The following is a 70,768-nucleotide window of genomic DNA, read 5'->3' on the forward strand; positions in this document are numbered from 1 at the left end:
AACTAAGATCCCTCAGGCACACTGTGTGGCTAATAAAAAAAAAAGTTAAATAAAAATACTTTAAAAAAGGCAACATCCAATTAAAACACAGATCCCATGGGTAAAATTAGATTTAGGATTTTCCACATGGTTTCCAGAAACATACTGCAGCAACAATCAACTATTTTTGGATATTTTATAGTTGTCTAATGCCACTTAGGAGAGGCCTGTTTTCTTAAATCTATAGCTCAGTTTAGAGAGAATGACTTCTTTGCAATAATGAGTCTTCCCAGTCCATGAACATTATTTATTCTTGCATTTATTTAGGTCTGGTATCAGTCAGGGTTCAATGGAGAGATAAAAACCAGACCAGACTTTGAACGGAAAAATTCTAATAAAAAATTTTTTTTTACAATGAGTAAAAAGGTGAATATTCAGAATCTTGGATATGCCTCTAAGGAGTACAGAAGGAGCCTCTGTAGAAGGGACCTATGACCTCTGGGGGCAGAGGAATAGTAAATGTGAAGATACTTGGAAACGTTTATTTTATTTATTTGTTTATTTTTGGCTGGGCTGGGTCTTTGTTGCTGCATGCAAGCTTCCTCTAGTTGCGGAGAGTGGTGGCTCACCCTCTAGCTGTGGGGTGTGGGCTTCTCCTGTTGAAGAGCATATGCTCTAGGGTGCATACGCTTCAGCAGTTGTGACACATGGGCTCAGCAGCTGTGCACAGGTTTAGTTGCCCCGTGTCATCCCGGACCAGAGATTGAGCTTGAGTCCCCTGCACTGGCAGGCTGATTCTTAACCACTGGACCCAGATGCATGGAAACTTTGAAGAACCCACTGAAAGGGAATGGAGATTCAGACTTCTTTGGAGGTGTGGCTGCCATAGAAACATGCAGTCCACTAGTGATGGAGAAACAGGAGGGTGTGGACCACAGTTGAGTTGTAGGAAGGAGGAAGAAGTTGCTAGAGGCATGGGCTGAACAGCTGGTCTCAGGACTTCTGTTACGGTGTAGAAGTGGTGGTAATGGGTAACAATCACTCATTCCCAACTTTAGGGTGAAAATGTTCAATATTTCACCAGATTTGTTTTCTTCATGTTTTCAGGGGCTGTAGGCAACACCCAGGGAAAATCACAATGTAGTTTTCCCCCAAAAAGGCAACATTTTATTACCAGTCGGGTATGATCTATGGTAAGAGGGGCAGCCTTAAAAAGGAAAATGAGGTTACTAAAGAAATCTCTGATCCCCGTGTTGAAAAAAGTTAGGAATTTTGCCACTAACCCAGAAGCTCTTACCTCGAGGGCACTGGGGCTTATTGGTCCCTCCAGCCCCCCAGCAAAAGGATCTAGAATCAGTACTACACCTCCTACCACCACTATTCCAAAGCGCAGGGATCTGATTTTCTGTACATTAAACATGATCCAGATTCGAGCAGATGGAGTTTTTCTGATTAGAATTTTCAGAGGAGCCAGGAGAGTCTGCTCTGGGTTAAGGCATGGCTGTGGATAGATGGATGTTGTGGCAGTAGAGAGAGAAACAAGAGTGGGTGAAGGAACAAGGAGATTTGAGACACTGTCCATTTGGCAAGAAAGAGGAGAGTAATGAGACAGTAATGCTTCAGAAGCTATAATATATTACTGATTGTAGATCAATATTGAAAGAGCCCTACCAGACAGAAACTAGTTTTGAAGAGGAAATTGGAACTTAACTGCTTCAAGACAGGATATGGTGGATAAAATAATTTTATGGCACCTTTTCAAATTTAGGCAAGTGCCCCTTTATTGGATTAAGAAACGAGATCTGAGCCAGGTTGAGGGAGCAGAAGAGAGCCTGCTGGGAGTTGGACCAGGCAACTGGAGGCTACTCCAAATGCCTCAGACTTCCCCCTCCCCTGGCCCCCGTTGTCTGCCCAAGCCTTACCCCAGCTCTGCTTCCAGTCCCCGGCCCCCATGCAACCGCCCTCTGTGTTCTTTTTCGAATGTTCCTCCATCAGCTGGCAGAAGGAAGAGAAACTTGAGGATGTTGCAGCCGAGACGTCCATGGAATGGAGCTGGGCATTGTCACCCAGCAGCTTGAGGAGACCCCATGCAGGTGTGACGCCAGGCCCAGGGGACTGTCACTGAACAGAGAGCAAGTTTCCCAGGAAAGAAGTGCAGGAGCCTCGTCCAAAGCCTGGGACCCCTGCAAGAGATTTTAACTGAATTTTACACTGACACCATCCAAGGCTTCCTTGAAGTGAAGTCGCTCAGTCATGTCCAACTCGTTGTGACCTCATGGACTGTAGCCTATCAGGCTCCTCTGTCCATGGGACTCTCCAGGCAAGAGTATTGGAGTGGGTTGCCATTTCCTTCTCCAGGCAATCTTCCCAACCCGGGGATCGAACCCGGGGATCGAACCCAGGTCTCCCGCATTGCGGGCGGACGCTTTACTATCTGAGCCACCAGGGAAGCCCAAGACTTCCTTGAATTCTCTCAAATTAAAAATAATAGTATGTGTTTTGTCTATGTGTGTGTATCTTTGTGTGTGTGTGTGCATTCAGATACACCTTCCTTGATGTGAAAAGAGGTCAAGATTTTTAAGATGAACCTATATGAGTACCCAATGCATCATGGAAAATTCTATTTTCAAAAAGCTTCTTTAAATTACATGTTTTGGATAACCCTCAGTTTTTGGTTTGGAAGCAAAACAGCTCTGTCCTTGAGTAGATGCTTTCAAGTGGTCCTAAAGCAAAGGAAACAGCATAGCGTGCTGGAAAGATAAGTGACTGGGGTCTCATTTTGACATTAAGCAGGTGGTCGGTCATACCAGGAAAAGCATACGCAGACTTGATTCCTCTGTAAAGGAGGAGAGCATACCAGGTTATCTGTGGTGTAGAAGTCTCATTCCATAAGCTCAGTGTCCCTTGTAAAACATAACTGCCTGTGAGCAAGATTCTGTCTAGTGCGGAACTCTACTCCCAGCTCTAGTATCCCATGTTGCCTGAACATGGCTCCTAACTGTACTCAGTTCTGTTACAGACATTTCAGATACAGGGAAACAGACTTGAAGAAAAGTGTAAGGACTTGCTCAAGACCACCCAAGTTCCCAGCATTCTGTTCCTTTTTTATGTTTGTTTTTCGATTAGCCTATATTTCTTTTTTAAATATAAATTTATTTTAATTGGAGGCAATTACTTTACAATATTGTGTTGGTTTTGCCATACATCAACATGAATCCGCCACAGGTATATCTCTGTCCTCACCAATCCTCCTGCTTGACAAGCTCTGCTGTGCATGTAAACAGGAGGCGGGGTTACGAGTTGCAAAAAAGGTACTGACTTTTCCTGGTGTGTGGGTGTCTCAGATCAGGAAACAGGACTGTAACGCCATTCATGCTGCTTGATGTTGCCTCCCTTTGAGGCACAGGGGTGGCAGCTGAGAAGGCTGCTAAGAAAGGCAGAGCATGGCATCCAGCCCATAGACACATGATATTCCTCCCAGGCTGCCCACCCCTCTTTCCACCATCCAAGGAACTGGAAACACTCAGCCTCCCGAAACCTCTAAGAAAGCAAGGTGATTTCACTCACACATATTTCTATGACATGGATGTCCAAACAGGAAGCCAAAGAAAACCAGCTTTTCAGTTTTTGTTTTTTTTTAAAGCAGCATGTGACCAGGAATGGATGAGACCAACACAACTTCTTTAATTCTAAATGTCTGCAGTCTGAGAAATCTACCATGCCTTGAGGTAACCTGATAGAACACCGCTTTCGTGACTCAGAAATTAAGCTTTCTTTACTGTGCATGGACCACGAACCTGCATTTAGAAGTCAGTGCAAGACCTCGACTGACACTTCCATACCTGCAGGAGCTGCTGATGAAAACCAGGTGGCCTGTTTAAGCAGAATTCAATTACTCAGATGGCAGCTGTTTCTTAATTCAAAACTTTAACATCGCCTCCACCCCCCCACCCGCCCCCCATTATGAAAAAAACCAAAGGGGGAAGAGAATACATTGAGTTTGAGCACTTCTGGTTGATGAGTTTAAAGGCATGACAGGGAAGTGGATTCTTGCCCCCGCCACCCCCAACACCCCCTCTCCCTAGCCCCTCACTCCCCAGCCCCAAGCTCCTTGCAGCTCTAGCCTGCAGCACCGTGTCTGGCAGACTTTTACCAGGAATGGGAGTGATGGTCCTGAAACCCAGCATTCTCTTGGGTCATTCTTAGGAAAAGAAAGAACTCTGGCTTGCCAATTAGAGACTACCTTAGCAGGTGGTATCTTCCTTCCTCTCTTTCTCTTCCTTTCTCTTTCTCTCTTTCTGTATGTGAAGGGGGAGGGAGGATGTAAAAAGGAAAAAAAAAAAAAACACCTGTAATGGTTTTAAGTTACACTTGGACACAACGCTTTCTCTCTCTCTCTCCCTCCCCGTGCCCTGCCCACACCCCATACAGAGAGGTTACCCTGTATCAGCCCCTGCAGTCCAGAACATGGATAGTCAAGCTTCTTATTCCAAAGGTGACAATTTCTCAGTAAGGCCAGTGCTGCTGTGTTTCCGTGCAGGGTTTATTTCCCTGGTCTTCAGCTGCGGTTTGTTGATGACTAGACCAGTTCAGACAGGTGGAGTGTTACCCAACACTTTCTCACCTAGCTCCTGCATTCTGTACTGTGGTTTCTGCTACAAGCTGGCTGCATATCCCTATACAGGCCCGCTGTTGGATACAGGAGGTTGCTGGGGCAAGAGGAAAACCAGCACAAAGCAGGTTCTGTTCTCACTCCCTTCTCCAGACAAATTTTTGTGGATGTCTTCATCTTTCTTTGAACCTTGTTTCTTGCAGGCTGAGGAGGAATTTGAAATCAACAAGATCATTCCTTACACTGTTTGAACAGTTACAATGTGACAGGCAATGTTTCCTTAAGAGTACCATGTCAATTGATTCTCACAGCAACAGCCCTGGTGATATGGTTACAGATAAAATAGGCTCAAAAGTTACATTTGAGGAAGGAAGACTCAAATTGAGCCACCTTTTAAGGTCAGGGATTTGTATCCTAACAGATCGCCAAAATTATGTCCAAATCTCAATTTTCCACCATATCTAGCAACTTGAAAGCCTCTGTTTGGGGGAAGGAGTAGATAATCGGGATCATGATGAGGATCAGGACATGCATGTAAATGCACAAAAAAGGAAGAAAAAAATTAACATGCCATCTCAGAGCTAAACATGGATGTCCTGAGATTCTGAATCCAATAACACGATCAGAAGAGCTTTGGTAAATGCACAGATTATGAAAGCTTATCCCACAGCTCTGGTTGTTGTTGTTGTTGAGTTGCTAATTTGTGTCTGACTCTTTATGACCCCATGGACTGCAGCATGCAAGGCTTCCCTGTCCTTCACTATTTCCTGCAGTTTGCTCAAACTCATGTCCATTGAGTTGGTGATGCCATCCAACCATCTCATCCTCTGGTGTCCCCTTCTCCTCCTGCCTTGAATCTTTCCCAGCATCAGGGTCTTTTACAATGAGTCAGCTCTTCACATGAGGTAGCCAAGGTATTGGAGCTTCAGCTTCAACGTCAGTCCTTCCAATGAATATTCAAGTATGAGTTCCTTTAAGATTGACTGGTTTCATCTCCTTACTGCCCAAGGGACTCTCAAGAGTCTTCTCTACGACCACAATTTAAAGGCATCTGTTCTTCAGCACTCAGCCTTCTTTGTGGTCCAACTCTCCCATCCGTGCATGACTACTGGAAAAACCATAGCTTTGACTACTGTTTTTTTTATGGACATTTGTCAGCAAAATGATGTCTATGTTTTTTAATATGCTGTCTAGCTTTCTCATAGCTTTTCTTCCAAGGAACAAGCAAATACCACCACAGAAATCTTTCCAAAGCACAAATCCGATCATGACACCTCCCTGCTTAAAACCCTGCAGTGTCTCCCTATGGCCTACAGGATAAAGTCCAAGCCCTTAGAATGGTACCGAAGTCCTCCACAATCAACCCTGCTCACCTCTCCAGGCTTATCTCCTGCTGCGTTCTTTCTCTCTCACACACACACACAACCTATGCTCTAGTGATTTTAAACTCCTGGCCAGTCCTCCCCAATAGATTGTTTATTTAGGTGCCAAGGGTCTTACTCATGCAGCTGCTTTTGCTTACAACCACCCCACAGTACACAAGCACACATGCGCGCCCACAAGAAGCTCCACTTCATGAACTCCCATCTATCTTTCAAGATCCACCCCGGGAAGCCCTTTCAGCTCCACAGGCAGAACTAACCACTTCTTCCTTCATGTCCCCATGATATGCTACATAGATACAGCACCTCTCACTGTGTTACTAATATCTCTTTACATGTCTTACTTTATGCCAGACGGTGAACTATTGGAGGGGAGAAATTGTGTCTTAGTTGCCATTATATGCCAGCATCAAGCATGATGTTAGGCTCAGAGTAGTTCCCCAGTAATGGCTATTTTGGATTTTGGGGTTTGTTTGTTTGTTGGGGGGAGGGGGGTTAAATTTAATTTTTGTTTGTTTTGGCATGAGTTAGCCCTTACTTCTGTTAAGCAATGGCGAGTGCCAGAGGTAGGGGTGGGAGAAGGGATGAAATAGAGGGAACTTCTCTAGCGGGCTTATCAGTAAGAGTCCACATGTAGAGGTTTACCTGTCAACCAAATGGCAGCCTCCAGAGTAAGACCTAAGCTGTTAAAAATGAATTGAGCTGGTTACTATTTTTGTACCTGACCTACTTTGGGGTTACTTTCTTAAAAAACTCCCAGGCTTTTGTAAATGGACCAAACAACTTTTTGATGATTCTGTATTCTCTCCTATTATGGTGATTTCTCACTTCAATGAAGGGAAAATCTGCCAAGTCCCTGAAACCCCATTTTAGTGCAAAGGGATCTAAGGAAGAGTGTTGTTCTCAGTGGAACCAGCCTTCACAGAACCTTCTCAATTGTTTTTCCATGGAAGATTTAAAGGCCAAGAATAGCAGATCTATCCACCCCAATGGCAGCCCTCATTTCCTCAGTGCACATGGCTGTTTTCCCCTGAGAACAAGGAGGGTTCCACGACAGTTTGCTCCTGCTGCCTCTCCTCTGCCTCCAGCTTGCCTGTGCCGGCTTGTAAGCCTGCCTGAAGCCATGTCTCTGCTGCCTGGGTGCAGATAGGACTCTGGCAGTAGAATACTTTTAGTTCCAGACCCTCTGTTTGTTGCCATTTAATTTTTGTTTGCAATGCCCCATGGTGGTTGATTTGTAGAGAACAAAATATGCATTTTTACATGCCAGGATATTGTAACATTTAATAATGTTTTGATACTATTATCACAATAATAATCCCTGGGGTGAGGGGAGTAGCAGTGTGTTGGAAAGTGCTAGAAAAGAAGACCGAGCCTGACTCTGAATTTGAGAACACAGTGTAAAACACTTGGGGGGGACAACTAATGAGTCCTTTGTAATTGTTTTCTTGACAAAGACTGCTATTAATAAGAGCAAATTAAGTGGCAGTTGTAATAAAGGAGGGCTTCCCAGGTGGCTCAGATGGTAAAGAATCTACCTGCAATGCAGGAGACTGGGGTTTGATCCCTAGGTTGGGAAGATCCCCTGGAGAAGGGACTGGCAGCCCACTCTAGTACTCTTGCCTGGGGAATCCCAGGGATGGGGGAGCCTGGTTCCTAGTTTTAGGGACCAAACCCAGGCCCTCTACATTAGGAGCATGGAGACTTAGTCACTGGACGCAGTGGTGGGATAGATATTGGCTAGGAGAAACTTTGAAATTGTGAGAAGAACTGGCTTCAGTGCAGTAAATATTGTAACTTTTAATGCAGTAACAGTGGCAGCCAAGTGGCTTCCTGGAGTACCAAGGAAATGGTAAAAAATAAAGATGCATGCCTAAGATTGTTTCCATGGTACCTCTAGTGCAAGCTGGACCAAAGACTTCTATCTTTCCAGTTTCCGAGCTCACTGATCTCCCAAGTGTTTGCTTCCAATGGAAAATGCTAACTTTGTTGCAGGTTCCAACTCTTTTTCTAAAGCCCTTAATTGCAATGGCATGTTTATTCATTTCAGCAAGTACTTACTCAGAGTGCTAGCACTCTTGGCTCAAAATACTGACTTGCATCATGTTTTTCAGACGTCTCCTGACTGCTCACAATGACTGGGCCAACACTCTGTGGTTGTGTCAAATCCTCCTCACAGCCATCCGCATTTGGCAGCCTTGGGGGCTGTAAATGCTGAGTCTCTGGTTCCATCAGTTTAATTGTTTCCCAAGCTAGGAGCTTAATTAGAACTGATAGTCTAAGAGGTAGATAGAATAGAGAGATGGAATTTGTCCCCACATTCTCTTCTGGAAGTTTCTTTATCCTCAGCACTGCTCTGGGAGTTTGAAAAGATGCCCAATAGTTTTGCCAATGTTCAGGGACTGTCCAGTTCCAATCACTCCCTGAGCCTCAGTTTCTTCACATAAAATGAGAGGAATGTTTGCTTTCCAAGGTTCCATTCAGAAAGCTCTCCCAAGAGGGGAAAGAGGCCTGTCCTCCAAAATGGTATTTCCCCCTTTGGTCACCCACGTCCCAAGGCATCTGTGACTTTTGCACCTCAGTTTCGTCCACAATATCTCTTTGTCTTCATTTTATAGGCATGCTCAGGGCTCCATTGTACAATCCAGCAGGGATTCTTTTCATCACTCTTTCCCATAAAAAGTTTTCAGCTCCAGCTTCCTTACCATATTTTTTTCCCTTCACCTCTTAAGATTTGTCCTCAACACCTGACGATAAACTTTATCCCTAAAAACACTCCTGAGAACTGCCCAGAAGTGCCTGGACCGTAACACTTGGCTGAGCACTTATAGAAACATCAACATTAGAAGAACAGTAGGAGAAGGCAATGTCACCCACTCCAGTACTCTTGCCTGGGCAAATCCCATGGACGGAGGAGCCTGGAAGGCTGCAGTTCATGGGGTCGCTAGGAGTTGGACCCGACTGAGTGACTTCACTTTCACTTTTCAGTTTCATGCATTGGAGAAGGAAATGGCAACCCACTCCAGTGTTCTTGCCTGGAGAATCCCAGGGACGGGGGAGCCTGGTGGGCTGCTGTCTATAGGGTCGCACAGAGTTGGATACAACTGAAGCAACTTAGCAGCAGCAGCAGCAACAACATAACTTGTCTGATACTCTGAAATGTTTTCATCGAATTATGTGTCTTTCAACAGGACTGAAATTAAAAAATGGATTATCAAATGACTTGAAAATGGAATGGGATACACCTTGAGAAGTGGGATTAGGTGGGTGAAAACAGGGGTGAGGGAGTGTTTGTTGATCTATAGCAAACATTTTTATAAAATATTCTGACTCAATGATTCACATGGTACACTGATAAGAGTAGAAATAGGCAAAAGAGGCTCTCGCTGGGGACTTCTTGGTTGTAAAAGAGGAGAAGCACATGGAAACCCTCTGTACTTGTGACGACAGCCCCGTTGAAAGCAATTAGTATCCTTCCACCAAAAATTCCCTGGTGCCATGCTCAGAGACCAAATTTTACAAGTAGGAAGACGGTTTCCATCTTGCAATTTTGAGACCAGGCTCCGTCATCACTAGCTGAGTGGCCTTGTTTTGAGAAAATCCTCAAACCTCCTGTTTCCCACTCTGTAAAATGCATCTAAAGCCCTTTGCCTTCCAGACTTGAGAATCCCAGGGAGGATTTTATATGTAAAAGTGCTATGTGGAGCAAAAGTAAATTTCAGATTTTAATACCTCTTCCTTTTATGCCTTTTCCCCAGTCTAGAATATAGCTAGAACTTTGAGGTCCTCTTGAAAGGACCTTTAGCAATCTTCAGCTGCCAAATAAACAGCTGAAAAGGCCAAGGGAAATAAATGCCTGATCTTTCAGGGTTATGTTGTTGAATGAAAATTTTAAAAGTGATAATTTTAGTTAGTTGGGTGGTAAAGGTGATCCACCAGCAGGAGAAACCTACATTGTTTAGACTTTTGCTTTCTACATTTTGTTGTTGTTCTTGCTGTGCTTTTTCAGCTCAGAGCAGGGCCCAAGGGATAATTAATCTCAAACAAGCTGAGAGATCTTTAGTAAGCAAAATCCTCCTACAGGTTAGCAGGAATGGGGGATATAGTGCATGAAAATAAAGCATTTTCTAGACCTTTAGAGGCAGAGCCCTGATAACACTTCATTAATTCCTTCTGTTGAATTAGCAGCATTGGGAACTCTGTTCTGGATTTGGGGGTTCTTGCCCCAGCAGGCATGAATTTGAATTTACAGTTCCTCTGCTCTTCATGGCCTGCACTGATTTAACCAAGCCTGAAGGTCGCTGGAGGAAGCACCAGTCCTGAACAATGCATTCTTGGGCAAGAGGAAAGAAACAGTTTCTTCTAAGAAGGAACAAGATTTACTCTAATGGCCTAACAGCTAACACAGTTGCTAGTTTTTTCCCCCTTCGATTTTCTTTCTTCCTTCCCTTCTTCCCAGTTTCTTTCAAGGCTTCACCTCTTTATTTTTTCATGTTAAATTAATAGTTGAAATTAACAGGGCCAGTTTTAGCTTGCTTAGGAAGTTAATGTTTTCCCTGTTTGTTGTCAGAATTCCCAGAGACATGAAGTGACTCTCTCCTGCAAACCTTGTGCTTTCCCAGAGCATGCTTGACTTCCTGAAAACATTGTTAATAAAACCTTCCTTTTTAACTGCAGGAAACCTTCAGCCATTGCAGCCTCTGCAGAAGCTGCAATGGGAGGAATGACACACCGCGCAGCCAGGCCAGGGCCCTCTGGGGGGTTTCTGGGCTCCCCACACTCTGGGCCCAGATCCCTCAGAGAACCAAAGGCTGACGTGAGAGAGGCCCTGCTGTGCCAGGTGGAAGGCCAGCAGACAGGCCCTCAAACATCTCCCCCTCCGCGGAGTCCCTTTTGCTAAAGATATGCATTCCCTTAGGTTTCAGGTGTTCCTCCCCCGTTAAAGTGAATCCCCAAACAGGACAGTTTATATTCACACAGCAACATGAATGAATTAATCGCAGGCCCTCTGGATTATTATTTGGGGGTGTTGAAGCAAAGGAGGGGGAGGGCGCTTGGGACCTCTGGCAACGCCAGCCCAGGCCCTGTAGGATATAACGGGGATCCCAAGACCATAGGAGGCATTCGTGAGAACACCGAGAGGCTGGCCCCAGAGCCTGGTCAGGGAAGCCATCCGCAGGTAGGCGCGGGGCCTGGGGTCTGCAGGGACGCGCAGTCCCTCCTGCGAGCGCTGGCTTTTCCTTTAGCACCAGAGGAGCTCCCTGATTCCCAGGAAGGCCCCTCCGCGCGACGATTCTGTCCCGGGTCCGAGGAGATTCGGGGGCTCAGTTCCACGGACATCCCCGCACCCACTGCGGACCTTGCGCGCCCTCCAAAGCGGGCCGGTCACGCAGGGCGGAGAGAGGAGGTACGCGGGAGCTGCATGGCTGCCGAATCCCCGCTGCCCAGCCTGCCGGGGCGCCCCGCAGAGGCACGGTCTCGGCCGCCCGTGACATGGGCACGCGCGCCCCAGGCCCGGGCGCCCTCCTGCCTGGAGCCCTGGCCGGTCGCAGCCGGCACGGCCCCGGCCTGGGGGTGGGGTTGGGCGAGGGGTGGAGCCAGGCCCGTGGTCGGTGTCAGGTTGCTCCGGTAACGGTGACGTGCCGGGCGTGGGCGGGGCTAGCACGCAGGTTGCATATTTTAGGAAGTGAGGAGGAGGCGCGGGCTTGAGCTGCGGCGGGGTCTGGGGCTCAGAGCAGCGGCGGGAGGAGGCGGACACGTGGCAGCAGCAGCAGTAGCAACCCCGGCGGCGGCGGCGGCGGCGGCAGAAGGCATCGGCCCGAGCCGCCTGCCGTCTTCCCTCCTTCCCGCCTTGCGGCAGCCCTAGCTCCTTCCTCTTCGCTCCCCCGGCCGCGCTTGCTTGGCCGGGAGCCGCTCTCTTTTCTCTCTCATTCTCTGAACAGAAGGACCCGGCGCGGGGCGCAGACCACCGCCGCTATGGGGAAGGGGGTGAGTGTCGGGCGAGCCAGGGGAGGGGCGCGGGGAGCCCTGGTCGGGAGGCGGAGGAAGGGGAGGAAGTCTGGAGGGCGACCGCAGCCGGCGGGAGGCGAAGGAGGAGGAAGCGGCGCAGCGCGGAATGGGTTGGCACAGCGGCGAGGCTTAAAAGGCGACGCACTTTGGAAATGGAGGGAGTGCGGTAATGAGGGGCGGACGGGGGGAAGAGAGCGCCGAGGGGCCGGAGCGCGGCAGCTCCGGGCGGTGCGCAGACCCTGAGGGGCCGAGCGCGCCCGGGGTCTGGGGCTCCTGGAGGCGGCGCTTGGGAGCCGCCGGCTCTGGAGGAGAAGGAGGGAGCACGGCGGCCGGGCGGCCCTGGCCAGGAGCGGGCCGCCGGCGGCATCCCCAGCCCGCTCCTTCCCTCCCTCCTTCCGCCCGCCCTCACCTCCCGTCTCTCGCCTTCCTTTCTCCCTCCGCCCTTCTCGCCGGGAGGAAAGGCGTGCTCCTCCCCTTCCCCTGTGGGCGCTCTGCCCGGCCGGTTCCCGGGCTGCGGTTCCCGCCGCGGCTCCGGCCCGGGCCCTGGGGGGCTTGCCATGCGGGGCCGGCTTTGGGGTCCTAGGCTCCTCCTGGAGGCGCCAGGGTTTAGCCAGTTGTCCGCAGAGGCGGCCGCCCTCCCCCAAAGGATAAAAAAAAACAACTGGCTTTCCCTTAGCGTGGAGCCGGTCAGGCGGGCTGGTGCCAGAAAGGGTGTGCCTTCGCTCTAGGATGGCCTTGAAGGTATACTTTTGAGAGCTTTGATGGGCCACTTTCCATAAACACGGGATGCACTCGGGGCAGCCTGAGCAACAGGAGTGGTCATCTTGTTGGTGGGGAGGGTGAATGTAGATTTTTTTTGGAATAGCCTGGAAAGAGCACAGGCTGATCCACCAGAGTCCCCGGGTACTATAAATACGAAAAAAGGAAGGGAAGCGAGGACAGTACAGGTTAGGAGTGTCTGCGCAGGGAAGAGAGATTCTAGAAGCAACGAACCTCCTCCTCCCCGGGCAGGAGAGGCGAGCACTGTGGGAATACCAGAACGACGGCTGGTTCCTGCATTTTTGTAACTCAGTTAACCTATAGGCCCGAGGCCAAAGTCCAGTCGAGAAAAGTTTATACAGAATGACGATCAGAAGTATCAATTGATGGGATAAAATGACCAGGTCGTGAGAATACCAGTAGGAGAGAATCCCCTCCATTGTGTCCAGGGCTTGCAGGCTGTCCGGCGCTTAGTAGGACTTTGAAGGGTCTGAGGGCTCCTCCGTGTGGAGTGAGTGATGGGGAAAGAGGGAGGGTTCATTCTTTGGGGACTCTAGATGGATCTTGAAGGAGGTCATTGAAAGGTTTGGACCTGGTGGAGAAGGGAAGGAGAAGTGGGAATGCACAGCTTGAATCTTTTAAAAGCATAAAATGTGGAGGGCTGCTGGCTCAGGTCAAGTAGCTGAAGAGAACTGAGTGCCAGCCTCTGTCCTCGGGGGTGCAAACTGGGTTAGTGGCCTATGCTTGTACACACCATCAAACCCTAGGTCATTCCAGTAAACAGGCTCTTAAAAGCTTATTTCTTTGTTTCTTCCTCCTCAGAAAAATAGTTGATTTCTTGAGCCACACATTACTGGCAGCAGGACGGTAGAGCCCCGTAGATGTGTGCCCAAGCTTGGCCTAGGAAGGTGAAGGATTTGCTCAAGGTCAAATGGTTGGTTCGTGACACACCAGATGTCCCTGATTCGTGAACAGCCTGTAGTGTCCAAGCCTAAATACTCAGTCACTCACTCCTTAACAGTGACTATGCAGAACTCTAAAGTTATTTTTCAGATGAAACTGGGGTATTTGTCAGATTAGTGAAAGATCTTTGAGTAAATTATGTCCGTAGACCTGTATGTCCCTTGGGTAACCACACACTTGCCCAGTAGTGGTAAAGATAACAGCGTACCCGGGCTGTGGAGGTTCAACCTTGATGTCTTATGGATTCTAATAACATGTCTAGGGGCTAGCAAACCCAAAGTTGGAATTGTAACTGGTTAACACAGGCTGATATGCTGCTTATCTGCTGGGTTGTCATTAGTATTTTGAGTACTCTGATGAATTGAACATTAGGGTGTATCTGTGTGTGTGTGTCTGTGTTCTGGTGGTGGTGGTGGTGGTGGTGGTAATTCTTCTGGGATAAAATAACTGCTTTTGTCCCTAGTGACTTACTCTGATAGTCCAAATGTTCAGAAGGATATTTTATGCTGAAATGTTGGGATTTTTCCACATGGGGATTAAAATGTGGGTGGAGTGGTGACTAAAGCCCTGCTGATAATTGGTTAACCAGGAAGCCTGTGCTGGCAGCTAATTTTTAAGGTCATTGTTCATTTCTTACCCTCCTCTTCCCACTACTGTTGGGGGCCCAGGTTTTGACTGTATTTCAGGTGATTTTAGTTCTCCTTAAAAAATCGATCTCCTAAGCTTTGGGTAATGACATGAAAGAACCAGCTCCTGCTGAATCATTCCTGGATGAAATAGGATTTTGTCCTTTTTTTTTTTTTTTCATACTGGCTGCTTTTGCCAGTGACTTGGCTTAAATCCGCAGCTCGGCCTACCACCCACAATTCTTCAGCCAACCAAAGATATGCAAGAAACTTTATTTTTCTCAAGTTTACAGAAGACCAGGCTGGGGAGGAGGGATGTCACTAGGCCTTTCCCCACAGTTCTCCATTGTTAGAACATTACCTTAGTTACCTAGCTTATGGGTAGTGATGTAAAGAGGAGCTGGGGAGAAGGTGCAGGTTACACAGGGTATACAAATGTCAGCAGAAATCCTGGTTGCAGGGTACTGTCAGCTGCCCCTTTGGAGCTCAACTTGAAAGTGACTGAATCTCCTATGGCTGCTGTAAAGCCAGGACTTTGGACTGAAAACATCATAAGGCAGAGTTCTCAGGATGGAAAGTTGCCTGGGCCCAGCTGGAACAAGTGGAGTGGTTACGGGAGGAACTGGGGACAGAGAAGGTTGGGGTTGCATCACATCCTTTGCCTGTCAAGTGTTCAGTGTATCTGAGTGTGATTTTTTTTTTTCCCCCTGCCACCTCCCCCCGCCCCACGCCCCCACTTTCTGTACCCTGCTGCTGCTCTGAGGGTGTATTCTCTTTGGGTAACTTACTGTTGGTTAATTTGTAGTTTTCTCTGCCAGTAAGTTTGTAACACTCTGGTGACTCACCTTTGGGTGGGAGGGTAGGAAAGGGGAGGTCTGCATCATAAATCTGAGAAGATTGAGAGTAGGCTCAGCCTGACAACCCCTCCCCCCAAAAGGAGGGGGAGGAATTTTTTAAAACCTAGTAAAATGTTTAGGCAGGGGAAGAGTAAAGCCTAAAATATCCAGCCCCCACCCCCTGCCCAAGTGTTATTCTTAAATTGCATTTTAAAAAGAAAAAAGTGGATTCAACATTACATAGCCCATCCATTCTCCACCCCAGAACCCTTTTAGAGCATTGTTTGCTGGCTATTATTTTAGCAGTGAATGAATAGATTAGTGACTCTGTTCAGTCAGGCTGTGTTCTTTCACATAGAATATCCAAATTTAAGACTGACAGTGGTTTTAAAGATAATTTTCTTGAAAGGAGTTTGTGTGGAAAAGTAAAACTAGTTTCTTTATTTAAAACAAAAAAGGTTATAAAAGCCCCGAAGCGTCCGTTTCTCATCTGACCCTTAGCTAGAGTACTCACACGTTTATAGAGTGCAAGGCAAGTGAGAGTGGCACCTGTTATTGTGGGGCTTTTGGCATTGAGAGATCAAGCATGTATCAAGTATGGGTTTGTGCTGTTCACCAGTTAAGTCTTAAGCCTTTTCAAAACTAGAAAATAAGTTTTTCTCTCACCTGAAAAAAAAGAAAAAATACTGAGGGTTGGAAAGAATGGAAAGTATTATGAATTACCCACCCCAGGGAGGCCAAGTGAAAGTGTCAGTGGACTCGGCTGGGATGATGGCTTTTTAAGTTCTCATCTACTTTCACTTTTCAGGTAAAAGGCTTTACATTTTCAGAGTCTTGGTCAAGGTCGTATGAAATGAAATGGGCTTTTCAGCCCTCTGTGAGGGGTGGGAGGACGAGCATCTGTGCTGTGGTGCCTCCTCCTAGCTGCCCAGGGCCCTCTGCCAGCCAGCAGGCCAGAAGAAGAAACACGAGTGTCAGATCAGATGGCCTCACAGTAATCAGAGTGGCTGCTTTTGGCCAGCACAACACTGGGCAGAATGTTTCCCTGGCCCTGCCAGAGCTGTCCAATTCTGGATTCCGCTGAAATTACATGTCCAGTAAGTGATAATATGAAGGACAGAGACTTTTAAAACCCACTAACTATTTTCTTAAACTCATCTTCGTTTATGTATTTTTGGAAAAGGAGACGTAACCAAATCAGGCTTGAACTTTCTCACGTTGCTATGAATCGAGTGTGTGTGTGAGAGGAAGTGTATTCTTTGGCTGGAGTCGGAGAGAGACTGTTCCTCTGCATATGAGTCACCTCCTTAGTTGTGCTTAAATCTGTCATCAGGAATCCACAAGAAGTTCTTCATTTATTTGGCTAATGTTTGAGATAGCAGACTCTGTCAGTGAGAATAGAAGCATCCCACTCTACCCCCCAACCCACCCTGCAGTTTTCCTCTCTGGTTTCACGTGGCTCCTGAGTCGAGGGAATTTTGGCCAGTAGACCCCATTCCTTAGTTCCGTTGTGACTTTACAGTGACTTATATCTGGACGTTAATTAGTTCTGTATCTGGTTTTATTCAAACCCTCTGTAGTAACAGCTAGTAGATTTTTTTCTGTTGGTGATCTGAACAGTGGATCCTTGATGCCTGTGCTTTGATCTTTGGGACTGGCATTGTTTTCGGTGTTCAGGTTTCGTGGATCAGGGGGACTTGGCACTTAGTTTATCTTTCCTGCCTGTCGGCCTGGTGAGGGCAGATCCTTATGCACTTTGGGGTGTTATCCTCTTGTGTTTTTCTTTCATCCTCCATATGATGCTTCTATGGTGCCATATTGGTTTTGTTTCAACCCAGGGGGCATTTCTCTAGGTTATCACTGCCTTTGTTCTTTTCAGCCCTGCAGCTATATTATTTCCCACCCTAGGCTTCGGGGTACCAATTGAGGGGAGTGATCAGGACTTTGGAAATTAATTCAGTCTGCTTTTAATGCTTGTGCCAGTTGTTAATCCATGGTCCCTCAAACAGACAACTTCTTTCGAGTAGCACTAGCCAGAGTGGTCTGACAAAATGAGAAAGGGATGAGGAGGGCAGCAAATGGGGGGAATAGGCAGAATATTTTAACTCTTTACAACCCAGGCACCTAGTGTAGAGGTAGAAAGTAACACCCTATTTTTAAAACTGAAAAAGCACATTTTTAAAGAGGTAGTAAATCTGAAGTATATTGATTATTTAGATGCTTTAGATTTTTTTTTTTTTGAATGATCATAAATATATACTAACTATTGCAGGTAGGGTGGGCTGTCAGGCTCCTTAAATTTCACATGCAGGTAGATTGGAGAGGAAGGTTAAGCCTTGTTCGTTTTGGGCTGAGGGAACCTGCCGGCTAGAGCTGGAGCTGCTTTCTTTGCACTCTGCTGGCTGATGGACTGCAGCCCAAGTTTGGAGGGACTGAGCTGAGTTCACAAAGAGACCCACTGCTATGGCCTGGCTGCTTGGTATTCCCCAGGTCCACCACGGTTTAGGTAAGGGCGAGAAGGAGTGTGAGGGTAGGGTGTTCCTTTGGGTCACCTCCTGTTCCTCACTGCCCTAAATGCTGCTCTGGGCTGCTGGCTGTAGAATCACAGCAGTGCCTGCCCTCTCCCATCTCCAGCCTCAGATCCCTGGCAAGAGAACATTCTTTGTACATAAACTTCTTAGTCATTTGGGAGTGATCAGAGCTGTAATGAACTTCGTGTGATAATAATTTCTGTTTTCTTTGTTTTAGTTGATGATAAAATTAAAAAATGCCCAAAATGAGGTTTCTTTTTTTAAGATTATGACTTTTCATAGTCAGTGAGGGATGGCAGTGATATGTCAATTAAAACCAAGTTATAATAACTTTCATGTAGTGATTTGCACAGTACCTTCACATACACTATTAGGTTTGATAACGATGTAATAATACATCAGGAAGATCCACAGGCTAACCCCCCCCCCCCACCCCCGTCCCTTTATATATAAAAGAAAGATGTAGTCTACTCTAGGCAGTATTCCTAGACAACCAGCAGGATCAGAGAGAGATCATCCCTTCGACTTCCCTGCCTAACTGGAATCAGAGGTACCTTTTCTACAGCCCTGTTGGCCAGCTTTTAAACGGGCTGCATTTGGGGCAGTTACTTTTACTCTTCTTCTGGCCCCTCTTGATAGTCCAAAGCTTGCTTTGTCAGTTTTAGAAACAGTGCTGGCTTTAGGTGTTTTGGTTTTGAATTTGACGGTAGCTCCTTGATTCATCAGACTATTGGAATGCCATCTAGAGTCTTTAGTAGTTACCCCCAAGTGTTATTTCCATTTTAGGTGAGGCGGAAACTGAGGCTGACTGTTCAGGATTGTCTTGCTGGCATATGGCAGAGCTAGAATGACCTGGGGCTGACTTAAAAGCACCATCCATAGTCCCATCCCAAGGGTATAGATGTCTTTGCTCCCAAGTACCCTCCAGACTTCATCAACAGCAACTTCTGAAGTCTGAAGGTCTCTGACCTCCCTATTGGCTACAGGGGATTGTGCTGATAGGGTGGGAACTGTGGTCAGATGTCCACTCTGCTCAATTGAGAACATCTCCAAGGCCTACCCTCCTGGGGGCTTGTAGAGATGGATCTGAGGGCCTTGGGGCAACTTTAGCTTATGCAGACCTCCAGTGACTCAACCTCTGGGATAGAAATGTCTCTCCTAAACTCCTTGTACCTTCTTTATGTGCCTTTTAAAAAAAATTAGGGATAATTCTTGGCTTCCCTTATGGCTCAGCTGATAAGAAATCTGCCTGCAATGCAGGAGACTCCGGTTCAATCCCTGGGTCAGGAAGATCCCCTGGAGAAGGAAATGGCAACCCACTCCAGTATTTTGGCCTGGAGAATTCTATGGACTGTATAGTCCGTGGGGTCACAGAGTCGGACACGGACACGACTGAATGACTTTCACTTTCATATGGATAATTCTCTGTACCTGTCATATCTGTTTCCCACTCCTCCCTCTTTAAATTGTCAATTACTGAAGAGGAAGGTGCCTCATCAGCCCCAACAGATCATGCTCATTGTAAGGATTCAGTCTGTGCTTTTAAAGAAGTGAAGGTTGGGGCCTCGGCCTGGGGGCTGGAGTGCTGAGGGTGGGCACCTCCCCTGTGCTGTATACCAGCCCCATTCTGCTCTGTGCATAAATTCACAGACGTGAATAGATGACAACAGAAAATGGTATTAGAGCAGCGAAGTGACGTCGCTCAGTCATGTCTGACTCTTTGTGACCCCATGGACTCTAGCCTACCAGGCTCCTTCATCCGTGGGATTTTCCAGGCAAGAGTACTGGAGTGCGTTGCCATTTCCTTCTCCAGGGGATCTTCCCAACCCAGGGGTCGAACCCAGGAGGAATCAGCAGCTTTGTACAGGAAGCTTTGGAAGATGTTATTTACTGTTGTCTGCCTGCAGTTGGGACAGAGTTGAACAAACGTAAGGGGTTTGGTGCTTGGGACTGTGGGGAAAGCTGCAAGTGAATTCTGTTCTTTTCTATCAGGAGAAATCACTGAAACGAATGAAGCTCTTGCGAAAAATCCAGGGCTTGTCATCGCATTTTGTGGTGAAGATGGTTGGCTAATCAAGATGACACTCAATAACCATTCAGAACTAGATGAAGAAGCAACTGAGAAATACATAATCTGTTGAGAAGTAGAAACGAATCCCCTAAATAAACTAAGTTGAAACAATTTAAAATAAATACTAAATAAATGAACCTTGCTCCAGGTTTCAGCCTTGGCTCCTTTGATTAGGAATTTTCTCTCCCTACATCCTGAGCACCGTTTTCCTCTACCCAGATCAAATGGTGGCAGAACTTATAGTGAACCCTTTGAGAAAATGAAATCCCCTGGAAGCACAGGGTGAAGCAGTAACACTTTTGGTTTGAGGCTGTGTCACACTGGGCAAGCCCCTGCCCTTGTTGTGACCTCCTACTTCCTAAATTAGGACGGTGTGGGGGGGGAGGTTCGCAAATGGCCCTTTGGGGGAGGGTGTAACAGTAACCTAGAGCCTCTGTTGTATTTATCCTAGGGAGACAGCACAGTGGTGCCCCCAGGGTGCTGCCCACAGAGCGTGGTACCTGCCTGGCCTCTGGGCATTTCCTAATTGAAAAAATGACTTGTATACCTGGAGGAGTGGGAAGGTCATGTTATCATTCCCCTTTCCATGACCTTTGTTTTTCCCAAATGCTTTTCAAAGAAATAATAAAATGTTATCTACCCAATTTAAGTTGTTCCCCGTTCCACCCTGCATTCTACCCTTCCACACAGACAGATTCCCGCCCCGCCCCCCCGCCCCTTGAAACTAGTAATTGAGATTGGTAGGGACTGGAGTAATCTTTGGTTCCCATCAAGATGAGCTAGTATTATTGTTTTACTTGTAGGGAAGAACTGAATTGCATAAGCAGCCTGGTCTTCTGGACAAACAGTGCCTAGTGAAACAATTAAAATCTTGAAGGAAAAGAATTATCTCGTTAGTACTTCCCCTGTCTCTTTCACAAATCTCCTGCTTTAAACTTACCCCCTCTTAGTATGCCATGAATTGATGGAGAAAGGGGAGGGTTATTAGGGGGGCTCTATTTCCAGCTACCTTAAGCATTGAGAACTGTGAAGCTTCAGGCAAGGGGTCTGTTTTTGCAAAGAGGGATAGAACTTTGGAACATATCCAAGTTTTAGCTGCTCTAATAACTCTCTCCCCCTCTTTCAGAGTGTAAGATGTTGAAAGCCAGAAAATAATCAAAGCCTACAGATGGTGAGGCAGAGGGATTTTAACTCTGATTTTCATATATTTAAATTAAATATCTTTTAATGATACTCAACTTTGCTTAGAGAATTTGTGGACTGGATTTTAAAAATAAATACAAACTGGCCACGTGAGTCTTTGAGAGCTCCCTAGTCAATGTGTTTAACGTTTCAGTGTTGTGTTTCTTCATTAAAAATACGAAGGCAATCCAGTGGTCTGCGGTGAGGAGGGCGGAGGGGGTGGCCTTTTTTTTTTTTGGTTTGTGTTGTCTTGTTTGCTTCCAGTGTGTGTAATGATATTCCATTTTACCTCTGGCACCAGGGCTCTACCAGAGAGGCGCTCGCCAGTGTGGTTGCTCCATAGTGGAGAGAATGTTGAGAATGTTGACTATCTTTAGCTCTCCTTCATTCTTAACAGATAAGATACAGAAAGCTAAAGGACACTCTGAAAAAATTAATCTGCAGGGAACACTGTAAATGTAACCACACAAGTTGAGCAGTGTGAATACTGTACATGTCCTTATGTCTCGGTAGCACAAACTTGAAGTTACAGTCTCTTTAGAGTCTTAAGAGGGGATTTTTCAGATTCAACTCGGACAAGTCATTTCCAAGTGTTAGACAAGAACCCAGTTTCGGGCCCTGGAAGGGATCCGCCTTCCTGCAACTAAGTGATTATAGTATTTATTTGCAACCATATCTGCTATAAGATATTTATTTGTTTCGATTTTTTTTAATTTTCAACACAGTATCATTTTAATCTAGACAGTGTTTCTACTTACTGCCTTAGTACCTGGTGTACTCCTGAAAATTAGAAATGAATAAGGGAGAGCCGTGAATGAACAGAAATTGCACCACAGAGCACCCATTGTAAGAAAATTGCTAAGATTGCCTTTCTTTTCCCTTCTTAAGAGATGGTGGTGGTTGCAAGCAGATTGTGGGCTGGGGGCCTCTGGAGTGGGGGGGGTCTCTTCTGCTCTGGGGACCGCCCTTAGGAGCACTAAGTTCCGGCCTTGTATAGCTGAGCGCAGGCATTTTCAACAGGAGGTGGGGGAGTGGAACAATCTAAATTTAAACTATGGAATCAACGTTTTCTCTAAAAATTGTTCCAGTTTTCAAGAGGCGTAGGTGGATCCTGTGAATTGTGTGATAATGCACATGCTTCTCCTATATCCTGCCTCTGTCAAAACATTTCCAGGGACTTTTCATTTGGGGGCTTTATTCTCAGGCTGTAGATTAGGGTGGGGAGTCCCTTTTTTGGTTTTCACTTAAAGAATTTGAAAGACTCTTGGGCTGACTTCTTTTTTTAAATAAGGTAAAAAAGTTCGTACTCTTAGGCAAGCCCTAAAGGTATTATATTTAAAGTTGGTATGTAATGACTTCTTTGCAAAGATAAGAATTAAACATGATAATCAAGTCATTAGCATTTAGGTGTGTATCATTTAGTCCTCTCAAACATCTAAGGGAATGGGCACCATTATCTCTGTGCTAGGGAAGAGAATAGTGCAATTTCAGAATCAGTGATTTGCCCAAGGACACACGGATGTTAAGTGGTGGAGCCCAGGATTTGATGTCTGATTCAGAGTACAAGAAGAAGGAAATGGCAACCCACTCCAGTGTTCTTGCCTGGAGAATCCCATGGACGGAGGAGCTTGGTGGGCTACAGTCCACGGGTCGCAAGGAGTTGGACACGACTGCGCGACTTCACTTTCAGAGTACAAGTGCATGAGTATAGTGTATTATACTCTAAGTTAGTGATGTGAAGATAGTTTCATCTTTCAGTGGGGAGGATGAAGGGCCATGGTATGGAAATGTTGACAGCACAACCTTCTCCCCCGCCCCCCGCCCCCCACCCCAGACGGAAGCAACTGGGAGGGCCATTCTGAGTCCTGACAAGGCCTTCCCACTGGTCTTAGCCCTAGGGTGCAGATGACCTGTCTTGAGCTAGAGATGGCAGTATTCTGGATCATACTGGATTGTTGTTGAGTATGCCTCATCAGCACATATATTTCCATGGATATTAGCCCAATGACTCTTCAAGATGCTTGCCTAAAACTGCTGAAAATCCTTTCTCCACAACCTTGAATTTTGAGATGCTGTTCCTAATTCACAATCACACCTTTCCCTCGTTCCTCTATAGGTTGGACGTGATAAATATGAACCGGCTGCTGTTTCAGAGCATGGCGACAAAAAAAAGGCCAAGAAAGAGAGGGATATGGACGAGCTGAAGAAAGAAGTTTCTATGGTAAGTACCAGCAGGAAGGGTGCTTTCTGTTCTTAAGTATGAATTGTATCTTATATCCTTGAGTGTGTGGTGCCCCTCCCCCCAGCCATTCTTCAATCAGATTTGCTTCATTTTCAAAGTAAAGAGATTATAGCAGTCCTACAAATGTTACTGAATCGTAGAGGTTGGTAGGGAAATTTTTCATTGTAAAAGCTGTCAGCGGGTTGGACAAGTTATTCAATACTCTGTATTCAGTATTCAATACTCAATATTCAACCAAAGGTCCACAGAGGAGCGGTTGATATCATGGGCCTTTGCTTCTGTGTTTCTGAATCATACTGAATGTAGGGAACTTCCAGCCTCTTCAGGCGGTGGAGGCCTCCACGGATGCAACCTGTCTAGAATTTGCCTGGTCAGGCTGTGAAGGCCCCCATCATACAGCTTGAGCCATTCTCTGTTGAAGACCACTCAGTAGGAGCTGTGTGGTCACTAAGCCATTGGCAATGGTGAGAGTATATATACTAACTTGTGTTCTGAGCCTAATGATAGTGAGGGATGACACTGATGGTTTTTTAATTATTTTTTTTAGTGATAAAATGTTTAATTCTTTTTGTTTTCCCTTAGGATGATCATAAACTTAGCCTTGATGAACTTCATCGCAAATATGGAACAGACTTGAACCGAGTATGTTGTAATTTTTATTTGTTTGCATAGAGTTCTGCTCTTTCCCATCACATTTTCCCCTGGTATCACAGGCCTAACCTTAGCGACTCCGGAATAGTGATAGTCACCATCCATATCATGTCTGCTGTGTGACATGCACAGAGCTTGGGCTCTTATGTGCTGTTTTACTGTTTTGTTTCCCCTGAAACTTTTTTAAAATAGTCATTATTTTCCCCATCTTATAGCAAGTGACAAGCAACAAGTAGGAGCTCCAGGATTTGAAACCAAACAGATCCAAGGTCATGCTTACCACCTGACCTTGTGGGCACAGATGTTCCGTTTATTCTTTGACATTGTTAAATTGAGTCGAAAATTTCAACTAGTTGAATCTTGAACAATTCAGATTTTTGTATTTTTATCAGCTAGCTCATGGTAGTAGGTCAGAACCTTGGTTTATTCTGTCATTTATTAGGAACTTTTTTTTACGCAGTTCAAAGAAACTTCAGTAAAGTATGTACCTTATACCCTTGTTATCTAGTGGATTTTGATATTAACTTTGCCACAAACAATATAAAAGTAAAATCGGGGCGGGGGGAGTTTGTTCTTTTCTGGACAGTCACTAATTAGTCTGAGGAATGACTTGAGTGCCAGCTACGATGGAGCTGTTTTTTCAGTAAGTTACCAACAAGCTCTGAGAAGTTTGGGGCCTTAGGCTCTGAGAGGAGGCCTGGCACTAAGACCCAGCAGGCAGTTGTTCTCTGAGCACCTCATGTGGGTTATCTCACTGAAGTTTACTCTAGGTTCCTATGACGTGTGTTCTCTGCAACCTAGGTCACTTACTCAAATGCTGTGGGGCTGCTGTCTTGTCAAATGGGGTTAATGAAAGGGTTGGGTAAAGGTTGTGGTGAGAATTAAAGTTAACTGGAAGTACTGGATTCAGTGCCCAATATGCAGAGACAGCTCAGATGGCTGGTGTCGGTGGTGGTCATTCTGTCCAGGGATTGTGTCGTGAACTTGAGGCAGAGGAAGGTCCTGAAATAAGTCCCTGTGGACCCTGTAGGTGTTCTTGTCCCTTTCCCCATATTCCCTCCTTGATTCTGATATTAAAGATAACTTGAGAACAAAATATATACACATGCCTCAGGCACACATGTTTCTTATGTCTTTTGTGAAAGTAACCACGTTTTCCCCTCCTGGTGGGAGCCGTGTGTCTCTCACCTGCTGTCAGTGCATCTTGGATTTAAGGCCATTAGGAGACAGCAGGGCCTCAGTGGGCTCTTCTTCAGTTCAGTTCAGTCGCTCAGTCGTGTCCGACTCTTTGCGACCCCATGAATCGCAGCACGCCAGGCCTCCCTGTCCATCACCAACTCCCAGAGTTCACTCAGATTTACATCCATCGAGTCCGTGATGCCATCCAGCCATCTCATCCTCGGTCGTCCCCTTCTCCTCTTGCCCCCAATCCCTCCCAGCATCAGAGTCTCTTCCAATGAGTCAACTCTTCGCATGAGATGGCCAAAGTACTGGAGCTTCAGCTTTAGCATCATTCCTTCCAAAGAAATCCCAGGGCTGATCTTCAGAATGGACTGGTTGGATCTCCTTGCAGTCCAAGGGACTCTCAAGAGTCTTGTCCAACACCACAGGTCAAAAGCATCAATTCTTTTGTGCTCAGCCTTCTTCACAGTCCAACTTTCACATCCATACATGACCACAGGAAAAACCATAGCCTTGATTAGACGGACCTTAGTCGGCAAAGTAATGTCTCTACTTTTGAATATACTGTCTACGTTGGTCATAACTTTCCTTCCAAGGAGTAAGCACCTTTTAATTTCATGGCTGCAGTCACCATCTGCAGTCATTCTGGAGCCCCCCAAAATAAAGTCTGACACTGTTTCCACTGTTTCCCATCTATTTCCCATGAAGTGATGGGACCAGATGCCATGATCTTTGTTTTCTGAGTGTTGAGCTTTAAGCCACCTTTTTCGGTCTCCTCTTTCACTTTCTTCCAGTGAATACTTTTTTTTTTTTTTAAATATTTTATTTGTTGATTTTTTGGCCATCCCAGATGGCTCATAGGATCTTAGTTCCCTAACCAGGGATCAAATCTTGGCCCTTGGCAGTGAAAGCCCATGTCTTAATCACTGGACCACCAGAGAAGGCCCCCAGTGAATACTTCTCAACTGATGGGTGTCCTGGGGTTATTAGCTTCAGATATTACACGTGTGACCCCCTTCCCCACCAGACAGGTGTTTTAATTGCCATCCAAGGAATAAAGTTCTATACTGAAATTTGGCAGTTAACCAAGTAACAGGATGGATTCTGACAGATTTTTTTTCCTCCTTTGATATTAATAGTGTTTTTTTCTTTTTCCACTTCCTTGACAGATTCAATACACAGGAAACTCTTGGAAAATGGAATCAGTTAGTTAAGGTGGATATCTTTTTGGTAAATGCAGTTTGGCGTGAATTCCTTCTGTAAAACTCAGAAGAGACCATACCAGATTCCAATCTGTCCATGGATCAATTTTAAAAGTATTTCAGTCTGAGTGTTGTAGGTTTCTCAGGACATTTGGGCTCTTGTTTGCCTGAACCATAGGGTGATCATCAGGATTGTGTAGCTTCTGCATTGGCCTGGGACATTTAGTTTCTCTCTGCTTCCTTCTCAGCTGTCAGGTAGCTGTGTTAGCTTGTGAGCTCTGAAGCGCTTGGTCTTACTTATATCCCTCTGTTTCTCAGGGCTTAACAACTGCTCGAGCTGCTGAGATCCTAGCCAGAGATGGACCCAATGCCCTCACGCCCCCTCCCACAACCCCTGAATGGGTCAAGTTCTGTCGACAGCTGTTTGGGGGGTTCTCAATGTTACTGTGGATTGGAGCAGTTCTTTGCTTCCTGGCCTATGGCATCCAAGCTGCTACAGAAGAGGAACCTCAAAATGATAATGTGAGTACCATAGTTCCTAGTGTGGATTGTTAGGTATGCGTAAATATCTGCCATCTATTTATTTTCAGTCGCTACGGGTTACTTGATGGTTTTACACTCTGGGGAAAGTAACATCAGCGTCGATTGCCTTCAGGGCCCATACGTCTTCCTTCTTCACTTCAGGTTCTCTCTCTGTCTCCTGCCCTGTGTTGAGATGTTCCTCCAAGCTGGGCATCTACCCTGCACGCTGCTGCCCTGAACGGGCAGCTCTGCTCAGACCCTGTGCAGGTCCTGTTGCCACTTGGTGGAGGGCATAGTTTTTAACATTGGAACATTACATGCATCCAGAAATGTTTGGTAGCCATTCTTCAAGTCACAAGTTGTCTTGAAAATACGTTTAACAAAGCAGGAGAAACTGATTCATCTGGAACACTTCCCCAAGCTAGTGACCAGTATCAGTGTGACTCCATTTCTGACTTTCTTGGACACTGTCTCTGGGAAGAAGCATGAAGGCATGAGTTTTGTATTTCTGAGGCCTTGATCTCTCTCTCTTTTTAAGTGTTTTTTATTCAGCCTAAAGTTAACTGACTGTTCCCAGTCCTTTACCGAGAGCTCTGCCGCCCTAACTCGTCTGTTCTGTTCTAGCTGTACCTTGGTGTGGTGCTGTCTGCCGTCGTCATCATAACCGGGTGTTTCTCCTACTATCAAGAAGCTAAAAGCTCCAAGATCATGGAGTCCTTCAAAAACATGGTTCCTCAGGTACCTGCTGCTTTTTGTCCTTCCCCGTCAGGTAACTTGACAGCACCAAGAGTGTGAACCAGTGTGAGCTTAAGGCCTTCCGAGTATTCAGTGGCTCCACCAGAGAGAGAGGGATACCTCCCCTGACCCAAGACCACATCTGTTTTTCTTATACCCCGGAAAGTGAGTGTCTCCCCTCTGAGCGTACCACACAGTGGCAGCATGAAGACTGCCTCTTAGGTAACCTGAGCAAGCTTTCCTTAACTTGGTATAAATAAAAAGCTAAATCTTGGTTGTAATGCAGATAGTTGAGATTACAGATGGTTTTGTAATTTTGATACTACCTTCCCGGTGGTATCCATTTTTACTTGATGGAATGGTGTAAACGTCTCCCCTTCCAAAAGCAAGCTCTCGTGATTCGAAATGGTGAAAAAATGAGCATAAATGCGGAAGAAGTTGTCGTCGGAGACCTGGTGGAAGTGAAAGGAGGGGATCGAATTCCTGCTGATCTCAGGATCATTTCCGCGAATGGCTGCAAGGTAGGTTTAAACAGCCTCCGTGCTTGGGGCAGAGGGAATGGAGTGGTCCCGCAGCCCCAGAGAAGGCTCGTGTTGCTCATGTGACATGTTTGACTTTATTCACGGGCAGGTGGATAACTCCTCACTCACGGGAGAATCAGAGCCACAGACCAGGTCTCCGGATTTCACCAATGAAAATCCTCTAGAGACACGGAACATTGCCTTTTTTTCAACCAACTGTGTTGAAGGTAGGACCATTTTGAAGCACTCTTCAGCACAGCGTGGCATTTATCTTGGGCTTTAATGACAATCACCAAAAAAAATAACCCCGCGGCTACAATTTCTCTTTGTTTTATGGGTCCCCATTTTTGACCGCTTCAGTCAAACATGGCAGAAGCAGTTGGCATGCTGGCAGGAAGACACAGTAAACCTCGTGGCTGCTTTTCCCCTGTTCCCTGTGCCTCACATGTCCCTCTTGTGTTGGCAACGCTAAGCTCAAGTAAGGTTTGGAGCTCTGGTCCTGCTAATGGAGTGAAATCCCTTTGCCAGAGTCCATATAGTTTAAAACAAACAGCATATACCACCAAAGACGTGGCTCTTAAAATTATGGGGGTTTCTTCTCTTTTTTCAACCCTGGTGTGTAGTTGTGCAGATTCTGCAGCTTCCCTGATAACATCGGGTACAATTTCCCGTACTCTTTTTTTAAGGCACTGCACGTGGCATTGTTGTGTACACCGGGGATCGAACCGTGATGGGCAGAATTGCCACCCTGGCTTCTGGGCTGGAAGGGGGCCAGACTCCCATCGCTGCGGAAATTGAACATTTTATCCACATCATCACGGGTGTGGCTGTGTTCCTGGGCGTGTCTTTCTTCATCCTTTCTCTGATCCTTGAGTACACCTGGTTGGAGGCTGTCATCTTCCTCATCGGCATCATTGTAGCCAATGTGCCAGAGGGTTTGCTGGCCACCGTCACGGTAAGAGGCTGGGGAAAGGTGATGCTTGCCCACTCGGAAGGCCTGCCTCAGTGTGAGGTTCATCCACTACCCTCTCCTAGGGGGCTGCCGACTTGGTTTTTTGGTTTTTTTTTCTCGCATGTGTTTATATGTGGGTTTTCTTCGGACCCAGCTGGGTAGGGTTAAACAGTGAGAAGACCTCAGCACATTGTTATGTGGAAGATAGTAACCCAGAAGCATACTTTTTTTTTCCCCCTTGAGTTATCACATGATCCAGAACAGTGTAGCCCAGAAAGGAGAAGGACTTAGGGCTAAGTGGGAAAAGCAGAATATGGTAAATCCTGACTGTTTTCACTTTGCTTAGTAGCCTTTTTGGAGGGGGTGGAAGGAGCCCCATATACGCGTGACCGTTATTATTTCTTCTGACTTCAGAGAAAGGTTAGAGAGATTTAGTTTTAAGAAAGACTTCTCTGGGGGCAGGGGTAGCCAGAGTTCCTACAGAATGGCTGCCTGGCCATTTGAAGTATTAATAATCTCTTCCCAATGCTTTAGGTGTGCCTGACCCTGACTGCCAAGCGCATGGCCAGGAAGAACTGCTTAGTGAAGAACCTGGAGGCTGTGGAGACCTTGGGATCCACGTCCACCATCTGCTCAGACAAAACTGGAACTCTGACCCAGAACCGAATGACAGTGGCCCACATGTGGTTCGACAACCAAATCCATGAGGCGGACACGACAGAGAATCAGAGCGGTGAGGCCGGCCCGCCCCCACAGCTCAGCCTCCCCTGCCTGAAGTTTATCATTTGGTAGAACGTCCTGGGTTTTCGACGTTTCTGGTTTGGGGATTTCGTTTTGGTTTTTTGCATGTCAATTCAAGCATGGTTGGAAAAATGCCTGAAACCTGACTAGTTTATGGGGAAAGGAGGTGTGCCATTTCACATCTTTATGGGACTTCAGGACAAAGCTAAGCACTTTCTTCTTATCTCTTTTTGCCTCTACCAGGTGTTTCATTTGACAAGACTTCGGCCACCTGGCTCGCTCTGTCCAGAATTGCAGGTCTTTGTAACAGGGCCGTGTTTCAGGCTAACCAGGATAACCTGCCTATCCTGAAGGTATGCTCAGCAGCTCTGTTAAGATTGCCTTCAGGTTGTGCACAGGCCACACCGGAACCACCGCCTGAAGGTTCGCTTTAAAAAGCACGTGACCTTTGGGTATTGTAAAATCGTTGTCTATTGTAAGACACTTGGAATGGTATGTAACTCTTTGCTGTGTGTAACCTGAGTTGTATTGCCTGTAGATCCCCAAGTACTTACAGTACCCTGTGGTCCATAAAGATCAGTAAAGGGGGAATGTATGGGAAAAACTGACTAAAGTGAGAGTGGGGGGCAGGCCGTCCACCTAACTTGTAAAACCCAGCTTGACTCCTCTTGAGTTTATATCCTAATCACCTCACCTAGTGGACAGCGAGGGCTACTTTTGTGACCCGATAATCGTATTTGCAAATTATGATACAGCAGATTCCAGCCAATCCCTTAAGCCATTTATTTTCTTAAAATAGCTCAGCTATTTCTCTTATCTTATTTGTTCTTAGCTTGCTTACTAATGATGCAAAAATAAGCTAATTAAGCTCAGCCTCCTGGAATTCACATGAAATTTGCAATGACTAAGATATTACGGTGTGACCCAGTAAAGACTCGGTCCCAGAAAGGTCATGAGCTATACAAGGCCCTTGAGGCCGAGAGGAGCTACATGGAGCCCCTTGGGGTGGCTCACTCTCCCCGAAGCTGCCTGTGGTGGATCTGGGTAGAAACTGTGTTGTCCAAGAGAATATGGCTCAGATGGAACGGAGATGACCTCTGTTTTGAGGATGGGGCTCCTTTATTCTTTAAAGGAGTTTCTTGGCATTGAATCGATGTTGATTTGGGGATGTTGGCTCATCTTGGGATAAAGCTTGAGATGGCCTGCTTCTTCGTTTTCTTTACCTCAAAGTGGAACTTTCTAGGCTTTGAGCATGAGGACTCATAAATATCCAACCTTTTTTCATTTCAAAGTTCCAGAAAGGTAGCATGAGCTACTGTTTCTAAGTTATTTCAGGGGTCTGGGGCCATGTTATGTTAATGACATTATCAAAAAAAAAGAGGGACCTACAACCCTATTCTGCTTTGATAATTGCCTTTTATTAAAGTGATCCTACTTCCTGCTTCTTACAAAACCTGGCCACATTTCTTATTAAAAAGAACTCCCATATCTATAAGGGAGCATTCATTTGCCCATCTGCACGTGTGGTCTGGTGTGCCACAGTTGTAAAATACTCTTCTGTGTGGAAGTTGAGTATAGCCGAAAGTGCTTTTTAGTGTGTCAAAATGTGCCACAGTGTATAGCGCACAAAATGCGTGATATGTGAAGTGTGGGCTTCAACTAAAACGGGAGCTGATGACATTAGTGTTGGAACTAATAATAACTTTCAGTTCGCATCATTCAGGCCCAGATAATCCTGCACAATTAAATTATGTTTGGAGCGTAAAGTCCTGCTTAGTCTTTGACACAGACCATTTGCCCTCCATCCTGAGAACCCAGGGCGTTTTCTTCTTAAATTGCAGGGCGGTGAAGGGGACTATAACTATTTACATTCTCACTCTGTATTTTCTGATTCATAACTAGAAATAGGTGGTTGGGAATAATACTGTCTTTGAGACTTCTCAGCAGGCCCAGGGAAGCTTAAAAAAAAAAAAAAGGCTGGAGTGGGTTGGAAGAGTGTCATGCCTCCCCCAGGGCTCAGTGACACCTTGCACCAGTTTGGGTAGGGTGACGAGGGCAGGCCAGGAAGAGTTTGGAATTTGAGAATAAAGGACTGTGATGGGTGGTCACACCCCAGAATGGTGCTCTTCCTCGCCCACCTCCACTCTTCTGTCAGATGGGAAGACAGTCCAGGCTTTCTCCTGGGTTTCGGTAGTGTAGTGCTGATGTGCTACAGGGCGAAGCGCTTTCAGGGTGACTAATGGAGACATCTGTTCACAGCGGGCTGTAGCAGGTGATGCATCAGAGTCTGCGCTTCTGAAGTGCATTGAGGTGTGCTGCGGTTCTGTGAAGGAGATGAGAGAGAGATATGCCAAGATCGTCGAGATCCCGTTCAACTCCACCAACAAGTACCAGGTCTGAGGATCTGGGGCCTCATTGCTAGGGGGCACAGAAAGGAAGGACATAGGCTAGAAAAAGATCCCTCCACCCTTTTGGAATTTTCCAGGTTTAAATGCTTTCTAAAAACAAATTAGTCACACTCTTTATGAGTGCTTGAATTTGACATCTGTGTCCGTGTAGAAAATTCTAATTTATTTGAACATTAGTAGGATAAATGGAGCCTCTTCTTTCTAGCGTGTTGTCCAGGCCCTTTGGAGTTCTCCTTTGTGGGCTGGAGTGGGTGTGGGGATGGGGGAGAGGGCTGGGCAGGGCTGCAGGTGCGCATGAGTCTGCCAGTCCCTGTTTGGATTTTCTTTGGGAAAATTGTGTACATGAACATGTGTCAGGGATGCATGAGCACCTTGCCACACTCATTTCCTTTGTAGCATTCAAAGTGTGCTACAGGGTGTAATACACTAAATTCAGAAATAAGGGATCTTGTATCTTTCAGAACAATTATTAGGAACTTACCTAGTGCTCCACTGGTTAGGATGTACTTTCACTGCCAAGGGTCTGGGTTCAATCCCTAGTCAGGGACTAAGATCCCACAAGCCACATGTCACAGCCACAGGAAAAAAAAAGCAAAACAAAACTCCCTCCCTGGGCTGTCAGGCCCAGCTGTCTAACGTTTGCATGCTTACCATTCTTTACAGTTATCCATCCACAAGAATGCCAATGCAGGTGAGCCCCGGCACCTACTGGTGATGAAAGGTGCTCCGGAGAGGATCCTGGATCGCTGCAGCTCCATCCTCATCCATGGCAAGGAGCAGCCCCTGGACGAGGAGCTGAAGGACGCCTTTCAGAATGCCTACCTGGAGCTGGGTGGCCTGGGAGAACGTGTGCTGGGTACGCTGACTGTCTGGGAAACAATTGCAAGTCACCGCGTTAACCTCTGCTTCTCGTTAACTTCCCTTTATTTGCCCCCTTTGTTTTGAAAACCATAAACACGGCAGACACCGGGCAACAAAATCCTGCCGGTTTGCCTCTGATTCTGACTTAGACCTTTGGTCTCAAGCTGGTCAGTTCTGTTTGCTCAGAAAAGGAGGGGAAGAGAGTTGTTGTCTGGCTTTTGCTGCTATGTCCGTGATCTGTAGGCTTCATGAAATGAAAATTCATTCATTCCTAGGGTATCTAGAATAAAGCCGCTTCCCGGCTGCCACAGAATGGCTGTGAATTTACCTGGGCACTTGTGTTACCAGCTCCCAGATTAGGTGAATGGTGAACTTGGAGCCTCAGATGCCACCTGTTCTGTGTCAGCCACTGCGGACAAGAAGCACGTTCACCCAGTGTGTCATAGGGAAAGTAGCATCTGTCATCTTTTGTACAGATAAAAAAATGAATGTAATTCCTCTGTTCTCCTTAGTTGAGTAACTTAGATAGAACTGATTACCTGGTCCCCATACTCTTGTTCTTACCTGCTCTTCAGTCTAACTTGAGGTATCTTAGGTCTCTATTCAACTGAAAGGTCATTCTTAAGTGTGGGTTTGTTTTTTTTTTTCTGTTTCTGCACCTCCACCACCCCACAGTAGAAGCAGTCTCTCCTATGAGTCCACAAAGCACCTGATATAACTTTAAAGGACGTTGTAACCTCCACACAACATCGAAAGAAATGTCTTGAGTATCACAATTCTTGTATTAACAACAGTACTAGATGATGAACCCCTTGGGCAGAGTGTGTCTGATCTGCATTTATCCTGGAAGCTTGGCCTCTTTCTTCTACACAGCTGCTCAGCAGTGTATGTTTTGGTTAGATGAACAGTGAGTAGACCCATGGCCTTGGTTTTTTTATCCAGAGAGGAGAGGAGAGACAAGTAATCACATCATGTGCCAAAGTCCAAGTAAATGAGGGGGCGGGTCTCAGTTCACTTCCATTCAATTGCTCAGTCATGTCTGACTCTGCGACCCCATGGACTGCAGCACTCTAGGCTTCCCTGCCCATCACCAACTCCTGGAGCTTGCTCTAACTCCTGTCCATCGAGTCGGTCATGCCATCCAACCATTTCATCCTCTGTCGTCCCCTTCTCCTCCCGCCTTCAGTCTTTCCCAGCATCAGGCTCTTCCAGTGAGTCAGTTCTTCACATCAGGTGGCCAAAGTATTGGAGCTTCAGCTTCAGCGTCAGTTCTTCCAATGAATATTTAGCACTGATTTCCTTTCAGATGGACTGGTTGGCTCTCCTTGCTGTCCAGGGGACTCTCAAGAGTCTTGTCCAGCACCACAGTTCAAAAGCATCAATTCTTTGGCACTCAGCCTTCTTTATAGTCCAGCTCTCACATCTGTGCATGATGGAAAAATCATAGCTTTGACTATATGGACCTTTGTCAGTAAAGTAATGTCTGTGCTTTTTAATATGCTGTGTAGGTTTGTCATAGCTTTTCTTCCAAGGAGCAAGGCTCTTTTAATTTCATGGCTGCAGTCACCATCTGCAGTGATTTTGGAGCCCCCAAAATAAAGTCTGTCACTGTTTCCATTGTTTCCCCATCTATTTGTCATGAAGTAGTGGGACTGGATGCCATGATCTTAGTTTTTGAATGTTGAGTTTTAAGTCACCTTTTCCACTTTCCTCTTTCACACTCATCAAGAGGCTCCTTAGTTCCTCTTCGCTTTCTGCCATAAGGGCGGTGCCATCTGTGTATCTGAGGTTATTGATATTTCTCCCAACAATCTTAATTCCAGTTTGTGCTTCATCCAGCCCGGCATTTCTCACAATGTACTCTGCGTATAAGTTAAATAAGCAGGTTGACAATATACAACCTTGACCTACTCCTTTCCCAATTTGGGACTGAAACCATGGTGCTCAGACTCCCATTTCTCCACATTAAACAGAGCCTCATCCTCTGAGGCTTGGTAATGGATTCTGTCTGTATAGCGTGGTTTCCAAGGACTCCGTATCATTCATAAATGTTCAGTGAAACTCATTTGGTTATAAAAGTAGAATTTTAAAAAAGCTTTCCAAACTAACAAACTGCTGCACAACAAGCTGGTATCCTGCAGCTTCCTCTATCACCGGAAGTCCTCACAGACTCCCTGCCCTCCTGCAGGTTTCTGCCACTTGATGCTGCCAGATGAGCAGTTTCCTGAAGGCTTCCAGTTTGACACCGACGATGTGAACTTCCCTGTTGATAATCTCTGCTTCGTGGGGCTCATCTCCATGATTGACCCACCACGGGCTGCTGTCCCAGATGCTGTGGGCAAATGCCGAAGTGCTGGAATCAAGGTACTGCCCCCACCCCACCGTGGCATCACCTCTTAGCAGTTCTGGGCACCCTCCTTAGTGCCCCTCAGGGTCCATGTGATCGCTGGTGTTTCTCACCTGGAGGATCGATTTTTCATCTCCAAAGCTTTTTAGTTACCCCGGAGAAAGCCAAATGGTATTAAAATGTCGGTGTAAGCCCCAGATGAGGGATCAAAAAGTTAAAAAAAAAAAAAAAAAAACCTTTAAGAGAAATGTAACTGAGCAAATTAAAAAGTGCTGAAGACTTGGTAAGGTTTTAAATTTTGAAATATTTGCCTTATTCTAAATTAGTACTCATCATGCAGTGAATGCCTGTCTTGTGTTTTCAGATAGTTGTTTTGAAGGGAATGTCTGGTGTATATACTCTGTCTTAAGTTGCAGAGTGTTCAGGTGCGCCGATTCAGTGTGGGTTGTACAGTCTGCAGTGTTACCGGCCGTTTGGCTTATTTCCAACTTCTCATTCTCATGAGTAATACTGCTCTGAAAAGCTTTGTAAAAACTCATCTCCTACCACTTTGATTATATTCTTAATGTAATCGTAGGGTCAAAAAGAACAGCAACTGATTTGAATTCTTGTTACTTATTGCTTTCCCTCCGAATTGGGCCAGTTTCAGGATGCTGACCAGCAATGTGTGGGCCCTATTACGCACCAGCATGAGATTTTCATCCTTTTTTGTTGTTGTTGGGTTTAGTGAATTTGAGTATCTTTGTTTGATGGTGTAAAAAGAAAAAGATAGCTGTTTATCCTGTGTGATTGTGTGCCAAGATAAAATCTGGGTTTTGCTTGGTGTCTTCTGTGAACTTGTGTTTGTGTTTTGGGCTAGTTCGTGTTTATCAGTTTTCTATTTGCGTTTCTTTCCCTTTGATGTTGCAGGCTGAGTCATCCGTGATATTTATTCCTGCCCACTTGTAAGACTTCTCAAGGTCATTTGCTTGGCAGCTGCATTCAGCAGATTGTCCTCTTTTTTTGCCACAGGTCATCATGGTCACCGGAGACCATCCCATCACTGCCAAAGCCATTGCCAAAGGCGTGGGCATCATCTCAGAAGGGAATGAGACTGTAGAAGACATTGCTGCCCGCCTCAACATCCCAGTGAGCCAGGTGAATCCCAGGTAAGGCGGGAAGGTCAGCACTGCTGCCTTGAATGTGCAGATGCTGGTGGTTGGGCATCTTCAGCTTGGTTCTACATGGTTTCCTTCTAGGGTTACTCTGGGTAGGGAGGCCCCTTCAGTGGCAGAAAGCAGCCTTGTTCCCAGGGAGAGTTTTCTTCCTTTTTTTTTTTTTTAATTTAATTGGAGGTTAATTACTTGACAATATTGAGGTGGTTTTTGCCATACATTCACGTGAATCAGCCATGGGTGTACATGTGTTCCCCATCCTGACCCTCCTTCTCACCTCCCGCCCCATCCCATCCCATCCCTCAGGGTCATCCCAGTGCACCAGCCCTGAACACCCCAGGGAGGGTTTTCAATAAAGCAATCATTGTAAGCAACACTTAGATGGTGCTTACTGTTCTAAGCATTTGCTACAGAAACCCACAGAGGTTGGTAGTGCTCCCAGCTTGCAGAGCAGGGAAGCTGAGGCCGAGTCTCGCAGTACACTCAGCAGTCAGGCTTCTGAGTTCATGCTGTTCCCCTCTCTCCTTACTGCCCAGCACCTAGCACCTTGTCATTTTCAGGTCCACACTAACAAAATGGGCAAAGCACTACGACTCAAGCCAGAAAGGCGAATTTTGGCAATAAAGTGAAATAGATGACTTGAGACAAATTAGATTTGCTTTTTTAATGTTTTGTTAAGGCTTAGCGCCACCCCCACCGAAGCCTACTTTGGCCTACTTTGGGTTTGGTCTTTCGTCAGCTCTTCCAGTGTCTAAAAGTTAGTTATGTTGTTTTGATGCATCCTGTAAACATGGGGTAAGGAATGTGAGAGACAGGCCTGCCTCATGGTGGTCGTGAATCTTGAATGAGATAATATACATGAGTATGCTTTATAACCTGTAAAACACTGCACAGGTAATACCTTTTACTTAATGGGACAGTTCCCCCTGGCTTTATGGTGTTATGCTTCCCTGGTGGCTCAGATGGTAAAGAATCCACCTGCAATGCCAGAGACCTGGGTTCAATCCCCAGGTCGGGAAGATCCCCTGGAGGAGGAAATGGCAATCCACTCCAGTATTCTTGCCTAGAGAATCCCATGGACAGAGGAGCCTGATGGGCTACAGCCTCTGGGGTCACAGAGAGTCGGATATGACTGAGCAAGCAACACAACTCTGCGTAGTGAGATAACTTTTGTTCTCAGTGAAGAAGGGACAGACAGGTGACCTTTATTTGTGGTTTTTTTTTTTTTTTTTGGTCCTGATCGTAGGGATGCCAGGGCCTGCGTGGTGCATGGAAGTGATCTGAAGGACATGACTCCCGAGCAACTGGATGACATTTTGAAGTACCACACGGAGATTGTGTTCGCCAGGACCTCTCCGCAGCAGAAGCTCATCATTGTGGAAGGCTGCCAGAGACAGGTCGGCACACAGCTGGGGCGGGCTCTTTCAGACGCTGCTGGCCTCAGTGTAGACAAAAAGCAAGGCAACAGTGCTGGAAACCTGAGCCAGCTAGCGCCTCTCTGTCTCAGTACACATGGGCCAGTAAGAAGCTCCAGGCGTAGAGGATGGTGACTGGATCATGGTTTAGCCAAGACACATACTCTGCTGTACTAGTCTTTGCTGTGGCCCAGAGTCGGAGCTTCAGCACTCAGCACCAGAGGAGCAGTGCAGGGTCCTGATGTCCACACGGGGGATGTGAATGCCCAGGGGGTCATCCCATACCTCGGAGAGACCTGGGGGTGATGTACCTAGAGGAGGTGGGGCTTTCCTGAGTGACACTCACCCGAGTCACGGCTTCATGTAGACCTTGTGAACAAGGTGGGGGTGTCTCCTGGATCCTGCTGTGTGGTATTAGCTGTGTGCGTTCCTGGCTGCGATAGTTCTAAGTCTAGATGAGTCTCAGTGGGAAAGGAGCAGTGTCTGTAATGAGAAGCAAATAGAGGCTGCACCGCACTCATGCCCAGCCACGCAATTCCACTGCTTTTCCTGGCAGGGTGCCATTGTGGCTGTAACTGGAGACGGTGTCAATGACTCCCCGGCTTTGAAGAAGGCAGACATTGGGGTTGCCATGGGGATTGCAGGCTCAGACGTGTCTAAGCAAGCTGCTGACATGATCCTCCTAGATGACAACTTTGCTTCAATTGTGACTGGAGTAGAGGAAGGTGAGAGTGCTGCATGAAACCTGGCCCAGATGCTGCTGAGCAGTAGCCATTTCTGTGTGTGATTTCCGGTCCTTTTCATTAAGCTCTACAGTCAAAACAATCTTGTTTTCACAGGTCGTCTGATCTTTGATAACTTGAAGAAATCCATTGCTTATACCCTCACCAGTAACATTCCTGAGATTACCCCCTTCCTGATATTTATTATTGCAAACATTCCACTCCCCCTGGGGACCGTCACCATCCTCTGCATAGACTTGGGAACAGACATGGTGAGTGACTGGCGCACCTTACACACGTCACAGTGCTCAGGTGTGGCATTAGCACTCACTGTGCTCTCTGGGTCCCCGTGGCCAGCATTTTGGAATGTCACTACCGAGAATTTTTTGGCCTGTGTGTGGCAGCCTCAGCATCAAAGATTCAGTGTTAAATCATTCTTTAAGACAGCTGTCAATACCTATTTATCAGATAGGAATCTTCCCTTTTGTATCATTTTGCCCTTTTTTTTTTTTTAAAAAAAGGGGGGACTTGTAATATCTTGTTATGAAAAACTTTTTTTAAGGGAGAGCAAGAATTTGAGAACAAAAGGGTCACAGCATGAGCTTGCCGGTATCTGATGACTTCTCGCCCTTCCTTCAGGTCCCTGCTATCTCCCTGGCTTATGAGCAAGCTGAGAGCGACATCATGAAGAGACAGCCCAGAAACCCCCAGACAGACAAACTCGTGAACGAGCGGCTGATCAGCATGGCCTACGGACAGATTGGTGAGCTGGCAGATTTCGAGTATCTGTAGGGGTGGTGTCCGCCTCAGACAGGGTTCTGAGGCTTCAGAAGTTGGGTAACTTCCAAATCTAAGATGAGCCAGGATCCTAGGGTAAGGCTGGGGATTTTTTTTAGATTGCCTTCCATGTGAGAAGACATCTTTTGCCATCTTCCCAGAAACCTTAGTTCTTTAGATTGGGCAGTTGTAACTGAGCTCATCTGCTTTAGAACAGAGAAACACCCCTGCTCATAGAGCCTTTTGAATGCCAGGCACTGCTCCTAAGAGCTGCAGTATTCACTCAAAGGCAGCTTTTCTGGGGAAATAAAGTACTACCACTGATTGGACTCAGCAAACTCTTCACTCTGCACCCAATGGAGTCTGGAGGTTTGGCTGACTGGTCACCATCACACGGCAACTCTGCACCCTCCCTCTTCTCACCCCCAGTGCTTGATTTCTGTTCCACTCATGGAGCAGAACCAGCTAACAGGTAGTCTAGATGGTGGACAGTGAAAATGCCCTTGATCCTAAACACTGCCTTTAGCAGAACTTCATAAAGCCACCAGCAGCAACTTGTTCTTCTGGGCTAATTGCATCACTGTGAACACTTGGGTAAAAATGAGACAAATCAAGTATGTTATGGAAATATGGCAAAGATTGATTTAACCATTTCTGACAACAAAGTAATTGGCTGATGGCTGCTGTTGCTGCTGCTAAGTCACTTCAGTCGTGTCCAACTCTGTGTGACCCCATAGATGGCAGCCCACCAGGCTCCCCCATCCCTGGGATTCTCCAGGCAAGAACACTGGAGTGGGTTGCCATTCCTTCTCCAATGCATGAAAGTGAAAAGTGATGGCTAGAAAGGCCTAATTTTGAAGTAGGAAAATGGTCCAGAGTATAGGATGAAATCCCACCCCAAAGAGTTGATCCCAGAGAGAAGGATCCTGGAATTGGGGAAGTGGAGGATCAGGTCAGAAAGTGCCACATTCATGATTTCCACAGTGGCTGGCAAAAAGGCCATGGGTAAAAATTTTGAGAGATAGGACAGGAGTCATAATGTTTTTTCAGGAATTTAAAAATGGGGATGTGGATTTTTACCCCTGAGGGTCATGTCCTGATAGAAGCAGATGACCAAAGAACAGAGGTGGGTGTTTTAAGAACAAGGGCCGGGTCCCTCTTTTAAGCTCTAATAAGTGACTCACAGTGGAACAGGTGTGGGTGAAGAGTGTGCCTGCAGATGCCTTGTACCAGGCCCTGGCACCCAAGTTCTTTTCAACTTCTCAGGTATGATCCAGGCCCTGGGGGGCTTCTTCACTTACTTTGTGATCATGGCTGAGAACGGCTTCCTCCCTAATCACCTGCTGGGCATCCGAGTGACCTGGGATGACCGTTGGATCAACGACGTGGAGGACAGCTATGGGCAGCAGTGGGTGAGTGAGGGCTCTCCGCCTGCCAGTGCCAGACATAGCTCCTGTAGCACCAGAGGGCAGGGTCTCACGGGCTCTGGACACATGGGCCAAGAGCCAGGCTCATCGGCCTGCCTTGTGCGTTTCAGACCTATGAACAGAGGAAGATCGTGGAATTCACCTGCCACACGGCCTTCTTTGTCAGCATCGTGGTGGTGCAGTGGGCTGACTTGGTCATCTGCAAGACCAGGAGGAATTCCGTCTTCCAGCAGGGGATGAAGTGAGTAGGCCATAGTTGGGGGTCTTAACTCAAAGACGGGTGTGGTGATGGATGTCTAAGCCCTGTACTAAATAAAAAGCCCAGCATCTGACACATTGGACAGAAGTTCTAGAATCTTCTTTGGGGAGCTAATTCACGAAGCAAAATATCATTTTCTAGGTTTTTTCATCTGACCTCAGGTTCCTAAGTACAAATACATAAAGACCTAAGAAGACATCAACCTGCCATGTAAAACATAGTAGGGATTCCCCTGGCACTCCAGTGGTTAAGATTTCACCTCCCAATTCAGGGGACGTGGGTTCGAACCCTGGTCAGGGAGCTACATGCCTCAGGGCAAAAAAGACCAAAACATGAAGCAGAAGCAATATTGTAACAAATTCAATAAAGGCTTTAAAAGTGGTTCACATTAAAAATAATAATAATAATAAACGTTAGGAGATATACTTTTATTTGTAGTTTTTTAACCTCTCGCCCCTCCTTGTTTTTAGGAACAAGATCTTAATATTTGGCCTCTTCGAAGAGACAGCCCTTGCTGCTTTCCTTTCCTACTGCCCTGGAATGGGTGTTGCCCTGAGGATGTATCCCCTCAAGTAAGTCCCTCTTCTTTTAGGTCCAAAAAGTTGGAAATAACCAGCATGGCTTGTTCCTCCCATGGCACGTTAGTAGCTGTCTTTTTTCAGAGCTGTCGGCTGATAGGTATAAGAATTCCGCTGGACTGGGAAACGAAGGCTGACTCAGTGATGCAGACCAGGAATCGGCGTTGCTAGGGCCACCCAGGCTCTGACGCTTGGGCTTGCTCACCAGCCAGCTGAGCTGAGCGCCAAAGCCTGGTTGTCTTGAGGCCAGCGGGGGACAACCTCAGCTGTGAAGTTGGGGTCTCAAGTCCAAATCTTGGTTTGCTCACCCAGTGAGTGATGGGCATCACATCGCAAGCCCCTCATCTCTGGGGCCTTGACTCCTCTGCTCTCAGAAGAGGATGGTGGAGCCGCAAATCTGAGGTCTTCATAGTCGAGGCCTGGTAGTGTCAGGAGACCATGCATAGGTAGAGATTCAGAGGAAGCCAGCCACTTGTCTTTGGTCAGAACCCGACTGGCCTTGAACATGGTGAATGACAACACCTTTGAGAGATTGAATTTTCACATGCAGAATTTGCCACAAACTCCCAAGAGTGTTTTGAAGGATTGCGTGTGTTTGTGGTATCTGCCGACTGGTTCAGGTTAGGCAGCTGCATCCTCATTAGAATATGCTAAGCCACAGAAAGCGGGACTTGTGATCTGAACATCAGTCTCCCATCCTTGTTCTAACCCATCTGGACTCTCTCCCAAGTAGCCTGTTGCCCTCAGCACTGCTCCCTGTTCTCATCCCAGAAGTAACCAGACCTCGTGGGTTCCCTGTCTTCCTGTCGGCGGGGTAAGGGTAGGCTGGCATCCAGGGTCTCGTTACTGTGCCAGACGGTCTTCCTAGCCTTGGACCCATCCAGGCTTGCTTTAGGTGAATTGAGCACTCCTCCTCTGCCTTCATATTTGGGAGGCTGTTCCCTTCCCACTCATCAGCCCTGACCGTTCTTCCAGGTTGCTTCCCTTGGGGCTTGTCCCCCTGTGCTCTTGGCTTCCTGGGCCCGTGCAGCTGCACCCCTCCTTTGCCATTGTTGTCACTGTGCACGCCTTAGATTATAATCTTCAAAGCAAGGACCACCGTGTCTTTTTTTTGGCTTTGTATTCCCAGCCCCCTGCACAGAGTTTGCACACGACAGGGGCAAACCTTGCCCAAGCTAAATTCTATCATCTTGGGCCATTGTTTTAAGAGGAGGCTAAGAGGATCAGAGCTCTCTAAAAAGGCCAAAATGAGAAGTCTCAAAACAAACTGATGCCTCTGAGCATCTTTTACTGTGACTTGCGAGAGAACTTGTATGGACTTACGTGGAAGGTGGCTTAGTTACAAAGGTCCCCAAGTCAAGCGAAGTTGTCTTTTAGCAGCTGTGGAGGACACACCGGACAGGAAGAGGGGGAGATGCCAGAGCTCTGCCCTGGGACAGCCTTCCTCCTGTGGTTGCCCTGGGAAGTTGGGAGTCATAGTGTCAACCTCCTCTAGAGGCTGCCCAGGGTGCCTGTCTCCAGGCTGGGGACTGTGGTAGTAGCCCCTGGGTCCCCAAAGGCCTCAGATCTCTGCTAGGATTCAGCTGCTTACTCCCCAGGTCTGGGACTCCGCACACTCCTGACTCTCCTAAACTCTACTGTCAGAGACCAGATTCAGGGGATGATTAAACCAGTCATGACCCACACTGGCAGTTCTTTTATCTTCAAATGCCAGGACATGAGACAGACGTACTTGAGTTTCTTAAATATTTTAGCAAAGGAAAAGAGGAAATATCCTGTTGGCTCTGGAATTGTCAACAACAAAAAAGCTCACCTACAGTACCAGCCGGTTCTCATGGAAACCCAGGTGAAGGAGGCAGTCTGCTTTCTGCTGCGCCTCTAGGCTCTGAGCGTCCGGGAAGTGGGGTGTTGTTAGAGTTCTGTGTGAGTGCTCAGCAGTTACCCGGCACTGTGCCTGGCTTTTCCCTTGGGGCTGATGTGTTTCGCTGTCCCTTTGCTGACGTGCCGTCTCTGCCTGCCTTTGAGTGGTGTCCACATGTAAATTGCTGCCTGGTTCTGCTTCCAGACCTACCTGGTGGTTCTGTGCCTTCCCCTACTCGCTTCTCATCTTCGTGTATGACGAAGTCCGGAAGCTCATCATCAGGCGACGCCCTGGCGGTGAGTACAGGCATTTTCAGTTAGGAGTGGGGCTGGGGAGGGCTGCCTAGTTCTGGCTTTTGCTCTGTTTCTTTCGAAGTGTCTGGGCTCCTCCACAATCAGCCTGATTGGCTAAGTCCACGGGACGCTAACTAACTCCAGTCACAGCCCATCCTCAGAATGGAGATCTCAACTGAGGTTTCAAAATTGACCAAATACAACCTGAATAGGATGTGGTAGAAACGTGGCCCAGAAGTCTAAACCGTCTTTCTAACTAAAACATTACGCTTAAAAACACATGCAGTTGAGGGCCCCGTCAGCTGCTCCCCGAGGCTCACAGTCACTCCCCTCTGTCTCTCTGCTCCCCGCAGGCTGGGTGGAGAAGGAGACCTACTACTAGCCCCTCCTGCACGCCGCGGAGCATCGCGCCGCAAGCTCTGCACCCACCACCCACCCCCTCTCTGTGTACTTCAGTCTTGGAATTCAGAATTCCACCCTGGTAGGAAAGCACCGAAGCATGTGGGGAAGCGAGACGTCCCGGAATGAAGCATGTAGCTCTCTGGGGGGGGTGGGGGTGGGGGGGAGGGTTGCCCGAGAAACATCTGTCTGTGGAAACAACCGTGGGGAAGGTTTTTATGTGCCTTTTTGTTTTTGTAAAATGGAAAACTCGGAATGTATGAAAGAAATACATTTTATATTCGGATTTTTACAAATAAAGATGGCTATTATAATGGAGTCCGCCTCACAGCCCTCATCAGTTCTGTGGTCCAGATGTCCGCGCAAGATTGATCTGGAGCGGTGCTTCCCGGCGCATGCGTCCCTGGCTGGCAGCCTCATCAGCATCACCTGGGGACTGGTTAGCACAGCCAAGCCACGGCCATGGAGCGAGACGCTAGCCAGCAATCTGTTCAATAAGTCTCCAGGTGATGCTGACTCACATTCAAGTTTCAGAACCACAGGCTGAGGGAAACTTCCTGCCCTTTTGTAGTCTGAGGAGACAAGCTCACCGGAACGGGTTTCCCCATGGACTATACTGCAGGGGGTATGGCTGAAACCCCCCCACTGCTGCCTCCACACCTGTTTCTTGATGAACACACCTGTCAGGAGAAAGATTTTCAGACCCTCAGAGAAGGCCCACCTCCACCCCCACTTCCCATCCTGGGTGCAGCCGCAGCTGTGGTCTCTAATCACAGGACCACTCTAGCCTCAAGTGTCTCTGTACCAAGATCTGAGAAGTAGGAAGCTGCCTCTCCACAGCTGGTTGGAATACATGTGCACATCACCAAGTGCTTCCCTTCCGCATAAACTCGTTCCTAATTTAGCATCGAATAGCTCCATTTCAGAGAGGGGTTATGTGCCAGAAGGTACTTAAGAAAGAAGGTGGAAAGATTTGTTTACTGCAGGGTCGAGATCAAGTATTTCTTCCGCTTTCATCAAGTTAGTGTAAAAGGCCCCTTCAAGTCCCATCGCTCAGTAATCCATCCTGAGTGCTGTTTACTAGCTGTACTTCAAGGCCGTCCTTGCTTCAAGTAGACGCTATAAGCGGGGAGCCCTTATCTCTGGCACTAGTGATCATTATCTGCCAGGTGATGATAGTTTGGGTTCAAGTTTCTGGTTTTTCTCTGAAAAGCTTGATTCATTGCTCCTGCCTCTTGCGATACTCACTTGCAAGCTACGCAGATGGGAGGGGAATAAGTGACTCGCACGTACAACCAGGCATTGTCTGCAGCCTCTCCCACTGGGGAACTGGGAGGGCAGGGTGACGTATGCCTCCCTCATCCAACACATCAGTTCTTCCCTTCTTTCTCCAGGATCATCTCTGTGCCTGTGGGCAAGTCATTGCTAAAGAGCCACTTATTCAGCCCAACATAAGGAAACTTAGGATAAAGCTAAGAACTAACAGATCTCAGGCTCAGGGCAAGTGATCGCTGTGTCCTCCCTGAGAATATACAGCTCTGAGGGCAGGAATGAGGCTGCCCACGTGCTTACATGGGCAGGGACTTCCAGAGGCTTGCTGTTTCTAATCCCCGTCTGTTTTCTGGCACCCCTGGACAGCTGACCGGTGAACATAACCCTGATGAAGGTCACGGATATTCCCTGACTTAGAGGCATTTGAAGCAGCCTGACACTGTAGACTTGTAGGTGACCACGGATAGCTTTCTGCCGGGGCTCCTTGCGCTCTATGCAGGCCTGGACTTCCAGGAGCATGGGGAGGCAGGGCCAGAGCAACACAAAGGCTGGCCAGAACCTCCTGCCCTCTTTCCACCAGAATCTCTCTGCCCTTGTTCTGTTTGACAGTCCCTTGCATAAAAAGTTTTATAGCCAAACATTTCATCTAGAGACCTAAGATACGGGGGTAGGCAAAGCTAGCATCAAAGCCAGGCCTCCTAAAGGGCCAGATCTTCCCAAGCCTCCTATAGGCAGCCTAGGCCTCCTACCAACACTCCTACCCAACACTCACCCATTAACTTTAGCCCTGTTAGTAAGAGCTACAATTTGCTCCAGAAAAACAAACGGCTCCTGAACACTGACGTCAGCTACTGTCTACCCCTACAAATCTGCAACTGAGCCCTCCTGACCCCCAGCCATATTCCCCCGCAGTGCCTCCCAAACATCCCTGGGGTAATGCCCTCTTGACACTTCTGACCACCTGCCCCTTTGGCCACATCAATATTTGAGCTCTGGCCAGTCATTTTTTGGTGTCATTACTGACTCCTCTCTCTAGCTCTTACCCTCCTTCCTTTCACGGGCAGGCTTCTAAGGAGAGTACCCATCACTTCTTCCCTCTACTGGCTTATCTGCCATCATCCCGCCTGCCTCTTCCCACTGCCTCCTGTTAACTCTGGCCCACCAGAATTGTTCCGGTTGAGGCTGCCGCTGACCTCCTGAGTGTCAATCCACTGGGTACTCCCCTTGGCCTCTGCAGCATCTGTGACGCCATCACACGTCTCCTGGAACCAACTGCCTTGTCTTTCTGACATCACCTCTGCCCTCTCCTTACCTTTCTGCCCCCATCTCCACCTGCCCCTCTGTTGCTAGTTTCCTCGGGGAGGTCCCCACCCCCTTTCCCACCTATATTCTTCCTGTGTGTGAGTTGCTTAGTTGTGTCGGACTCTTTGCGATCCCATGGACTGTGGCCTGCCAGGCTCCTCTGTCCACGGAATCCTCCAGGCAAGAATACTGGAGTGGGTTGCCATCTCCTCCAGGGGATCTTCGCGACCCAGGGATTGTACTCAGGTATCCTGCATCACAGGCAGATTCTTTACCGTCTGAGCCACCAGGGAAGCCTGAGCCCCAGACGCATAAATCCATCTTTCTCAACGTTTATTCAGAAAGAGCACAGCACACTGCGGAGTCTTAACCCCAGTGACAAAACTGAATCAGAGTGAGGTCCCTCACAATGAACATGCTCTGGGCAAAGACATCTGTCACCCTGTGGCCACGTCAGAACCCTAGAAGTCACCTGAGGCTTCTCTCCCTGATCTTGCTGTGGCCCCACCACCCCACCAGTCACCACGCACTGCTGGTTCCCGTGTGGTGGCTGAGAGCAGGGGCTCTGTGTCTCTAGAGCCTGGGTACAGTGGCATGGCATTTAGTCTCTTTGTGCTTCATTTACTCTAGAATAAGGGTGGAGTTGTTAAAAGGATTATGTGAGATTACGCATAAAGAGATCAGCGCAGTGGCTAGTGCAGTAAATCCTTTTCTCTGCTGTCACCGCCCTTGACATCTGGATGTCCTGGCTGGTCTCCACTCTCTGCCTTCCTCTATTTCAGTGGCTCTCAAAAAGGGTCATCTCTAGACCAGCATCACCTGGGAGCTTGTTAGAAAAGTGCATTCTAACTCAAACTATTGAATCAGAAACTGGTGGGGAGAGAGAGGGAAGAGAACCGCAGTCTCTTTTATAAGCAGGTGATTCTGATGCATGTCAAAATCTGAGAACTATTGCTCTATACCATCTGCTAAGCTCTACTTGGCTGCCTCTCACCAGGCCTGTCTTCACCCTTGACCTCAGCACACGAACCCATCTCTGCTCTGTTCAGTTCAGTTCAGTCGGTCAACATGACTCTTTGCGACCCCATGAATCGCAGCACACCAGGCCTCCCTGTCCATCACCAACTCCCGGAGTTCACTCAGACTCACGTCCATCGAGTCCGTGATGCCATCCAGCCATCTCATCCTCGGTCGTCCCCTTCTCCTCCTGCCCCCGATCCCTCCCAGCATCAGAGTCTTTTCCAATGAGTCAAATCTTCGCATGAGGTGGCCAAAGTACTGGAGTTTCAGCTTTAGCATCATTCCTTCCAAAGAAATCCCAGGGCTGATCTCCTTCAGAATGGACTGGTTGGATCTCCTTGCAGTCCAGGGGACTCTCAAGAGTCTTCAACACCACAGTTCAAAAGCATCAATTCTTTGGCGCTCAGCCTTCTTCACAGTCCAACTCTCACATCCATACATGACCACAGGAAAAACCATAGCCTTGACTAGACGGACCTTAGTCGGCAAAGTAATGTCTCTGCTTTTGAATATGCTATCCAGGTTGGTCATAACTTTCCTTCCAAGGAGTAAGCGTCTTTTAATTTCATGGCTGCAATCACCATCTGCAGTGATTCTGGAGCCCCCCAAAATAAAGTCTGACACTGTTTCCACTGTTTCCCCATCAATTTCCCTTGAAGTGATGGGACTGGATGCCATGATCTTCGTTTTCTGAATGTTGAGCTTTAAGCCAACTTTTTCACTCTCCACTTTCACTTTCATCAAGAGGCTTTTTAGTTCCTCTTCACTTTCTGCCATAAGGGTGGTGTCATCTGCATATCTGAGGTTATTGATATTTCTCCCGGCAATCTTGATTCCAGCTTGTGTTTCTTCCAGTCCAGCATTTCTCATGATGTACTCTGCGTAGAAGTTAAATAAGCAGGTGACAGTATACAGCCTTGACGTGCTCCTTTTCCTATTTGGAACGAGTCTGTTGTTCCATGTCCAGTTCTAACTGTTGCTTCCTGACCTACATACAGATGTCTCAAGAGGCAGGTCAGGTGGTCTGGTAATCCCATCTCTTGAAGAATTTTCCACAGTTTATTGTGATCCACATAGTCAAAGGCTTTGGCATAGTCAATAAAGCAGAAACAGATGTTTTTCTGGAACTCTCTTGCTTTTTCCATGATCCAGCGGATGTTGGCAATATGATCTCTGGTCCCTCTGCCTTTTCTAAAACCCGCTTGAACATCAGGAAGTTCACGGTTCACATATGGCTAAAGCCTGGCTTGGAGAATTTTGAGCATTTCTTTACTAGCATGTGAGATGAGTGCAATTGTGCAGTAGTTTGAGCATTCTTTGGCATTGCCTTTCTTTGGCATTGCCTTTCTTTCATTCCAAATTGGAATGAAAATGGACCTTTTCCAGTCCTGTGGCCACTGCTGAGTTTTCCAAATTTGCTGTCATATTGATTGCTGCACTTTCACAGCATCATCTTTCAGGATTTGAAATAGCTCAACTGGAATTCCATCACCTCCACTAGCTTTGTTCATAGTGATGCTTTCTAAAGCCCACTTGACTTCACATTCCAGGATGTCTGGCTCTAGATGAGTGATCACACCGTCGTGATTATCCGGGTCATGAAGATCTTTTTTGTCCAATTCTTCTGTGTAATCTTGCCACCTCTTCTTAATATCTTCTGCTTCTGTTAGGTCCATACCATTTCTGTCCTTTATCAAGCCCATCTTTGCATGAAATGTTCCTTTGGTATCGCTGATTTTCTTGAAGAGATCTCTAGTCTTTCCCATTCTGTTCTTTTCCTCTAATTTTTTTGCATTGATCGCTGAAGAAGGCATTCTTATCTCTTCTTGCTATTCTTTGGAACTCTGCATTCAGATATTTATAGCTTTCCTTTTCTTCTTTGCTTTTCGCCTCTTTTTTTTTTCACAGCTATTTGTAAGGCCTCCTCAGATAGCCATTTTGCTTTTTGCATTTCTTTTCCATGGGGATGGTCTTGATCCCTGTCTCCTGCACAATGTCACGAACCTCATTCCATAGTTCATCAGGCACTCTATCTATCAGATCTAGGCCCTTAAATTTATTTCTCACTTCCACTGTATAATCATAAGGGATTTGATTTAGGTCATACCTGAATGGTCTAGTGGTTTTCCCTACTTTCTTCTATTTGAGTCTGAATTTGGTAATAAGGAGTTCATGATCTGAGCCACAGTCAGCTCCCGGTCTTGTTTTTGTTGACTCTATAGAGCTTCTCCATCTTTGTCTGCAAAGAATATAATCAATCTGATTTTGGTGTTGACCATCTGGTGATGTCCACGTGTAGAGTCTTCTCTTGTGCTGTTGGAAGAGGGTGTTTGCTAGGACCAGGGCATTTTCTTGGCAAAACTCTATTAGTCTTTGCCCTGCTTCATTCCGTATTCCAAGGCCAAATTTGCCTGTTACTCCAGGTGTTTCTTGACTTCCTACTTTTGCATTCCAGTCCTCTATAATGAAAAGGACATCTTTTTTGGGTGTTAGTTCTAAAAGGTCTTGTAGGTCTTCATAGAACCGTTCAACTTCAGCTTCTTCAGCGTTACTGGTTGGGACATAGATTTGGGTTACTGTGATATTGAATGGTTTGCCTTGGAAACAAACAGGGATCATTCTGTTGTTTTTGAGATTGCATCCAAGTACTGCATTTCGAACTCTTTTGTTGATCATGATGGCTACTCCATTTCTTCTGAGGCCTGTCTTCACCCTTGACCTCAGCACATAAACCCATCTCTGCTCAGCCATCCAAATTCCTGGGCAGTCCTAATGGGCTCTGCACTGCTTCTGTCAGTCTGCAGTTCCCTTGGCATCTTCCTTCCAATCATCCACCTTGGATCAACCTGCTAACCTAGCCAGTCCTCCTGGCTAATTGACTCACCTTTCCAGGTGCCTTTCAGGCCTTTGCTCCCTCGGAAAGGTTCAATGGCCCCTCCCTCGTGCACACCTTGCTACAGCCTCCAGACCTTTGTTTATTGGTTTATTCCTTCACCAGGGAACTAGAGTTCCCTAGAGCAGTGAACCAGGCCACACCCTCCTTAACACTGGACACAATCGGTGCTTGTTGAATGAATGGACACATGCTTGTTACCAGATGTTTTTCCTGCTGCCCAAAAGAGCCATATTTTTAACATTTCACCTTCTTCTTGGGTCTGTTTTTGGATCAGAACTGACAGTCCCCAAAGGAAATCCATGCCCAGGCTTGCCAGAAATCTATGAGTTAGGGCCTCTCCCCATCTCTCAAGACTCTGAGGCTGGAAATTAGGGATTATTAAAAATGAATCATGGATGGAATTAGGATGGCAAGAAATGGACTGGCAGACCATGGCAAGTGACAGAAGAAAATAGAGAAGAGGAGGAGATGTACACAGAGCCACCAAGACGGGCCCGCCTCAGTTCCAGAGCTTTCAAATCCCTGGGCCTCAAATAATCTCACGAGAAACCCTTCCCACTCCCGATTAGGTTAGAGTCTCCTTTTAGGCGGTTGATTAGTACTCTGCTTCTTCATAGAACTCACTGTTCTCACTATGTATTACTCAATTATGTAATAATGAATCTAACATCTATTTTTGCCTGGGAACCTATAAGCCCCATGAGGTCTGGGAGTTGGTCTGTTCTTTTCTGTTTTATCCCTGGTGCTCAGTTCAGCGCCTTAAAAAGAGAAGTAGGCACTTAGCACAGTGGCCAACACTCTCTATTTAAAGAGAAGGGCGGGTTCCGGCACAAGATGACAATGTAGGAAGATCCTGAATTCACCTCCTCCCACGGATGTGCTGAACCTGCAGTGACACATGGAACATTTTCCTCTGAAAACGAAAACCTCTGAAAAACTAGCTGAGCAACTCCTCCACATCAGGCAAAGCACTTGGAAGACTTTACCCACTGTGCAATGACCCACAATCAGGGGGAAATCTAAAACCAGAGTTTCTTCTTGGGGAGCAAGAGCACCCCTACTTTAAGACCTGCACTTGAGAGACACCCCCCCCACTACCACCCCCCACCACCCCACCACCCCCCACCACTCCCCTGCAGACTTCTAGCTTTGAAAACCAATGGGCCTCATGGCCACAAGGCTCATAGGCTGTAGTGAATGGAGGAACAGCTAGCTGTTAAAGGGCTCCCGTGTTTGGGCTCATCCCAGAGACCAGCGCAAAGGGAGCCAATTGAAAGGTGCCCGGACCTTACATGAAACAGGCTTACTTGCGTATCTTATAGCATCAGTCCGGGGGCAGACACCTGATTCAACACACATCTAGGGCCTGCAGGGTTCTTTCCTGGGATGAAGCCTACTGTCAGACACCATCAAACGCCACCCCCTCTGCCTTGCCCCCAGCTTGTCAGGACCTCCCAGGAAGGAGCTTCTACCCACTTCTGACATCCTGATTTTTGTGGCTGCCACTCAAGGGACACCTTGAGATCATCCGGCTCTGGTGCCCAGCAAGGCTTTTATGCTCAAGGGTCCCACAAAACTGTGACCAAAGGAGAAAGAGTTTTTAAACAGCCAACCCCCACCCCCGCAAGGCATACAGCATAAGGCAATGGTTTCCAAGGAGCCTGGTCTTTCTATGAAAGAGGCCTATAGGCTATCTTCATAGGTGAGACCTGAGGGTTCCAACCAGACACACATTTAAGGTTCTACGGAAACCTTTCCAGAGACTCAGAATGTGGGTACTATCTTTGTACTCTCTCTCTGTACCCGAGAGCATCAGCATCTCCTGGAGAGGAGTTTTTGCATATGCCTGGTGCCTCAGGTTTTCAGTCTGGCACCCAGGAGACACTGATTGCCTGGCTCTCCTGGCCAGGGGGCCTTGCATCCCTGAGTCCCACAGGCCTGTGACAGATAGACCATCCCACCCCAGGGAAAAGCACAAATAGCAGGCTGAAATACACTCCTAGTCTTCCTGAGCAAGAGGCCTACTTTCTTGTCCTGAAGCTCTAGGCCGAGGGGCAGCCTACTGGTTTGGTACACATCTAGGCCCCTACTAAGGTGCACTTGAGGGATTATGGAAGCCATCTCTGTGTGCTCCTTCTCCCTCATTCCAGGTAACTGCAACCAGAACTTGAAGTTTCCAAAAAGGAACTTTCATCATCTAGCAACCCCATTTTTTTTCAGCAGCTACCCAGAGGACATAGTCACATTCAGTTCAGTTCAGTTCAGTCGCTCAGTCATATCCAACTCTGCGACCCCATGAATCACAGCACGCCAAGCCTCCCTGTCCATCACCAACTCCCAGACTCTACTCAAACTCATGTTCATCGAGTCGGTGATGCCATCTAGTCATCTCATCCTCTGTCGTCCCCTTCTCCTCCCACCTTCAATCTTTCCCAGCACTGGGGTCTTTAACAAACAGTTCTTCACATCAGGTGGCCAGAGTATTGGAGTTTCAGCTTCAGCATCAGTCCTTCCAATGAACACTCAGGACTGATCTCCTTTAGGATGGACTAGTTGGACCTCCTTGCTAACCAAGGGACTCTCAAGAGTCTTCTCCAACACCACAGTTCAAAAGCATCAATTCTTCGGCCCTCAGCTTTTTTCACAGTCCAACTCTCACATCCATACATGACCACAGGAAAAACCATAGGCTTGACTAGACAGACCTTTGTTGGCAAAGCAATGTCTCTGCTTTTTAATATGCTGTCTAGGTTGGTCATAACTTTCCTTCCAAGGAGTAAGCGTCTTTTAACTTCATGGCTGCAGTCACCATCTGCAGTGATTTTGGAGCCCCCCAAAATAGTCTGACACTGTTTCCACTGTTTCCCCATCTATTTCCCATGAAGTGATGGGACCGGATGCCATCATCTGGCTCTAATGGCCTATAGGACTTATGCTTGCAGTCCCATTGGACTGTATATTATTTTCATACTTTAAAATCTATTGCCTGAGGGTCTGGGTCCTAGTCACTCAGAATCTAGGTGCTGAGATCTTTTCCTCTGAGACACTGACAGATCTTGGCACACCTTTAACTATGGGATGGCGGTGGTTGTTGTTCAGTTGCTCAGTTGTGTCCGATTCTCTGCCATCCCATGGACCGCAGCATGCCAGGCTTCCCTGTCCTTCACCATCTCCCAGAGTTTACTCAAATTCACATCCACTGAGTCGGTGATGCCATCCAACCATCTTATCCTCTGTTTCCCTTTTCTTCTACCTTTGGTCTTACCCAGCATCAGGATTTTTTCCAATGAGTCGGCTCTTTGCATCAAGTGGCCAAAGGATTGGAGCTTCAGCTTCAGCATCAGTCCTTTCAGTGAATATTCAGGGTTAATTTCCTTTAAGATTGACTGGCTTGATCTCCTTGCGTTCAAGGGACTCAGGGGTCTTCTCTGGCACCACAGTTCAAAAACATCAATTCTTCAGTGCTCAGCCATTGTTATGGTCCAACTCTTACATCTGTATATGACTGCTGGAAAAACCATTGCTTTAACTATATGGACTTATGTCGACAAAGTGATGTCTCTGCTTTTTAATACACTGTCTAGGTTTGTCATAGCTTTTCTTCCAAGGAGCAAGCGTCTTTTAATTTCATGGCTACAGTCACCATCTTTAGTGATCTTGGAGCCCAAGAAAATAAAGCCTGTCACTGTTTCCACTTTTTCCCCATCTATTTGCCATGAAGTGATGGGACCAGATGCCATGATCTTTGTTGGATGCTGAGTTTTAGCCAGATTTTTCAGTCTCTTCTTTCACCCTTATCAAGTGGCTCTTTAGTTCATCTTAACTTTCTGCCATTAGAATGGTATTGTCTGCATATCTGAGGTTATTGATATTGCTCCTGGCAACCTTTATTCCAGCTTGTGATTCATCCAGCCCAGCATTTTGCATGACGTACTCTGCATATAAGTTAAATAGGCAGGGTGACAATACACAGCTTCAGTGTACTCCTTTCCCAATTTGGAACCAGTCTGTTGTTCCATGTCCATTTCTAATGGTTACTTCTTGACCTGCATACAGGTTTTCTCAGGAGACAGGTAAGGTGGTCTGGTATTCCCATCTCTTTAAGAATTTTCCACCATTTGTTGTGATCCACACACTAAAAGGCTTTAGTGTAGTCAATGAAGCAGAAGCAGATGTTTTTCTGGAATTCCTTTGCTTTCTCTATGATCCAACAGATGTTGGTATTTGATCTCTGGCTCCTCTACCTTTTCTAAATCCAGCTTGTACATCTGGAAGTTTTTGGTTCATGTACTGCTGAAACCTAGCTTGAAGGATTTTGAGCATTACTTTGCTAGCATGTGAAATGAGCACAACCGTACAGTAATTTGAACGTTCTTTGGCATTGCCCTAACCACTAAAAATAGACTGCTAAGACAATCACAAAGGTTTGAGAGGCAACCAAGAGCTAGGGCAAGGTTGAACAATAAAGTTCATCTCTTACATAATGTCACTGTTCCATGACTTGGAGAGGTGGCTGTTTTATCTAATGCATAAAAATCAAAAGAGAGTCGAGGGAAATGAAATAGGGGAATATGTTCCAAATGAAAGAACAAGATAAAATCTCAGAAAAGGTCCTTAAGGAAATAAAGATAAATGATTTATCTGAAGGACTAAAAATAACGATCATAACACCCTAATTGGGAGAGAAATGGATGAGCACACTGAGAACGTCACTAAGATGTAAGAGATACATGAAAGTACCAAATAGAAGTCACAGAGCTGAAGAATATGATAACTGAACTAACAACAACAGCAAAGCACTAGAAGAGCTCAACAGCAGACTAGACGGAGGGAAAAAAGGATCTGTGAATGCAAGGAACGGGACAGTGGACCCTACCCAATCAGACCAAAAAGAAAAAACACATCTTCTTGATGCTGGAAGCCCGGAGTGTTTCAAATAAGATGGAACCAAAGGGACTCATACCAAGACACGTTATAATTAAAAGAGGCAGAGACTTGTCCATAACATCATGTAGCTAAAAGCAAAGGCAAGGCCTCGCTGGTGGGTCTCCCACTGTCCGTCCTCCTGGAGGCAGACCCAGGCGTGCAGAGCTACAAAGAGCCTCCTGGCTGGGCTCAGATGGCTTCAGGTGCTGGGTTTCCTTTTTATTCCTTGTCCCTCTCAGCCTGTGTGCCTAGAGAGAAGCAGTCTCAGCAGTGGTGTGGGAGGTCTGTTTCCTCAATCTGTGAAGCAGGAGGTCTGGACGAAGATCTGGACTTTCTCTAAACCTCCTCCTGGGCTCCCCGGGTGGCTTAGCAGTGAAGAATCCGCCTGCCAATGCAGGAGACACGCATTCAATCCCTGGGACCGGAAGGCCCCACGTGCCACAGAGCAACTAAGCCCACGTGCCATGCTACTGAGCTTGTGTTCTAGAGTCCAGGAAGTGCAACTCCTGAGCCCATGGGCCACAGCTACTAAAGCCTGAGCGCCCTAGAACCTGCGCTCTGCAACAAGAGAGGCGACTGCAAGGAGAAGCCTGGGCACCGCAACAAGAGAGCAGTCCCGCCTCACATACCCAGAGAAGAGCCCCCATAGCAACGATGGCTCAGTATAGCCCCAAACCATAAATGATTAAATAAACAAACCTCCTTCTGTCTGCAAAACGGAGGCAACTGAAGATTACATGAGGAGTCCCCGACTCTTCATCAGGGTTCATTAAAGGGAAGCTCACTTCCCACACTCGCCCACCAGCACATCTGCACAGTAACTGGGCTTCAAGTACCCCCTGAAGACAAACCTAGGAGAGCAGACGTGGTGTTCCCAGAAGAGAAATAGCTACTTGGGCCAGGCCATGGCCTATACTACAACTATTTTACAAATGAGGAAACAGGCTCAGAGAAGGGGAGTAACTTGCCTGAAGTCACACAGCTAAGGAGTGACAGAGATGGGCGAGTCTGTCTTGAAGCCCAGACTCCTAAGACTTTGTACCTGGCCCATATTTAGCAAGCACTAAGAACATGTCTGCAGTCCATGGGGTCACAAAGAGTCGGATACGACTGAGCGACTTCACTTTCACTTTTCACTTTCATGCATTGGAGAAGGGAATGGCAACCCACTCCAGTGTTCTTGCCTGGAGAATCCCAGGGACAGGGGAGCCTGGTGGGCTGCCGTCTATGGGGTCGCACAGAGTCAGACACGACTGAAACAACTTAGCAGCAGCAGCAGCAGCAGCAAGAACATGTCGGCATCGTGGCAGAAAGCTAGTGCTGGGGCCAAGAACTGCAGAAGGGCAGTTTTTATGAAAAACAAAGGTTAGAGTTGGTGTTAAAACATAAGATCATGGAAAGTTTCTTGGAAGTTAAGCACATGGTGTTCAACAGTTACTCAAATGGATTTGCCCTCAGGAGCTGCTGGGTGACTAAGCCTGCAGTTTGCATAACTGGGCAGTGAGCGTGAAGGCGGGTGGCTGTAACCTCAGGCCAGCTCTGTGCTGCCTCTCCTGTTAGGCTGGTGCCGGATCTGCTTCCCAGAATGCTGCAGAACTGTGAGTGGAAGGATGGCAGGTCCCTTACATTCTCAGGTTCTGTGTTAATGATTGCTTGTCAGTGATTAGGAGCTTACATTGCCCTTCCCAGCTCTGCCTTCTGTAGAAAGCAGTGATCCCTTCCCTTCTAGCATTCCAGGCTGCCCCAGTGTAGTTAATTTGTGCACAGGAAAGCAAAGTTGCTTAAAGAGGTTGTTCATTAACTCAAAGAATATTTTGTAGTATAAATAACTGCTCCCTTTAAAACTAGTTGCAAGGGGCTTCCCTGATGGCTCAGATGATAAAGAATCTGCCTACAACTTGGGAGACCCAGGTTTGATCCTTGGGTCGGGAAGATCCCCTGGAGAAGGGAATGGCAATCCACTCTAGTATTCCTGCCTGGAGAATTCCATGGACAGAGGAGCCTGGTGGGCTACAGTCCATAGGGTTGAAAAGAGTTGGACATGGCTGGGTGACTAACACACACAAAACTAGTTGCAAGTTTTTAATTTCTTCCCAAAATGACAGACACACAAGGACATCTTGCCAAAGAAATTGTCCCAGAAATCGAGTTTCAGCCTTGAGTTCTGTGGGGTATTTTCTCCCAAAGAATAGACAGCAAATCACTCCCAGCCAGAGTTTCATCGCATATGCGTGAGCTGGGGGGAGAAGCCCAGAGTCTTAGCAGGTCACCTGTTTCAGTTCCTTTATCTCTGGTGCCTGGAGAATCCCAGGACAGAGGACCCAGGTGGGCTACAGTCCACGGGGTCGCAAAGAGTTGGACACGACTGAGCGACTAAGGAAGTATGTCTTGTGCCAGCCGGGCAGCGTTTTCTAAAGGAGAGGGAACTAACATTCCCTGAACATGTACTATGTGCCTTCAGCACTCTCTGGGCTTTAGGTTTATTTCACTTAATCCTCCGAAGCAGATACAGATAGGTAGATATTGTTCCCACTTTACAGAGGAGGGAAACTGAGGTTTGGAGAGATTAGGGGCTTCCCAGGTGGCTCAGTGGTAAAGAATCTGCCTGGCAGTGCTTGCCAGTTACAGGAATCACAGGTTCGATCCCTGGGAGAAGAAAAGGGCAACCCACTCCAGTATTCTTGCCTGGGAAATCCCATGGAAAGAGGAGCCTGGTGGGCTACCTATGAAGCAGATAGGTAGATATTGTTCCCACTTTACAGAGAAGGAAAACTGAGGGCTGGAGAGATTAGTAGCTCATAAAAGGTGGTTGAGGAAGGAGCACTGGTCTATAAGCCATGAATCTTTCAACTATATCAAGATGCCTTCCTCCAGGGACATAAAAGCACCCCAGGTTACCTCTGGTAGCTTTTACCTGGACTTACTCACCCTAAAGCCTTGAACTCCTGCACCCTCACACTGGCTCACAGAGACTCCTGAATCCACACTTGTGGGCATCCCTCCAGATATGCTTGTTCCAAAGCAGCATGGAGTTATGGCAGCAACTCACTAGTTTTTCAGCAAACGATGCCCCCTTTCCTCCTGAGCTCCCAGTGAGACCACACTTCCCAGTCTGCCCTGAAAGCTGCAGCTACACTCCTACAGGTCACCTCCAGGCCTGGCCCATACACCCTTCAACGGAGAGAGTCCTCACTCTCTTTCCACATCCTCCTGTGGAATGCAGGAAGAGACTGATATTGTAGCCTCCAGGCTCCTCTGTCCATGCGATTTCCCAGGCAAAAATACTGGAGTGGGTTGCCATTTCCTTCTCCATGGATCTTGCTGACCCAGGGTCAAATTCGCATCTCCTACACTGGTAGGCAGATTCTTCACCGCTAGCCCCTGGGAAGCACAGGAAAAGGTGTGTGCATGCTCATTTGCTCAGTCACATTCAACGCTTCGTGAACCCCCAGACTGGAGCCCACCGGGCTTCCTGAGTTTCTCCAGGCCAGAATACTGGAGTGGATTGCCATTTCCACTGGGGGCAGGGGATCTTCCCAACCCAGGGATCTAAACCTGCATCTCCTGTATTGGCAGGCAGATTTCTTTACCACTGAGCCACCTGGGAAGCCATAGGAAGAGAGAGTAAGGCCCTAAAGCAGTGGTTCTCATCCTTTGTTGCAAAACGAAATCAGCTGGAGAGCTTTAATGATCTCCATGGCCAGGCTACTTCCTAGGCCAGTTAAATCAGGAGCACAGGAAGTGGAAGCCAGCCAGTGGGAGTTGTCAATGTTCTCCTGCTGATTCTTCCTTGCAGCCAAGGTGAAGTGTTGCCCTAGAGGGGTGGTTCTCAGTATATGTACATGTCCAACAGCATCAGCATCACCTGGAAATGTGTAAGAAAATGCACATCCTCCAGCCTCACCCTAGACCTGCTGAGTCAGAACTCTGGGGAATCATGTTTTCAGCTCTGCATCTGGTTCTGCTGAACACTGAAGTTTGAGAGCCACTGTCCTCAAGGAAGGAAGCCACGAGACAGCAGGAACCTGGGTCCCAAGCTGCTGTATCAGGAATACCCATGTTGGAGTATGAGTGAGAAATAAACTTTTATTTCGTTAAGCCACTGGTCCGGTAGGTCAATGTTTGCAGAGCTTAAAAGAGAACAGGGAAGAGTTGAAGGTGGGACTAAGCAGTGGTGTGTGAGAGCTGGCTCCTATCAGCTCGCTTCATCGATCCATCTTTGGAAATTTTTCAAGCCAGGCGACTTCACATCAGTAGCTTGACGCTGGAGGAAAAGGAGACTAGAATATTTACACCTTGGAAAATGTCAAATGCTGCAAACCATGGCTTGTTTTCCCAGAGAGCCAGCTGTTAAACATACACCAGCACATTGTTAGGACCAAGTATCAGGGTGAGACAGCAGCATGGTGCACCCCTCCTAAGCGGTAATGAAGCATCAAAAGAAATGCCACCAATGTGTGAGGCTCCCTAGACCCAGCCAGCCCTCAGACTTCTCTGGACAAACTGTCTTGGCCAAGTCCTTGTATTTAGAGCTTCTGGAGGCTTGAGAGACGAGGGGCTGTAGGAAGCAGAGGGGATGAATGGTCAAAACTTTCTCACAGATTGAGTGAGTGATAAGTTCAGAGCAGTTTCCCAGCCTTGGCACTGTCGACAGCACGTTCTCGTTTGGGGGGCTGTCCTGTGCACTCTAGCTTCTTTAGCAATATCCCTGGCCTCTGCCCACTTAGATGCCATTAGTCAGGTACTGCCAAGTGTCTCCTGGAGGGCAAAGCCACCCCCAGTTTAGAAGCACTGATTAAGAACTACCTGGAAGAGAAGAGTCCGAGGAGGGAAGAGACACGCCAAGGACTGCTATGTTCAGCATACCATCTCAGCCCCAGAGCAGTTTTGAGAAGATGCTGTTGGAGTCGGTTGCAGTCACATGCTGGCCTCCTGCCACTGTCCTCAACAAGCTCCTTCCCTTGGTTTCCCATCTCCTTGATCAGGCCCTTTCTTTCTCAGCAGTACCTGCACTCCCGGAGTCTTACCACCACCTTTAGCTCTCCGTTTAGGAGTGTCTCTGCAGATTCCATCCCTTGGTCGGGAAGATGCCCTGGAGAAGGAAATGGCAACCCCCTCCAGTATTCTTGCCTGGGAAATCACATGGACAGAGGAGCCTGGCGGGTTACAGTCCATGGGATCGAGAAAGACTCGGACATGGCTGAGCAACTAAACAATAACAAGCTGGCGCTCTCAGAGTGCTGCAGGTGTGTTCAGTTCTCATAACACCAGTGGCCTTGCCCTCTCCCTCAAGACAGTGTGATACAGTGATTGGGGATATTGGTTCCAATGGCAGATGGTCCAACTGGACCCTGCCCTGCTGAGCTTTAGCTGTGTGACTTTTGACACATTTCTTAACCTCTCTGAGTCTCCATTTCCTTGACCAAATGCTGCTGCTGCTGCTAAATTGCTTCAGTCATGTCCAACTCTGTGCGACCCCATAGACAGCACCAAATGGGGAAAGTACTATTTCCTACTTCATAGGGTTCTTTGTGAGAATAAAATGAGACAATACTCAACAAGTCTTGGCTATTGTTGTTTAATAAACAGAGCTTACGGACTGCAGCTGGTGGGGTAGACTCAATACCACGTGCTGGGGATGCACTGTTGTGCAAACCACAACACACGGTCCCACACCCTGTAACTCCCAGTCTGGGAGAAAGGCTGTGCAGTCAGAGCTTAACATGTTCTGAAGTAGGTGCCAGAATAGGACCCTCCCCACTCCTGGGCCTGCTCCTGTGGCCCTGTCACCCAACTCCTATGCTGCAGAAACTCACAGAAGGAGCCTAACCAAGCCTAACCAATCCTTGGCGGGGGTGGGTTGGAAGGAGGCTCCTGAAGGAAATCAATGTGGGCACCATACAGATCCTACTGTTTGCCTGCAAACATTCATTCCGTGTCCCCTCCCTGCCTTATCCTTACATATCCCAGGCTCCACTGGGACATCCCGAGTTTTCAGCACCTTCCCGATGGAACATAAAATATTTCCTCTGTTTTCTTTTTCCTTTTATTCTCCAACTTCCATTCCTTTCTTCTGCCTTATAGGTGCTGTGTAATTTTATTCCAGCATGTTCCCATAATGCTGGTATTGTTTTTTGAGTGTTCCTTTAAACTTCAATTGTGAAAAATCTCTAAGGTACACAAAAGTAGAAATGATACAACAAAGCCCCACATAGCCATGACCCATTTCGACAACTACCAATATTTTTCCAGTTTTGTTTCCTCTACCTTCCACCTTCCATGCTCACTTTTTCCTTCAGGAGTATTTTAAGGCAAATTCTGGACATCATATCATTTCACCCAGAAATATTAACACTTCACTATGTATCTCCAGCAGAAAGTGATCTTTTAAAAAACTCACAACCACCAAGTAGATTTTTTTCTTCCAAAAAACAGTGTTTTCAAGATACACACGTTGCCATGGGAACCTCTGATTCAGCACTTCTAACTGCCGTCAGGGCCTCTGGTGCACCGCATTTGGCCTCTTCCTTCACTCGGTGGTACACATGCGGTTGTGGACAACTCCCCTCCAGCACAGGTAAAGCTGCAGTGAACATCCTCACCCCTCTCTTGTGGCCTTCGTGAAAACTTGCTTGGGAGCAGAATTGCTGGTCACATGGTATAATGCTGTATTTACACAATTTGACCAAGAACTGCCCTCCAGGAAAGCTACAGTAGTCCTCACGCCTACAGGCAGCATGTGTGGGGTCCCATGTCCCCACATCCTGCCAGCAACTGGAATTCCCCAGTTTTCTGTTAATCTAATGGATATAAAAATCTCAGGCTTCCCAGGTGGCTCAGTGGATAAGGAACCCACCTGCAATGCAGGAGACGCAGGAGACACCGATTCAACCCCTGGGTTGGGAAGATCCCCTGGAGGAGGGCATGGCAACCACGCCAGCATTCTTACCTGGAAAATTCCAAGGACAGAGGAGCCTAGCAGCTCTCAGTCCACAGGATCTCAAAGAGTCGGACACGACAGAAGCAACCGGGCATGCGAGCACACAAGTCTCACTTGAATTCATTCCTTTAATGATATACTTAGAATATAATTAATTATATTCTTTAATGATTTTGAATATTTTGTCATATGTTTCTTAGCTTTTAGTGTTACCTCTTCTATAAATTGCATGTTCATATCTTCTGCCCATTTTTCTCTTAGGGTTGCTCTCTTTTTCCTGGTTTGTAGGAATTTCTTGTACAGTCTAGAAATTAGTCCCATGTCAGTTTTCAACATTACAAGCACCTTTGCTCATTCTGTCACGAAAGCCAGTCTCTCCTTTCTGTGATGTTCTCTGGCTATGACACGGAGCTTCTGTAGCCATCTTGCTACCAGCCTGAGGATAAAGCCCTCATGAAGGCTTGGTGTCCTTGGTGGCAAAGAGGAGCCTGAATCCAAGTGAAGTCTGTATCCTGAGGCCTTGCCCCATTTCTGGATTTCTTAAGTGAAACAAGAAATATTCTTCTTGCCCACACTAGATTGAGCCAGATATAGCCTCTAAGCCAGAGTCTTTCAATTTTCTTTCTTTCTTTTTCACTACAATCACCAATATAAATTTGTTTCATACAGATAACTGAAACAATGGTATCTTTATTACATCAGATATACTTGGATGGTCTCTTTCTTTTAATGCTGGGTGTGACCTACTAAATTTAATGGTGTCATGACAAATGACTAATGGGTCATGACCTGCAGCTTGAAAAATGCTGCTCTAGGGCTCAGTACTTGGGGTGAAGGCAAAAGTTAAGGTGTGAAGGCAAAATAAGCATTAGCCAAGTAAGACAGGGGGCTTCCCAAGTGGTGCTAGTGGTAAAGAACCTGCTTGTGAATGCAAGAGACTTGAGAGAAGCAGGTTCCATCCCTGGGTTGGGAAGATCCCCTGAAGAGGGGCTTGGCAACCCACTCCAGTACTCTTGCCTGAAGAATCCCTTGGACAGAGGAGCCGGGCAGGCTATAGTCCATGGGGTCACAGTCAGACGTGACTGAGTGACTTAGCACGCACACAAGTAAGATAGTGGGCAGGGAGAGCAGCAAACAGAGCTGCTTCTACAAGGTGCCAAGGGGAAGGGGCCAATCAGATACCTTCCTCCCCCAGGATGCCCGCAGCATGCCCTTAATAAGCTTCCACTGATTAGCTGTGGCCTCTCCCACCACTCTCCTCCCCCAACAATACTGTGAGCAGATGAGGCTGGAGCTCTTCTCTCACCTCTGCCTGGCCCTCAGGATGCCCCAAAGTCTGCTAATTAGAGATGGCTGGGAGGATTACCAGGGCCCGGTTCTGGCAGCTGTGCCCGGCTCTAAATTCAATAACCAGCGCCCCACAGGGTAAAGGTTCACCTTGATAAGCCCCCAAGACAAAGCAGGGAGACAGACAAGGTTTGTTCTCAACAGAGCCCTCACCCTCTGAATACAGTTTTTGTTTAAGCCCTGAGGCTGGGAGCATTCCACGGCCTGGCCAGCTCCCCATCTTCTCAAGGCCAGTCTTTCCTCTGCATTCCACTTGGGAAACATCTCCCACGGCTGGCCCTCCTCCTGCCCCCTGGCTTCGGGGCCAGTTATGTAACTCTTGAGAAGACCTAGAAATGCAAGCGAACGGTGTCCTCAATTCCCGGCACAGACTGGCTGCTTCACATTTTTAGCTGCTGCCGAGAGACTGGCTTCACACACAAACGAGCATACACGTACGCATCCCTGACTCACACCCACATTTCTGCCGCAGAATTTTTTTCGAAATTAAATCTAACATCTGGAGCCGTGTAAAGGTGAATGCATAGGACATTTTGTCCCAATAACTGGAGAAGGGAGAAGTGAATTCACTAGAACAAGGGGGTGGCGAGGCCTCTGAGGCAGGATCCAGGGACGCTGTATCATGGTGTCATTGCAATTACAGAGCCAAGGGGTCTTGCACCCCTGAATTTCACCCTGAGCACTTGGGTGGGCTGCAGGAAGTTTGCAACTGAATTCCCTAACCAAAGCCTGCTAAGCATGGTGCTGAGCTTACCAATTCAGCATGAATGCATTACGTGCTTACAGTGAATAAAAGGTTAGTGAAGGAAGCTTGGTTTCATGGGGTGGAGGAGAACCCAGAAAACATGTTCTGCAAAAGGCTTTATTAGAGCCCCAGAAAATGAAGACACAAAGCATTGTATTTAAAGCAGAGGATATGGGCATATATTTAGAGTAGTTGTGAAGAGCACACTATTTATAGATCAGCCGATTTCATATTCTGGCTCTGCTGCTTTCTAGCTGTGACCCTTCACAAATATCTTAATCTCAGTTTTCCAATATGTAAAAGGGACAGAACATTGTGAGAGTGATTATAAGAATTAAATGAGATTACAGAGCACTTGAAATGCCTTTCCTTTGGACAATGGAATGAAGATGTCAATTTTCTCTTCTCTGCGCATGTGCTCAGTGGCTCAGTCATGTCTGACTCTCCTGGAGTGTAGCCCACCAGGCTTCTCTGTCCATGGGATAATCCTAGCAAGAATACTGGACTGGGTTGCCATTTCCTTTTCCAGGAGATCTTCCTAGCCCAGGTATGGAACCCAGGTCTCTTGTGTCTCCTACATTGGCAGACGTATTCTTTATCACTGAGCCTCCTGGGTTGCCCTTTCTCTTCTCTGCTGCTGCTGCCACTGCTGCTAAGTCACTTCAGTCATGTCTGACTCTGTGCGACCCCATAGACGGCAGCCCACCAGGCTCCCCCATCCCTGGGATTCTCCAGGCAAGAACACTCGAGTGGGTTGCCATTTCCTTCTCCAATGCATGAAAGTGAAAGTGAAGTCGCTCAGTCGTCTCCGACTCTTAGCAACCCCATGGACTGCAGCCTACCAGGCTCCTCCGCCCATGGGATTCTCTTCTCTAGTACTCTATAATTTCTGATTTACTGCAGACAGGAGGAGGGACTGACTACGGCAGGCCCTTGAGTTGGCTATTGCCGGGAAGCTAACCCGGAGGGTCTCACCGACCTGGAGGCTATGGGACCTTCACCTGCTGACTTTGAGGGCTACTGCCATTGATGTGTGCTGCACTCACTGTGCTCAACCAGGACAAGCTGTCCTTGTGCTCACTGCCTCAGAGAACAGGTGTGGGAACTGATGGGTGCAGCAAATACAAGCAGCAGGCAGGGTGGGGCAGAGAGCAGACGCTGATGCGTGTCAAGACTGCGGCCTGCCTGGGCATGGCTGGCTCCCTTCTGGCTCTCTCAGCTCTGGCAGTACCTGCCCTCTCTCTGCTCCACTCCCACCCCCAACTCATGAGAAGCAGGTGCTAAGGGTGAATGTTTCCAGTGGTGCCACTTGTGTAATGAAAAAAGAACTGCTACCATTTCCAAGGGTTTCCCAGATGGCTCAGTGGTAAAGAACCCGTCAGCCAATGTAGGAGATGTGGGTTCGATCCCTGGGTTGGGAAGATCCCCTGGAGAAGGAAATGGCAACCCACTCCAGTATTCTATCTTGAAAAATTCCTTGGACAGAGGAGCCTGGAGGGCTACAGTCCGTGCGGTTGCAAAAGAGTTTGACATGACTGAGCGACTAAACAACATTCTCCAAGTCCTAATTAAATGCAGGTTCTGTATGTGTATTTTCTCACTTAATTCTCACAACACACCTATTAACGCCATCTTACAAGCAAGCTATCCTCTGAGAGACTGTTGCAGAGGTCCATTTGTAAGGCGGCAGTAGCAGTAGAGGGAATAATTTATTTTAGCATCAGCCCCTGTGGCTGACGACATAATTAATATAAGTGAGATGATATAATCTGGTTTAATCTTTTTAACACTCCAGAAGCATCATCCTTATTCAAAGGTAAAGGGATTTGGGATCCCTAGCTAGTGCCAGGAGTGTTGACCATGCACGGTCCCTAACAGGGGTACATATGGAAACTCCCCTTTAGGCTGGCTGCCCACATGGGGCTTCAGTTCAGTTCACTTCAGTCTCTGTCGTGTCCAACTCTTTGCGACCCCATGGACTGCAGCACGCCAGGCCTCCCTGTCCGTCACCAACTCTGGGAGTTTACCCAAACTCATATCCATTCAGTCAGTGATGCCATCCAACCATCTCATCCTCTGTTGTCCCCTTCTCCTCCCGCCTTCAATCTTTCCCAGCATCAGGATCTTTTCAAATGAGTCAGCTCTTGACATCAGGATGCCAAAGGATTGGAGTTTCAGCTTCAACATCGGGCTTGGGCTGCGATAAACACTCTACATGCATTACCTCATTCAGTTTTCATACGGCCCATGAGGTAGGATGCACCGGAAAAGCCCAGGTTGGTCCAACTGCGCGGTTAGAATAGCGCTCAGAATGCAGGGATTCAGCTCCACACTACGGCGGCCGCCGAGGGTCCTGCCGCTGAGCCCAGAGCTTTGCGGCGGCTCCTCCCGGCCCGGGCCTTGGCAGCGAGCGGGAAGCGACCTGACGTCTCTAAACCCACCCCGCCTTGGCCAGCCGGGAGTGCGAAAGGTTTTTCCGGCCAAGAGCGCTCTCCCCGCACCGGGCTCTCGCGTCCCTCGCCAGGGCTCCTGCGCCCACGGCCGCCATCTGAGCTCCCGCCCGCGCTCGGGGAGACCGGCGGCAGAGTTCGGTCTACTTCTGCACCAGGCTTAAAACCGTAGTGTAGCAAGGAAGCACTCCAGGCATCATAGTCTTTGAAAATACTGAGCGCAATAAAATGAGTTTAAGAGCTTCCCTGGTGGCTCAGACGGTAGAGTGCCTGCCTGCAATGCGGGAGACCGGTGTTTGGTCCCTGGATCAGGAAAATCCCCGGGGGAAGGAAATGGCAACCCACTCCAGTACTCTTGCCTGGATGGAGGGGCCTAGTGGGCTTCAGTCCATGGGGTCGCAAAGAGTCGGACACCACTGAGCGACTCACTTCACTTCTCTTCATAATTCTACCATCAAGTAAATCATTGTTGCCACGTGCATATATTTTCGTTCATTCTGTTTCTATGAAGTTTTACACAGCTGTGATAAAAATGCGCCCACAAGGATTTTCACTTTTATAACAAATATTTTTGTTATGGTATTACAGACTCTTTCCAACTATAATTTTTAATGAAAGGATATTTTTTTCATTGGGTGCATATGATAGTATTTACCTGAGCATTTTCCAAATTTTATCATTCAAGTAGTTTCCAGAGTTACATTGTTATGAATTATTTTGTGATAAACATTTTTGTGTATAAAGTCCTCTCAGTATTTAGATTACTTTCCTTAGGTTATATGCCTGCATGCCTGCTCAGTGGTTCAGTCCTGTCCAACTTTTTGCGACCCATGGACTGTAGCCCACCAGGCTCCCCTGTCCATGGGACTCTCCAGGCAAGAACACTGGAGCGGGTTGCCACTTCCTACTTCAGGGGATCTTCCCAGCCCAGGGATGGAACCTGTGTCTCCTGTGTCTGGAGAATTACTAGGTCAGAGTGTATGAACATTTGTAAAGGCTTTTTCAGTATTATTGCCAAATGGCTTTGCATGGGAGCCTTATGGAGGGTTTTGACACTTGGAATACTAGCACTTATATCCTTTAAAAGCACTTTATATCCTATGAAGCACAAGCTGGAATCAAGTTTGTTGGGAGAAATGTCAATAAGCTCAGATACACAGATGATACCACCTTTATGGCAGAAAGCAAAGAATTAAAGAGCCTCTTGATGAAAGTGAAAAAAGAGAGTGAAAAAGTTGGCTTAAAACTCAACATTCAGAAGACTAAGATCATGGGATCCAGTCTCATCACTTCATGGCAAATAGATGGGGAAACAATGGAAACAGTGACAGATTTTATTTTGGGGGGCTCCAAAATCACTGCAGATGGTGACTGGAGCCATGAAATTAAAAGACACTTGCTCCTTGGAAGAAAAGCTATGACCAACCTAGACAGTATATTAAAAAGCAGAGACATTACTTTGTCAACAAAGGTCCATCTAGTCAAAGCTATGGTTTTTCCAGTAGTCATGTGTGAATGTGAGAGTTGTACTACAAAGAAAGCTAAGTGCCGAAAAAGTGATGCTTTTGAACTGTGGTGTTGGAGGAGACTTTTTAGAGTCCCTTGGACTGCAAGTAGATCCAACCAGTCAATCCTAAAGGAAATCAGTCCTGAACATTCATTGGAAGAACTGATGCTGAAGCTGAAACTACAGTACTTTGGCCACCTGATGTGAAGAACTGACTCATTTGAAAAGACCCTGATGCTGGGAAAGATTGAAGGCAGGAGAAGAAGGGGGCGACAGAGGATGAGATGGTTGGATGGCATCACTGACTTAATGGACATGAGTTTGAGCAAGCTTCAGGAGTTGGTGATGGACAGAGAAGCCTGGCATGCTGCAGTCCAGGGGGTCGCAAAGAGTCGGACATGACTGAGTGACTGAGCAACTGAACTGAACTGATATCCTTAATTTTCTTTTAGGCAAATTTCTAAAATATACTTCCACTGAGATGTAGTCATCCTTTCTGAATGTCTAGATTTAGATCAGAGTCAGTGTTCAAAATGGAAAGATCTGTGCCCTAATGGTGGGCCTTCAGGCATTAGTAAGTTAGGGAGATTCTTTGGGGTTTGGAGGGTTTTTCTGGTGACTCTGAGCAGCTGGCCTCCTATCTTGCCCATGTGTAAGACTAATATTGATCCTCAACCACTACAGAGGGTTTTAAAGGAGGCCAAGTGTCACAAGGCAGATGGGAGAGAGTTCACTAAGAAATAATTCACGAGTCCAGAGACTATAGATAACCATACACTTCCTTTCACAGCTGAGAAGATAACAAAGAGTGATGATAACATGTGATGCTACGGCAATACCCCCAAACAGCTATATGTGCACCATCCACCAAAGCCTATATATATTGCTGAATTAACTCTGCTGTTAGAGTGCAGATTTCTGGGGTGAGAGATAAAGAAGCCAAGCCCAGGACAGCATCATGCTTACTCTGTGTAAGCCTACTTGTCCGGAATCTTTTGGCCAATGTCACCACCATTTATTCTGGCATTTCTAGTAATGAGTGGGAAGTAATCTTGCAGGGATTGAGGTACTGGGAGGCAATGAGAAACATCCCTCTGAATCAACTCTTTGCCTGGATGGGCAAATCCATACATCTCTTTCTACACACTCTCTCCCTGTTCTGGACTGTCCCCTATACGCAATGCTTGGAGGGCCCCCTTCCGGTCACTGAAACCCACCCCACACTTGAGCTCTTAATCTAGGTGTAGTGGGCTTTGTGATGTACTGCTCTAGAACTGATGCATTTATCCCCTAACTGCTGGGAGTGTCTAGCAGGTAGCCATAGGCTGTCAGTCTTTTCTAGGAAGTCTCTCTACAGAGTGAGATGTCTTATCAAAGTCACCCCTTGTCCAGGATGTCCATATCCAACTCAGATATAAAGGGTTAGGTCTCTCACCAAGGCTTAAAATTCCATAGGAGCTCAGCTATGGCCTTTGTTGAGACTGCTTTGAAGCCCAACTTTTCTCACTGCCCAAATCATCTTTCTTACTTCCCTTCCCTTCCAAAGGTGTTGATCCCAAGAGCACTCCCTAATAAATGTCCTACATGGAAATCTCCATCATCTGGGGGAATCCAACCTGTGACCTCAATCCCACATGAAATATGTGATATTCTCAAGTTCTCTCTTTAATTAACATTGTGTGTGTTAGTAGCTCAGTCGTGCCCGACTCTTTGCGACCCCATGGACTGCAATCCACCAGGTTCCTCTGTCCATGAGATTTTCCAGGCAAGGATACTGGAGTGGGTTGCCATTTCCTTCTCCAGCAGACCTTCCCAACCCAGGGATCGAACCAGGGTCTCCTGCACTGCAGGCAGATTCTTTACCAACTGAGCTACAAGGTGAGCCCCTTAATTAGTGAGCAATAATATGGGGGATAAATCATAAATCAAAATAGATTGATTCATGTCTCTGAAGCTTCTTTTGTGTTACTTTTTCTGTGTGATCTCTTTTCTGATCCTCCCACAACCTGTTGTACTGTGACACCTATTTCTAGTTGTGGTAGACAGAACAAGAGCCCCAAAAGATGGCTATGTGCTAATACCCAGAACCTGTGAATATGTTAATTGCATGGCAAAGGAGAATGAAGACTGCAGATGAAATTAATACTTGGGGCAGATTGATATT

At 47.1% G+C, this 70,768-nt stretch overlaps 1 protein-coding gene and 2 long non-coding RNA genes across 4 annotated transcripts; 2 read left to right on the top strand and 1 right to left on the bottom strand.

The window, feature by feature from the left end:
• Positions 1-1,742: 1,742 nt before the first annotated feature.
• On the bottom strand, positions 1,743-3,894 carry LOC121817653 (uncharacterized). Its single transcript, XR_006057707.1, has 2 exons — positions 3,777-3,894; positions 1,743-2,162 (listed from the first exon to the last, which is right to left on the bottom strand). It is a non-coding gene; the product is annotated as an uncharacterized LOC121817653 (long non-coding RNA).
• A 7,791-nt stretch (positions 3,895-11,685) lies between these two features.
• ATP1A1 (ATPase Na+/K+ transporting subunit alpha 1) lies at positions 11,686-44,517 on the top strand. 2 transcript variants are annotated; one of them, NM_001009360.1, is given in 23 exon segments: positions 11,686-11,961; positions 23,067-23,171; positions 23,775-23,834; positions 26,546-26,749; positions 27,374-27,487; positions 27,871-28,005; positions 28,115-28,232; positions 28,692-28,960; positions 29,492-29,690; positions 29,942-30,051; positions 31,958-32,092; positions 32,770-32,962; positions 35,156-35,331; positions 36,326-36,462; positions 37,715-37,865; positions 38,440-38,608; positions 38,723-38,877; positions 39,245-39,368; positions 40,649-40,794; positions 40,920-41,050; positions 41,539-41,640; positions 43,712-43,803; positions 44,154-44,517. In NM_001009360.1, coding segments are annotated over 23 exon segments (3,066 nt in total). In that variant the 5' UTR covers positions 11,686-11,949; the 3' UTR covers positions 44,183-44,517.
• On the top strand, positions 12,467-19,917 carry LOC114116588 (uncharacterized). Its single transcript, XR_006060523.2, has 2 exons — positions 12,467-16,263; positions 19,690-19,917. It is a non-coding gene; the product is annotated as an uncharacterized LOC114116588 (long non-coding RNA).
• Positions 44,518-70,768: the final 26,251 nt, after the last annotated feature.

This window comes from Ovis aries, chromosome 1 (genome assembly GCF_016772045.2).
Source record: "Ovis aries strain OAR_USU_Benz2616 breed Rambouillet chromosome 1, ARS-UI_Ramb_v3.0, whole genome shotgun sequence".
Lineage (NCBI taxonomy): Eukaryota > Metazoa > Chordata > Mammalia > Artiodactyla > Bovidae > Ovis > Ovis aries.

Excerpts from the sequence above, each read along its gene's own strand:
- ATP1A1 (XM_027968332.3), top strand. The coding sequence starts at position 23,142 with ATGGACGAGCTGAAGAAAGAAGTTTCTATG. Across the intron at positions 30,052-31,957 it reads ATAACCTGCCTATCCTGAAG|CGGGCTGTAGCAGGTGATGC; the intron begins GTATGCTCAGCA and ends ATCTGTTCACAG. Across the intron at positions 35,332-36,325 it reads GCCGAAGTGCTGGAATCAAG|GTCATCATGGTCACCGGAGA; the intron begins GTACTGCCCCCA and ends TTTTTGCCACAG.